The sequence below is a fragment of the Lactuca saligna genome, chromosome 9, assembly GCF_052625555.1.
Source record: "Lactuca saligna cultivar CGN05327 chromosome 9, ASM5262555v1, whole genome shotgun sequence".
Lineage (NCBI taxonomy): Eukaryota > Viridiplantae > Streptophyta > Magnoliopsida > Asterales > Asteraceae > Lactuca > Lactuca saligna.
Genome location: NC_136425.1, coordinates 52,082,805 through 52,154,893, shown reverse-complemented (window position 1 = coordinate 52,154,893; position 72,089 = coordinate 52,082,805). Strand labels below are relative to the sequence as shown.

The window sequence follows — 72,089 nt, the reverse complement described above, 5'->3', positions numbered from 1 at the left end:
CGTAAAATAATAAATATGAAGTGTTATCGTAAATAGTGTATTAATACCAACAGAGTGGTATTATACATTTAAAGTATGTTTGATGATATAATAACGTCTTTGGAAGAAAGATGTGCATTTGAAACACATATGGGCGAGATAAATGTGTTGGTACAAATCCATGAAGTTGTTCCATCGCTGTCCATATTGAAGCAATGATAGTTTATAGAGTTGGAAGAACTGAAGCTGGTGATAAATACTTCGACGGTATTGAAATTAATGTGGTACAAGATTTAGAAGAATTAAATGAAGATCAAAGGAAAGGCTAATGAAGTTTTCAGACTCAATAGGACAAGACTTTGTGATGTAGTATGTAGTTCAAGTAGTAACTTTATATAGGATGCTCAAACTTAGTATTTAATAATACTGAGTGATGATTGACTTCTATCACATCCTTATGGAAGTTCCATTGTGTGTTATGCCGACTTTATACATGATTAGGATGGTGAATTGAGTCATTTAGTAATAAAAAGTTAAGTAACTTACTTGTTTAAGTAAGGTAGAATGCTTAGTTGAAGAAACAATACACCCATAGTATTGTATGAGATGAAATGTTGTAGTTAGGAATGACAGAGAACCAAGTTGAAGCTAGTAGAACTTGCTGCGATGCAGCTATAATGCAGACTTCTTAGGATAGACTCCTATGAAGTAGACTTAAAAGATACAACCATAAAAAGAAGACTTACTCAGCTACAAGAATAACGATGTCATGGAAGGATAATGAAATGAACAAATGTGCATGGTGAATTACATAAGTTAAAAGATGATGCAAATAGTTGAAAACCGTTTATCTCTACACTACTAGAGTAAATTTTGGGTGTATTATGTTTTGCAGAGTAGACACTACCTAAGAAAGAATTTATATGAAGAATCGGAAGTAAAATTCTATCGACCTATGTGAAAGTATTAGAATATACTAGATCGAGTATATGCATGAGAAGAATCGTAGAAGACAAGTATAAGTAATCCAAGATATGTTTGATAGAAACACGAAAACCCTAGTTGAGTCTAGGAGAAATTGTTGTATGTATTTGTTTAAACACATTCATTTGTGATAAGTTCTTTTGTGATTTTGAATGGTGACTTGGAAAACTGCGAGACAATACTTAGGACGAGTATGAGTAGGTGTGAATGGTAGTAGAGGCCTAAACTATCGGAAGCACAGGACTCACGCTTGGATCAGGGAAAGTCACAAGGTTACCAAGAAGCTAGTAAATGATTCCCATTTATTCATCTGTGTCGTTACCTTCGTTTCGGTAATGACTAAGAAGATAAATATTGTTCAAATCTTAACGTTATAAAGAGTGGATTCTGATTAATATAAATCTAAAAAGATAAAGCTGATTGGTTTAGAAAGCCATGTATTGAGTGATGATGAAACTTCAGTCAAGAAGGAGATGGTCGAGATGCTCGATAGAAATATAACAATCTTCATTAAAGAATTAAGCAAACATTAACTAGAAATGTTACCTGTTATGAAGATGATGAAGAATTTAGTTATCTATGGAAGGATTACAATATTAAATCTGTGATTTCGTAATCTATCGAAATATTCTGTCATTTGACAAAACCAATTTGTATTCCCGAAAGCACGAGCACGAATTAGAAATACGTGGTGCTATTCTTTCTATTTTAAAGCATCCACGTGTTGATCAAACTCTCTTTGTTTTCTCTATTCCATCAGCTCGATTTATTCGATCTAATTCTAATACAAGAGTTTGGTTTGTTATGTGTCTTGTGCGTTATAAAATCAAAGGTCATTAGAATATGACCATTCGAGTTGTTGTTGTAGCAAAAGTAAAGACAAGATCTTGGGTTTAGTCTATAAACCAAGAAGGAGCAGGAGTTTGCAATGAAATTTTAGTTTTAACTCAAAGATTTGGATCAAAGGCCCAATAGAGAATGAAGAGTGGATGCAGGTTTGAGCACCACTATTAACTAAGAAGTTTGAAGAGTTTGACAATAGTTTGGGAAATCAAAATTTAAAGATCGTACATTTTAAAATATCACAAAGGAGGTACGTCAGGACCCGAATGTTGTGACTAGTACTTTTTCTCATAAACTCTAAATCTACTCACGTCATATTTGATTTTGATGTCTCAGATTCTTTTGTGCCATATAAATTTGCACATTCCTTTCAAATTGCTTGTTACGCATTTGTCAAATCATTTAATATAGATACCATAGGAAGTATACATTACTTGCTGATAAAGTTTATGGAGATTATGTCATAAGAATTGAAAGTTATAATCTTCTATCTAATATCTCCTTGCCCAACTTTGATATTATTCTCGGCATGGATTGGTTATCAAAGAACCATGCAGAACTCTTGTGCTACGAAAAGATGTTTCAATAGAGAAATACGCGCACGTATACTTGGACAAAATTGTGGCAAGACATGGTGTGCCACTACAGATTATTTCCGACCAAGATACTCGCTTCACTTTTGGGCGAGTATGCAACGTGAATTGGGATCTTGAGTTGCTCTCATCATAGCTTATCATCCCCAGACAGATGGTTAGATGGAGAGAACAATCTAAACAGTAGAAGATATGCTTCTTGCATGTGTCTTAGAATTCGGTAGTAATTGTGAGCACCATTATGTTGGCATAATGTAGGACAGAAAATACTTGGAGGCCCTGGATTGATTCAATATACCACTGATAAGATTCAATTGGTATGAGAAAGAATGAAAGTGGCCTAGGATCGACAAATGTTCTATGCAGAAAATTGAAATGATCCATATAATTCCTAATGGGTGATACTGAAGGTATCCATGTGGAAAGGTATTATGAAATTTGAGAAGAAAAGGAGATTGAGTCATAGATTTGTAAGACTTTTCAAAATTATCTAGAGAATTGGTCAACAAGCATATCACTTGGAATTGCCTAAAGATTTGGCAGATATACATGATATGTTTCATATAAGATATCTACATAAATTCTTGAGCGTATATGATGAAATGATTCCATTATCTAAGGTGAAACTGGATAATAAGTTAAGTAGAAGAGATCGTAAATGAAATAATGACTAATCTACGTAATAAATAATTGAAGTTGGTGTTTGTAAAGTGGAAACACCATCGAGGCCTAAATTATACTTAGGGAAAATATGAATGAAATAAGAGCGAAGTATCCCCATTTGTTTTAATCGTTGTGATTTCGGGGACGAAATCCTCAAAAGGAGGAGGTAATTGTAACATACACATTCAGTTATCGTGTATTGTAAATTATAAAACTGAATAATATTACGAAATATTATGAGAATTTGAATGTTGAGTTCTAACAGATGGTTTTTACTAGAAATGAAGTAAAACTATGCTTAGAATCATTCAGAAAGTATTGGAAATCTTATGAGATTCCAATCAAATGTCAAATAGTGAAATTTAGCGAAAATATAAAATTTAAAATAAGTAAAATTTTATTATTTACAGTTGTAAAGAGTCTCATTAGAAAAGTTTAGGCAAAAACCTCGTCAAAATCCAAGTTATAACGATGAAATTATGACCAATCGAAAATCCGCGATAAAACCGGCAAACACTATATCGCGTAAAAAGTGAGTTTCCGATAAACTACTTTTTAGCCTTAGTGATCTAAATGAAAGTTGTATAACTCGTTAAAATAATAAACTTTTATATAAAGAACTTTTAAATCTGACTTCATATGAGGAAATTATGATTTTTCTATGTTTCAGAATAGCAGTAGAAAGCTAAAAACACGAAATAAAGATCGAGCGATATTTACCCAACACAACCTAAACGAGAATTGAAGGTCTCGTCAATAATAGTATAACGGTAAAAAGTCTGACGAAAACGGACGTCGGATGAAGAAGTTATAAATTTTTAATGGATTTTCCAGTCTCGGTGTGTTAAAAATAATAATATTAAAAATAAAGTCAAAATTAGCCGACGAAGTCTAAACGAAAGTTGTAGAATATATTCCTGTATACGCGTACATATAAAGAACGTCAATAACTGAGCTCATATACGAAAGTTATGGATTCTAGAAGATTTTGCTCATTTTCCGAGTAATTTCGCATGGATAAGTTCGGAATAGGCCACGTCATCGGATCCGCGCATGCCCGTCCCGTGTCCGACCCACGTATCATCGGCTACAAGAATCCGACGCGTGTTCGGTGACTCCTCGCTTTCGAAGCCGTGGTGCGTCCAAGGTGCGACGCGTGTTGCCATTCGAGTCGAGCCATCTGTTGTGTCCGAGCCTCGTTGCTGCGCCACCTGCCTTCGCCTCCTGCGGCCACGTGTCCCTTCGGCCAGCGCACCCCCCAAACCTCGGCCCTATAAAAGGAAGGCTACGAGCCTTCCCGAGAAACTTTGGAATTTTGACATATTTCACCCATTTTCAATATTTTCACTATTTTGACATCCCCCGAAGCCCCGATATCAATTTTAGCACCCGAAACACATCCCGAAGTGCCCGGAGACCCCGATAAATTTATCTTTTTGGTTTCAAGCTCTACCTTCGCAAAGCCCGGTTTTCAAGAAAGCTCCCGGTTTTTATAGAAGAAAGCTATTTATAGGAACGAAGTGTTGCACAAATTACTATTTTAACCCCAGTTATTTCAAAGTGAGTTAAATATATACGAACAATTGTATGTTATGTGTTATATATGCTATATTCCTTCCCGTGATATTTTTATTTGCTATTTTGATAGCAAAGTTATACCTCTAACCCTGTGATCAGTAAAAGGACTTAGATTCAAAGTGGTATTGATATGTTATTTTTCCGGATTATTTTCTAGTGTTATTGCTTTCTGCTATTTTGATAGCAAAAGTAATACCTTTGACCATGTGATTAGTGAAAGGACTAAGATTCATATTGGTAATGGTATAAAGCCTCTGGCTATGTAAAGCATGTCCCCCGTAAGTTAATGACTTTTATTTAATGGCATTGGCAGAAGATTAAACAGGGCGTGAAAACCTGAAATCTGTCGAAATGTTAAATAGGGCGTGAAAACCTGAAATCTACTGAAATGCTAAACAGGGCGTAAAAACCTGAAATCTATCAGAATGATAATAAGAAATTTGTATGTCTTCTGTGCCATTTGGGCCGAAGTTTTATTGATGTATATCAAGTATTGAAATCGTTAAGTCTCATTAATCGTAAATCTTTGAATCAAATCTTGAGTTGATATTAGAAGCCTGACATATGATACACATATGCTATTGTTGTTATCATTCGTCTTTGCTTCTGTTATATTGGTATATATATGGCATAAGATTATATTGTATCTATTATTGAATTCACTAAACGTCACTGCTTACCCTCTTAATGTTTAACAAAATTATAGGAGATAAGTAACCAGTATAGTCATATATTGTTGGAAGGTTTAGAATAGTTGTAATATTACTTTTTTATTTAGGGATCATGTATGTATAAAAGTATAGTATCTTGGGTAGTTGTGTAATATATAACACTTTGTAATAGTCGGTTTGTATCCAGTCGTTTGTAATCACTTTATCAATTTAAAATATTGTTTTTATGAATATGCAAGTAGCATGTTTTGGAGTAACTATATTGTCAAATATGAAAGCTTGAGTCTTTCAGAAATACGAAAGTGAGGGTCTTTCAACTGGTTGGTTCGAACCAGGGATCTCTTGGATATATTTCATTATGTGTGATCGTGAAAGTACTTTATGGTGAAAAACAATGGTTTAGAAACGAATTGTATCTCTGCTATATGTGGACCAAGCAGGAAACTCTTAAATCGATATGAGAAGAGTAAGGTAGGTTAGGGACTAATGTAAATATAGTCTAATTAGGAAGGAATCCTTGTAATGAGAAATCCATTAAGGCTTCAAAACACATTGAGTCGTGGAGGCTTGGGACAATATGCTGCAACATGCTTCTAAGAACACCTAACTAGCATAAAGTATCGAATTAATACATTTCCCTAAAGCGGTAAAGCAAGTTCCACCGGAAGAGTTTGATAGTAGGCTACGCAACAACTTGGTATTTTTGTTTTTAGAAATGAAATAAAAAAAATATTAAAATTATACTAGACTAATGAAATAACTAGTATCGACAAGTAGAGAATAAGTCGTCGATACAACATTTGTTCTTGAAAAATGAAGTGTATTCTGAATCGGTCAGCGAAAAGTCGAAATCGAAGTGTGTCGAACGTTGAACCATGAACATTACTTTCTAAGTCATTCAACGAAATGTTGATTGCTCTATGATGACGAATTAGGAACTACAATCGAATCAAGCATGCCTAGTCCTGACAAAATCCTTATAAAAGATTTTTCATCCAAAGGTTTAGTAAAGATATCAGCAAGTTAATCTGTCGTTTTTACAAAATGAACCTCTATGTTCCCATCCTCAACAGGATCTTTGATAAAGTGATAACGAAGTGCGATATGTTTGGTCTTCGAATGTTGCACCGGATTATGAAATATTTGAATAGCACTCTGTGATTCACATTATAAAGTTAACTTCTTCATGTTGATTGCGTAGTCATTATGCTGACTGTGAATCCAAATGATCTGAGAAGTGCAAGCTGCAGCAGCAACATATTCTGCTTCTGTTGTGGTAATCGATACACAAGTTTGTTTCTTTGATTGCCAGCCTACAAGCTTCCCATCGAGTAGTTGACATCCGCCAACAGTGCTTTTTCGATCGAGTTAGCATCCACCCATGTCTACATACGAAAATGTTTAAATGAAGAAACCAGTCTTCGAAGGGTACCACAAACCCAACGAAACTGTTCATTTGAGATAGCAAAATATTCTTTACAACAGTGAGATGGGGTTCCCTAGGATTAGACTAATACCTAGCACAAATTACAAACATCAAACATTATATCAGGTCGACTAGCTATTAAGTATAACAACGAACCGATCATGCTTCTGTACAATGTGAGATCGACACCAAGTGTAACACCCATAAATAAATCATGCCAAATTTAAACTTTTCAAAACATTTAAAAACCAACAGTTATTGCAATTTTTTTCAAAATAGTCTATATCAGAGTTTCCCAGAAACAAAGTCATAAAAAGTGAGGAGCGGCACGATCATGCCTTTGGCTTGCCACGGTCCCCTGGTGTACCTGAAATAATAAACTAAAACTGTAAGCCTGAGAGCTTAGTAATTCCCCCCCCCCCCCCCCCCAAAAAAAATACCCATACACACAATAATACACATATAATCATAAACAGCATACTATGGGTCCAATCAACCATCGGGTTGGAATACCCCAGGCCTTCAACCATCCGGTTAGAATGCGAAAACACTATGGGTCCAATCATCCTCAAGATGGAATACCCTAGGCCCACAACCAACAGGTTGGAATGCCCACATACTATGAGTCCAATCATCCTCAGGATGGAATACTCACAGACCATAACCAACAGGTTGGAATGCCCAAGTCTATTGACTTTTGCACAAAGCAGATAAGCCTCAACTGCCAAACAACATGTGCGCATCTAAAAAATAATCATATAACAGTTTATAGACAAACAAACCAATCTAACAGATCATAGTAGCATAGCACATCCTATCTATTAGGATACTGATCTAACAGATCATATCAACATGTAACATCCTACTGTCACACCCCTAAATCAGAACGGTAGAAATGTTTGCAGTGGTCGACGTCATGTGTAGTATCATAACAATTGGATCATAGTAATCAGAGTAGAAACAACCATTACATTGAATTAGTAGAATATTTACATTAGTTTGATACATAATTTGTATACGTCAAAAATATATATAGCAAAATAGAGACGAGACTCTGTACGCTCCGTTTTCTCAAAAGTATGCCGAGGTATCTGTTTATTGATTTCCTGAGGATACATGCGGTTTTGAAAGAGAGTATCATCATAAAAGCTGGTGAGTTCATAAGCATATTTTGGTAATGAAAATTTGTTAATGAATCAGGAAAAGGTTTATATGTTTCCAAGAAAATCCAATATTTTCTAACATGTGAATTTTTTACAATGTTACATTAAGTATTTGTTCAAATGTCTATTTACCACCAAATGAATTGTATAATACTGGTTTGAATGTAAAATCCCTTTTGTAAGAAAATCATGGCTATCATTAGTATGAATAGGAATAGTAGTTTTATTTCTCGAAAAGAAAGCATGTATTTTTTCATACTTATGTTAAATAATTATTGTTTGTGCAAAGTATATTACTACGTAAATATGTCGTTGTTATCTACTTGCGAGTTTTATGACCATACTAACTGATATGGTGCAAATCGGGTACCGATATCCTCTATGACTTTGTCACCCGTAGACCTGCCGATCATACTATAACTAACAGAAAGGTGTGGGATTATCAGTCCAATATAGATCTATACACAAACTCACGTTCTCCCTCGAGAAAACTCTGGCTCATAAGGGCAGTCTTCCACTAGTACATGTAATTGTACCCAAAGACGTGTCTCTCAAACTAGCTTAACAACTTTACAAGTAATAACACGGGAAACCCTTTTTATAAATAACAAAGAAGTTTATAAAAGATAAGTTTGTAAGATCATTTAATGAATTCCCAAACTATACTTATTATAGTTTGTGTGCTTGTATATGTATAACCATGTAATGAATTCCCAAACTATACCTATTATAGTTTGTGTGCTTGTATATGTATAACCATGTATTGAATTCCCAAACTATACCTATTATTGATTGTGTGCTTGTATATGTATAACCATGTATTGAATTCCCAAACTACACCTATTATAGTTTTGTATGCTTGTATATGTAATTTGATTTATGTAATAATCTGAAAACTATGTGATTACGATTGCAAGTTGAAAACGTCCCTTATGCTCAACATGTTACAAAAGGGGATGAAGTATATAAATATTTTATAAACCATGGAAAGCCCTTTGGTTGTATGAATTGCATAAGCTTTAAACTTGTTGAAATTCTTTTTTGTATAATGTTTACAAAATCATTTGTATTTGACTTGTATCCCCCACCTGAAAACATGAAAAAGAGTAAAAGCATAGGGGTTTGAACTCACCTGATTATGAGTGACTTGGATGAATGACAAAGATAAGATGCTTGGTATGCTAAGTGAAGTCCCGAGCACAGTACGATCCTATTAAGCACATATTAACATGTATATGCCTTCAATTAGTGTCTAAAACCACTGAAAAGCATAGAAAACACCCGTAGGATGTAGGAAACACTCACAATGAAGTGTTAGAATCAAGAATGAGGGACAAAAAGGAGTTCACCGCCAACCACCATGTGTTTACGGCCTATGATGAGTTCAAGGCCCATGACCATAAGAAGGATTTATGGCCCATGACCATAAGAAGGATTTATGGCCCATGACCATAAGAAGGATTTACGACCCATGAGGTGTTTACAACCTGTGATTATAGGAAGGGTTTACGGCCCACTCATGAACATTTGAAGGGTTTACAGCCCAACTATGAAGGGTTTACGGCCATATGAACGGTTTACGGCCGTAAACACTTCAAAAGCATAAAGATAATGATGAACATGATGAATCAATGGATGAATATGAATCGCCCTTACAAGAATAAGATGAATAACAAGTGAAAAGGGAAGAATCACATACTTTGGTGGGGTGAAAAGAGGGTTCTTGTTGGATGAGTCTTGAGAGAATCTTGAGGAGTTTTTGGCCAGAAAAGTGTAAATGAGGGTAGGAATCACGTATTTATAGGTTGGGTGCATTGTTTTTGGTGGGGGCCACCTGTCACCAACTGTAAACAAGTTTACAGTCGTGAATGGGTTTACGGCCGTAAATGGGTATACGGCCGAGAATCCCAATCAGGCCGATTTTTCAATGATTTTCTAAGTAACTTAGGTTTTCGTACAATTTTGGTTCCGACTCACATTAAACTATATAGCCTAAATGATTTTCGAATTCATAAAAATTGGACGGAATAAATAAAAATTTGAATTTTATTAACGGAATCGGGCTAACTTTAACGGAAAGAGACTCGGGTTGTCACACATACCTACCAGGATACTGGTCTAATGGATCATCACAGCATATAACATCCCATCTACCAGGATACTGATCTAACGGATCATAACGACATATAACATCCCATCTACCGGGATACTGATCTAATGGATCATACAATACTCGAGCATACAATATATCAGGATAGCAATCCAAAAGGGTCGGTCTCGGTGCTTTAGCCCTTAAGTATAGTGAGGATAACTCACCTCTCAACTATCAACACGAAATATAGGCTCGAACTCTCGGATCACCACCACAAACTCCACCACCTATATTGATCATAGAACCATACTCATAAATTTCATATTTCCTGAAATGTCCCAAAAGTCAATTAGCCAACCCTTGGTCAAAGTCAAAGTCAACCATCAAGGTCATCAGTCCATGTTGACCCAACTAGTCGAGTGCAGTGACTGACTCGTCGAGTCCGTCCAGAACTCGAGTAGTCGTGGGATCCCCTCCCACTGACTCGTCGAGTTTCCCTTCAACTCATCGAGTTCATACGTGTCCAATTGTCGAGAAAACCCCAGTTGACTCGCCAAGTCACACTACTGACTCTCCGAGTCCATGCAGAAGTCCTTGCATGACTATCTTCATCGGACTCACCGAGTTGGCCATGTAATTCTCCGAGTCCCTTCAGTCCATTATCCATTCAGATTATTATTAAGCCATTTTAAGGTTCCATATTGCAGATCCAATTTCCCAAGGCATGTTTATCACGTAAAGTTGCAAACCTTACGTGAATCTGTCACACCTCGAAACCGACGGCGGAAACGTTTCGGGGTGGAGGACGTCATGCGTAGTATCACAACCGTTGTACATAGTAAGCATAGTAAACACAATCATTACATTACATAAGAATATTTACATTTGTTTAAAATTGTTGAAAACATAGTTTATATACATCAACGTAAAATCAAAAGTAAAGACGAGACTTCTATATGCTCCGTCTTCTCCAAAAATAAGCGAGATACATGTCTAACGTGAACCTGAGAATACAAGCAGTTTAAAAAATATCAGCATAAAGCTGGTGAGTTCATAAACGGTTGATTCTGGTGAAAGAAAATGTTCCTTTGATTTTATGAAAAGTTGTTTCCCAAGAAAATCCCATATTTTCTTATAAAGACGTTTGATTATCCATTTGTTATATAGCCTGTTAATGAAAAACTTAAGTTATCCCAGAAAAAACCCATATTTTCCTTTTAAAAGTTGATGATTTATTATCCATACACGAGTATCTACAATACTTAGACAAAAGTTTTATTTTCGAAGCTCTGGTTACACCCAGAGGAGTATAATAGCCGTATTTTCGAAGCTCTGGTTACACCCAGAGGAGTATATTAGTCGTATTTTTGAAGCTTTGGTTACACCCATAGGAGTATATTAGCTGTATTTTCGAAGCTCTGGTTACACCCAGAGGAGTATATTAGCCGTACTTTCAAAGCTCTGATTACACCCAGAGGAGTACATTAACCGTATTATCGAAGCTCTGGTTACACCTAGAGGAGTACATTGGTTGTATTTTCGAAGCTCTGGTTACACCCAGAGGAGTATAATAGCCGTATTTTTGAAGCTCTGGTTACACCTATAGGAGTACATTAGCCGTATTTTCGAAGCTCTTGTTACACCCAGAGGAGTATAATAATAATAATCCCGTTTTATGACTGGCATGACTCCTTTGTAAAATATAAAATATAACATTTTATGATGAGGTTCACAAGTTCCTTGTTTTAATTTTGAAAACTAACTCTACAAGTTAATTTCTTAGTCGGTTGGTAAAACAGTTTTCTGTGTTAAAAGCATGTTGAACATGTAAGTACTTCATACGAAATAATAGGTTTTGAGTACAAGTTCCCTTGTACTTTTGTTTGTATTCCCCCCTGAAAAATAAAATAAAAACTCGGAAAAAGGTGTAGGGGTATGAACTCACTTGCAGTGAATGGATGGAAGTACCGGGTAGGAATGTTAGGTGTTAAGTGAGGACTTGAACACACACGAGGATCCTATGTAACATGAAGTGATACATAATTGTATCTAATTAGTTATTTAATCACTAATTAAGTAAGTAAATACACTCTAATGCGTGAAAACACTTTATTTCAAGTGTTAGGGGTGATACCGGTTGCATCTAAGGAGTGTATGGCTTTGCGTGCTCAAAGGTCTTATGCTTTACAAGGAAAGGTCCTAAGGTTGAATCAAAGGCTTGAAGTGATTGGAGCTTGAAATTGCCCTTATATGGAGTTTACAGTTTTTGAACCACTCCTTGGGGAGTTTATGGTCGTAAACACATGATTTTACGGCCGTAAACTCATGTTTGCCACTTTCTTGCATGATTTGGTGCTTCTAGGGTAAGTATATAAGGTTCTAGCCACTAATTCAAGTCATAGAAGGTGTTAAGGGCATTTTAACACCCTTAAAAGGTGTTTACAGTTTTGGGATATTCCCCAACCGTAAACTCATGTTTACTCCTTTATTTTCATGTTTTGGGGTTCTAAGATCATTCATGCAAGTTTCTAGGTCATTAGCCAAGAATTAACCAAGCATTGGAAGGTTTTGGGGCATCAAAACCCCCCCTTTTCGGGTGTTTACGGTTTTGGGATGTTCCCAAACCGTAAACTCAAGTTCTTGGGGAGGTTTGGGTGGTTAAACCACGAATTTGCAAGTATGCTAAGCTAAACAACAAGCTAGGAGGGTTTACTCACTGTTATGAAGCTTGAAAGGGTGTTTTCTTGATCAAAATCCAAATTTTGTAGAGAGAGAAAGTTCTTAAGGTGTGAAAAAGGTTGGAATGAAGACCACTCAACCCTTATATAGGGTTGAGTTTACGGCCTGGGTGGGGGGGTCCACCAAACACTGACCGCAAACGGGGTTTTTTGCGTGATTTTTCGTTTTTCGTCACATATGAAACTACGACAATAACTCTAATTAATTTACTTAACTCAAGAAGTTAACGGAAAACTTTTAATAAAAACAAATTTTTACTAACAGAAGTGGGTTACAGTGACGGAATAAATTTCGAGTTGTCACAACATGCAAGGCTCTAAAGAATTAAAATGCAAAACCAAGCTCGAAAGGGAGTTTTACACCTATGGTGAGGTTCAGACTTGCTAACGTTGGAAGCTTTATGGATTATAGACCAAAGAGAGTTCAGATCTGAAGTTGCAACTTCAGATCGTAACTCATACCCGAGAATAGCTTCCTAATATGCTAAGAAATCCCTAATCTTTAACCAAATGAGATCTGGAAGGAAATAAGGTCAAGAGGATGACTTGATACCTTCCAATGATACTAAACTGAGGTAGACTTCAGATCCACACACATTCCTTACTACTAGATACTTGATCTTCAACCTCCTCTCACTAAGATGCACCTTCCAAAGCTTAAAACACACAAAAATGGAGCACAAACACGGATGAGGGTTTGCTGGACTCTCAAGAGGTTGTAAGGGCTAAGGGGGGCTAATGATCCTTTAAATATGATGCAAAACCCCGGAAATTAGGGTTTCATCCTCCAGATCCTACTCGTCGAGTCCTATCTTGGACTCGGCGAGTAGGTCACTTAAACACGTGGCACAACCCACTTCTACTCGATGAGTCAGGGCATCCAACTCTTTGAGTAGACCTTGAAATTTATGGAAATTAAATCCATAAAATTTTTACCTGACAGTCGGGGCATTACAATTCTCCCCCACTTGAACTAAACTTCGTCCTCTAAGTTTGTTGCGGTGAACAACCCTGGATATTGCTACCGCATTTCCGCCTCCGGATCCCACGTCCACTCAGACCCTCTTCGGTGCTCCCATTGTACCTTTACCAAAGGTATCTCTTTGTGGATCCGACTAAGCTCCTCCGGTAGCTCTAACCTGGATGCCACCTTGCCAACACTGGCAATGATCCTGAATGGCCCAATGTATCGGGGACCCAATTTCACCCTCTTCCTGAAGCAGATCGCACCCTTCTAGGGAGAGACCTTCAGGAGTACCTTGTTACCGATCTGGAACTCTAACTCAGATCGACGTCTGTCGGCATAACTCTTCTGCCGACTCTGAACAGTCTGCAGCTGCTTCCTAATCTGTTGAATCTTCTCGATAGTCTACAAGACTACCTCCCTCCGTCCCATCACCCTGTGACCAACCTCACCCCAACAGACTGGGGTGCGACATTTCCTACTGTACAACAACTCGAAAAGCGGGGCACCAATGCTGGAATAATAGTTGTTGAAGTAGGCAGACTATGAAAGGGGTAGGTGGGAATCCCAGCTCTGACTAAAGTCAATGACACACGCCCTCAACATATCCTTAAGGGTCTGAATGGTCCGATCGCTCTGACCGTCGATCTGCGGATGAAAAGCTGTAGTAAAATGTAGTTGTGTGCCCAGTTCCTTGCGGAACTTCTGCCAGAAACGGGAGGTAAATCTAACATCTCGGTCGGAAAGAATGGAGACCGGAACCCCATGGCGAGCGATGATCTTGCGAACATATGCGTCGTGCAACTTCTCGACCGATGAACTCTACCGTATGGCCAAGAAATGGGCCCCCTTGGTCAATCGATCCACGATGAATCATATAACATAAAACCCTTTGTCGTTCTCAACAGCTTGGTAATGAAGTCCATCATGATCTACTCTTATTTCCACATGGGAATCTTCGGGGGCTGCAGCTGGCTATGTGGCCTCTAATGCTCAGCCTTGACCATCCTACACGTCAAGCACCTCTCGACGTACCAAGCAATTTCTCGCTTCATGCACAGCCACTAGTAACTCAAACTCAAGTCCCGGTACATCTTGGTGGCCCTGGGTGAATAGAAAAGTAAGACTTGTGAGCCTCCTCCATGACTGTCTGTCTGACCCCACTAGACATCGGTACCCATACCTGACCACATCGGTCAATAATCCCCAGCTATCTTTCACAAACTGGGTGTGCTCGGCCCATATCTTCTCTAGTTTCCAGTTCTCTGGTTGCATGCTCTCAGCCTGAGCATCTCTAATCAAACTCACAAGGGGAGAATCCACCACTATCCTTATACATATTGCTAGGGTAGAAGACCCAGTTGACTTGCAGCTCAAAGCGTCCACCACCACATTAGTTGTACCGAGGTGGCAAAGTATCTTGCAGTGGTAGTCCTTGACTGCATCCAGCCACCGATGTTGTCTCATGTTCAGGTTTGGCTGATCCATGTTGTTTCTCAAGCTCTTGTGATATGTGTAAATGGTACAGCGGACTCCATAGAGGTAATGTCTCAAAATCTGGAGAGCGAATACTCCCACTCCCAACTCCAGATCTTGTGCAGGCAGTGTTGTAAAACTCGCCGATTTGGCTGGTTATTCCTCCGAGTACTCGCTACTTGGCCCCTTGCCGAGGCGAGTTATAGAATCCCGAGTACTCCCCAATTGGCCCCTTATTGAACTGAGCAGTGTTGTAAAACCCGATCAACTCGGTGATTAATATGTATAATTTACTTAACGATTTATTATTTAACACACACATGTTATTATTATTACATATATATCTTAAATTTTCAATAATTATTGACGAAGTGAGACCATTATGTATTTTTCAGTTTTTGTGTATTCACATGTATCTATTTTTTTTATATATTTCAATCAACTTAAGATTTTAACATATATAAGTTCCCTAAAAATATTTCTACATGAATTATCGATTCTGAGTACTCCCCGAGTACTCCTGAGTACTTGCTACTCGGTAGTCGGCCGAATAGGTACCGATCAACGAGTTCTACAACCTTGTGTGTAGGGTATCTCGTCTCATGCGGCTTCATCTGCCACAATGTGTAGGCTATGACCCGTACTCTCTGCATGAGGACCGCCCCGAAACCTGTGATGGATGCATCACAGAACACCACAAAATCCTCAACTCCCTCCGGGAGAGTCAAAACTGGAACCTCGCAAAAACGTTATCGGAGGGTCTCAAACGCCCTCTGCTACTCAGGTCCTCACCGGAAATCCACCCCTTCCTCATCAGACAGTGAGGGGTACTGCAATCTTGGAGAAATCCCATGTAAATCTCCGGTTGTACCCTGCCAATCCCAGAAAACTCCTGATATATGAGGGAGATCTCGATACCTCCCACTACATGACTGCCTTGATTTTAGCTGGGTCGACCAAAATCCCCTCCTGGGTAACGAGATGCCTAAGAAACTGGATCTCTCGTAACCAAAACTCACACTTCGAGAACTTATCATACAACCGTTACCTTCTCAAAACTCCCAATAACTCCCAGAGGTGCTCCTCGTGTTGTTCTTGGGTCTTGGAATACACCAAGATATCATCTATAAACACGATAACCGAGCGATCAAGCATCGATTTGCAAACCCGATTCAGCAGGTCCATAAATACTGTTGGCACATTGGTGAGCCCAAATGGCATCACCACAAACTCGTAATGTCTATAACTAGTCCAAAACGTGGTCTTCTCCACGTCATCCTCTCTGACCCAGACCTGATGATACCCAGACCTCAAATCTATCTTGGAAAACCAAGATGCACCATGCAACTGATCAAAGAGATCATCTATCCTCGGGAGTAGATAACAATTCTTCACCGTCAACATGTTCAACTCCCTATAATCAATGCACATTCGATGTGAACCGTCCTTTTCCTAACGAAGAGCATCGGCGCTCCCCACGGGAAGCTTCTCGAACAAATGAACTGCTTGCCCAGTAGTTCCTGCAGCTGTGATGACAGCTCCTGCATCTCTGGTGGTGCCAATCGATACGGCGCCTTGGCGGTAGGGGCCGCACCCGGCACTAGGTCGATCTGAAACTCGACCTGCCTCTCCAGAGTATCCATGGCAACTCCTCCATACACACATCAGCAAACTCCTTGACTACTAGAACCTCTTAAACTGAAATCTGATCCCTGGCTCATGTATCCATCACATAAGCTACGTAACCTGGACACCTGTGTTGAATATACTTTTGAGCCCTAGCTTCAGGGGGTTAAAATAGGGCTTAGAGAGAGTATTGGGAGTGGGAGAGATGAGAAGGAGCAACCAAAATCGGCTAACCCTCGATTTCTATTTATAGGGTGAATTTTCTGGGTTCACCTCGTGAGCTCTGACACAGCCTTAGGGTTCACGTCCCGAACTTCATAAATTCATAACTTTTGCATACGAGCTCCGTTTTCGACGTTCTTTATATCCACGCGTAGGTGAAATTATGCTCTACAACTCTCGTTTAGACTCTGTTGACTAATTTTGATTTTATTTTTAATATATTATAAATATATTATTTTTAGTAGACCGGGACAGGAAAACTCCGTTATAAATTCATAACTTCCTCATCCGACGTCCGTTTCCTTCTGTCTTTTTACCGTTGCACTACCATTGATGAGATCTTCGATTCTCGTTTAGATTTTTTTGGCAAAAAAACCGCTTGATCTCAAAGTCGAACTTTGGGTTGCATACTACTAAGCTGAAACTTAAAAAAAATCATAACTTCCTCATACGAAGTCAGATTTGGATGTTCTTTTTATGTATGCTCTTGATTTAACGTATTCTATGATTTTCATTTAGAATGCTAAGGCCAAATATCGCTCTAAGGTAAATTCACTATTTACGTCGCGCTGTATCGTGCCGGTTCTGTCGCGAAACTTCGACAGGTCATAACTTCTTCGTTATAACTCGGATTTCAACATTCTTTATATGTACGGAATCCTTGTAACATATAATACAACTTAGTTAAGATTATTCATTTTAAATATTCTTCTATCAAAAAGTCATTTTTAACGTCTCTAAATTGACTAGTCCAGATCTACGGGCGTTATAGAAGGCGTGACCGTACACATCCTCGTGTTTTGGACGTATGAATTCTAGGGAACTCTGATAATGTGAATGTTTTGAAAACTATGTTGAAAGTATGGATGAGCAAAAACCGAACCGAAAACCGAAAAACCAAAAAAAAAATAACATAACCGAAACCAAAGCAATAACCGACGGTTTAGGTTTGAATTTTACAAAAACCGAAAAATAATGGTTTGGTTCGGTTTTGACGTATAAAACCGCCCATAAAAACCGAACCGACCAACGTATATATTATTTATATTATGATTTAAACTTTTAGTTTTAGATTTTAGACTTTATCCCTTTAATATTGTATATTTATTTTTAACAAACTGTTAATTCAAACCGAAACAAACTGTTAATTCAAACCCATAAACCCAACCCGGAAAACCGAAAAACCGACCCATGCAAAAACCGAACCTATATGGTTTTAAAAACCGAAAAACCGACTTTCTACGGTTTGGTTTGATTATAACCAGAAACCGACTCATGCTCATCCCTAGTTGAAAGAGATTCTAATTTTTAAATAATGTTTTGGAAACAACAGTTTTTGTAAACACTTCTTTTGTTAAAGGGTTGATTTGAAAAGTTTAAATTTTATTGAAATTTTAGGATGTTACAATCATGCTTTTGTAGGAGCTTTACAATATCTTTCTCTTGCACATCCAACTGTTGCATTTACAGTCATTAAACTTTCACAATTCATGCATAAACCGAATGACCCAACCGAGTATCGTGCTGTTGTAGGAGGTTTACAATATTTTTGTCTTACACGTCTAAATGTTGCATTTATGGTCATCAAACTTTCAAAATTCATGCATAAACCGAGTGGCACTCATTGGGCTACACTAAAGAGATTGTTGTGTTACTTGCATGGGACGATGAACCATGGTTTGTACTTAAACATAACTCTTCATTGCATCTTCATCCCTTTATAGAAGTTGATTGGGCAGGTGACAAACTAACTTACAGAAGCACAATAGGTTATATTGTTTACCTTGGTTCAAACACAATCTGGTGGAGCTCAAAGTGGCAAGCCACTTTAGTCCATTCATTAAATGAAGCAAAATTTGGTGCAGTTACCTCCACAACTACCAAAGTACAATGGCTAATGTCCTTATTATCTGATATTGGTTATCAATCCATTGTCACTCCAACTATTTCTTGTGACAATTTAAGTGCTACACACTACTTGGCAAACGCAATTTTTCACTCCAAATGAAACATCTAGTATTATGCTTTCATTTTGTTCGAGAAAAGGTTCAAGTCGGTTCGATACGGGTTACTCCCATTGCATGGGATGATCAACTTGTGGATGCCTTCTCTAACCCCTCCTTAAACATCGTTACGATACTCTTATGTCCAAGATTGGGCTTCTGTCGGTCGTCCGTCTTGCGGGGGAATATTAAACCCGATTCCCTTTCCCACCAATAATTTTGAATTTATTTGAATTATTGTATTTAATCATGTCAAATCCTAATTTGGTGTAGTTTTTTTTTTTTCTTTTGTAGTTTTCCTATTCTTGCGGTAGCCTATTTATATGTATTTCCCTTGTTAATGAGAAAACTTTTTTCCGAGTTGATAAGTATATATTATACCCCTTGCTCATGTTGTCTAACAACCAAAATGGAACTCTCAAGCTGCTTAAAGTTGTTTATTTGTGTGTGTCGTGTTTGTTGTCCTTGTCTATTTTTCGGATAGATAAGTATACATACATATACTTCCATTATTTGGAACTCTTACGAAATGTAACATTCATTTTAATATTATGTGACTGAACAAACACACACACGCACATATATATATATATATATATATATATATATATATATATATATATATATATATATATATATATATATATATATATATATATATATATATATATATATATATATATATATATATATCCGGTAAAAAAAAATTTGGTAGAAAGATAAGAAAATTTTTTTCGAGATATTTTTTTGACTAAAAAAAAAATGAATCACTAGATGATTCATTTATAAAATGATTTACAAGAAAAAAATTTCAAAAAAACATCTTTATGATTCATTTTTAAGTAAATTAAGAAAAAATTCACTTTTATGACAATTTTAGTGAATAACAACAAAATCATTATATAAATGAATCATCAAGATGTTTTTTTGAGAATTTTTTCTTGTGAATCATCTTACGAATGAATCATCTAATGATTCATTTTGTTTGTTCGAAAAAAATATGTAGAAAAAAAAAAAAAAAACTTCTTACCTTCTTATCAAAAATTTCCTTCTTATTTGAGTCATTACCGAATTTAATTTATTGTTAACAGAGATATTAATATGGAAAGTAAACTCATAGGATTCTTGAAAACTTGAGATTCATCGGTTACAAAACCCTAATTTATAACGATAATGTTGCATATAACATACAATACTTATGTGTGCTTAACCCACTAGTGAACAATGATGATACACCTGGAATCAACGTAAGCAAGTAAGCAACAACTTGTAAAGAGAACGGCTTTTGTAAGATTTGTTTTTTATTTATTTATTTATTTATTTATTTTTGTTGTAAAGCAACATATGCATGACATAAAATGTATTTTTTTTCTTAAAAGCTTAAAAGTGTAGGAAGTGTGGGTGAAGGTTCTAAAAGTAAGGGCAATGTTTGTGGAAATATTCTAAATTGCTAACCATCTTTTTTTAAGATGAAGTGGCATTAGCAAGAACTGTATTAAGGTTATTAAAATATCAATTTTAATCTTACTATCTTACGATTTTAATCGTACAGGTAAAAAACAATATTGATCACATTACGATCCTAATCTCACCTCTTTAGTTTTATTATATAGTCGAGTATTAAAAATTCATCTATTCAACTTGAATCGAGCATCACAAGTTGCAAGAAGTCTTATAGAATATCATCATTTTATCGATTTCATCTAAAGTTAGACAGAACACATCCATAATAATCCGTTGTGATCTTATGTTTTACTTGTACATGATCAAAATGATCTTATTTATAATTAATATGATTTATTCTTAATGTTTATTGTTTATAGCAACAAAAGTTATGGGTGATACTTAAGAAGTTAAATTGATTACATTATTTTACGAACAGATTTAAATATAAGTTCATTTTTATAAGATCTTACAATCCCGATTTGATCTTACGATCACAACTGCGATGTTACAATCACAATTTACAATCTCGATTCGATCTTATGATCACAATTCTGCAACCAGAACACTCCAATTAAAACATGTTGTGTGGAGCATGACTATATTTGAGGTTAAAGCATTAAGGCAAAATCAAGTTTAAATGACTAAATGGTTATGTAACAACCAAAATAGTTAGTTTTTCTACTCATATATCAACCTCATTCAAGAATATATATTATTTGTTCTCAACATTCATATATAATCTATAACAAGCACATCTCTACAAAATCTATCTTTTATATATTTTAATATGCACTTTTGTCGTTATGATATGTGCCATTCTCTTTTTTGAAATATTTAATCCAAGAACTTGTAGACAACCAATTCCCATTGTTGCCATTGGTGCAAATCCAAACACCTTTTCAATAGCCAAGGAGAGGAATCATTTCACTTTCCCATTTGGAGGGTAATTTCGGTATTTCAAGTTTCCTAATTGCTACACTCTCCCACTCCCACTCCCGGGTCGGATCTTTTGTGGTCTATAGTCCAGTAGTTGCAATAAGAAATGTATTCATTCTTCAATGCCACGTGGCATTTAATATTCAACTATTCATGTTTAAACTCATTTGATGATCGGCTTTGTACTTCTGGCTCAACTTTAGTATTTCTTCTTTTTGGTGAACCGCTCTCAGAAGCCGATGATAAAGATGTTGACGGCTCCGGCGACCTCCTTTTTGACGTCACTCTAACTGGCTCCGGCTCATTCAAGCCGATTCTGTGTGGGAAATTTAACAAAGCCTTCGACCCACGCATCCTATACGCCGCTCGATCGTATGCAATCGCCGCTTCCTCCGCCGTTTCATAGGTCCCGAGCCACACTCTCGCTCCATTTTTAGCCGGGTCTCTTATTTCCGCCGCGAACTTCCCCCACGGCCGTTGCCTAACCCCCCTGTAGTGCTTTCCCTTAGCCGGCGCTATCACCGTCGCCGAAGTTGCAGCAGTTTCCTCAACTGGCGCCGCCACTTCTGATGATTGGAAATGGTCTGTACTTGACGCCGGCGCCGTCTCTTCCATCGACTCGGCTTTTATCTCTTTAGCCGAGAAGTTAAACGGCGTCCACCCAGCTGTAACAGCGTCACGTAAGAAGCCGTATATCACCATATCCTCAGAGTCATCCACCTTCAACGGTAAATCACCCCAATTTTCCGTTAAACATGGCATGAGGCTGCTGAAACTGATGCTCCGGCAAAACACCGGTAGTTCGCCGGGATATGTCGCCGGAAATGCTTCTGTTTGCATCATTGTGAGTGATTTGGGGATTTTAATAAAAGGGTATTTTGATTTTTGATGGATTAAAGAGAAAAAGATATAAGTAGATGAGAAAAGACTTGAAAGAAGAACTTTTGAAGAAAGAGGATAACGAGGGGTTTATATAATGACGGGAGGTCATGAACTCGTGGGGTAATATGGTAACTTAAGAAATGATATACTAAAAGTACAACAATGGTCCACTACAAATGCCAATATGAACATTCCATCAATTAAGTCTTGTTCTTTTAGGCATATGGTCCAAAAACGCATATTTGTTATTCATTATAGTCATTTGTCTATTTTGGTGAATTAGCAAACTAAAAAAGTAGAATTTTGTATTCCCATTTATCATTCAAGAATAACATCTTCAATAGAAATTGGAATAATTATATTTGATGAGGTTGAATTATAATAAACCTCATCTTCAACTTGAGATGCATATAATAACATAATGTTTAAAATTTTAGGATTTGATTTAGATCGATATATGACAAATTTTGTAAAGTTTTATTGCTAGAGGAAAGGTTGAGTAATGTCTATGAGATTTTAACATATGAGAGATCCTAATTGTGATTGATTAATTTTATTGCTAGAGGAGATTAAGTAATGTCTATGAGATTATAACATATGAGAGATCCTTATTGCGATTGATTAAGAACTAGATAACATCTTGGAAATTTATGAGACTCTTGTCCAATCTTTAAAGGATAGGATGCTTTTTATGAAGAAAGGTACTTCAATGTAACAAATCCATGGAAAGCAAAGGATTTCATGTATTTACACTTAATGACTTAAATATTGTCCATGTTTATAATGATGTATTTTTGGTAAAGAATATTACACAACTACATATTCTCCTCATTTTCAATAAAAAGTTGATACTATAGCTCAGGACGACTGACTTATATCACAACATCTTTTTCAATTTTATTATGTTGGTTTCGTATGAAGACTCTTGCTTTGTGATTTATGAACTTTCCAGAAAATAAAACAAATCCAATCTTACATAAGAAATGTAACCATGTATGAGATTCTTTAAACCATATTTCCAAATATTTCATCATGACCTCAATTGTAATACACCATTTGTCGTGTAATAGTTTGATCATGCCCAACGAATATTCATTATTTTATTAAAGATTATATTCAAAGCCTTTTTACTGTTATCTATCTAAAATAGTTATTTCCATAAACGCTTTAGGGTATCATATAGAATGTTTTCTCTTGAATGTTTGGCAATATTTTTGAAAACTCAATTTCAATATTCGAATTCTAGTTTTATCATATTCTTTTCATTATAACTAGTTACTAATGCATGTTTGATAACATCCTTAATTTAGGGGAAAAATCATTATTCCTTAATTACAAATACGACCGGATTACTTGCACATGAACCTAGTAAGTTGTCATGCAACGCGAAACTTGTTTAGGTTTGGGAGGAATAGGATCATTCATGGAATCAAGATGTTTCCTAGATTATTTTAAGGATCGTGTAAAACACTTTCCGAATATAATATTTCAACCTTATGATTGGGTATCACGGAATCCAGATTATAAGAATAATCTTTCAAGAAACAATTTCAAATGCTCATTATATCCCATAAGAGAAATTAAATATCCTTCTACATTTTGTTCCTACTTTTCTTCCTATCTTTTTAAGAGGGTGACAAGTGTACAAATTTAACATTTCAATCAAATTTAAATTAAATTAAATGACACTTGTCACCATCTAAAATAGGTAGGAAGATAATAATAACAAAAAGTATAACGATATCTAATTTCTCATCCCATAATTATAGGATGACACAATTTCAGATAATTATTATCAAACATATTTCAAAATTATATATCGCCATAGGCACTGCCCCCTTACTCCCGTTATTTGATCGAACTAAGATCAAATTTGTTTTATACAAAGCGTGCAATATACGCTTCCTAAAACTTGTCTAAGATAATCAAGATTTGAGCTCTCGTTGGTAACCTTATAAATTTTATTATACTAAAATCATCCAATGCCATTAAAATCACCAAGAAAACTCATGTTGATTATTAGGAAACTACTCGAAAGGTAATTTTGGATGTTAAGAGTATATTGGTTAGTTTCATTCTTCAATTAATAATCAAGGTTATGTTTTTTTAGAACGATATATATTTATAGAATAATCAAGATTATGTTGTTGCTCAAAACGACTTCCTATTTAATCATTATTCATACAACTATGTATCTACATTATTATTTAATTGTTCCCACGTTTCTTGCATTAGTGGTAAGAAAGTAAAAATCTATATGTAGGAACGTGCATGGATGGCATTTATACATACACCATTACATTTAATTATTTATTTTCTAATATTTCACTTTGTTATTTCTTAGGTAGTTTTAGAATAGCGAAATATCAATAAGAGAAAAAAGAAACCACGTACAAGGATCTAAAACAATATGTTGCAAATATAAGGATTCATCAACTTTAACTTAAATGTCACTAGAGCCAAATGAACCAATGCATATAGCAATATTGGTGCATATGAGCTCGTGGATAAGGTTGAGAAGGATTATAAAAGATTATAAATGCAATGACCAAAATAAGAACTGATTTTCAATTGCAAGTTTATTTGTATAAAAAAAACAAATTAAACAATAACATCTTAAAAAGTAAACAAAACTTGATGGGTTGATTTGTAATTAAAGATATTAATGTGGGCCATAGGAACCATCAATGAAGGTTCATATGGTTGGAAATTGCAAGTGGGCAAGTTGAGACCGAGAAAAAGAAAACAAATATATTATTTTGAAAATTATCAATCACGTGGTGAATGTACGTATAAACTACACACTTGCTGACGTCAAGTTCTAGATGACTTCTGTAAATTTCGACTTTCGTCCACTTATAATTATGTAATCGATAATTTCAGCCCCTTGATTTTTCGATTGGTTTATTTTATCTCAAAATAACTTTGTTATCTAAATGTCGTTAAGTTGACAAGCCTTTTCGTCAACAAATTAGATAAAGTAAGGGGTGCATCCCCGCAATACATAGGAACCCTAAAAATATTACAGCTTATAAGTTATAACTAGTTTCCAAATTGAGATATGATCTATATTATGATTATTAATTGAATATATATAAAAATCAGGAGTTGTGGATAAAGAAAAAAATATTTACGGGTTTGATATATTAGTGAATACTCAACTACATCAATATTTTAACATGGTTTATAATTGATACGTGGTAAATCCATCACTAAAACCATTACAGATGGATTACTGACATATTAAATTTGATGGAGAATTTAAAGGGTAGCTCATGCTATCATGCGCTAGATACAAGGTCTGTTGTTGATAAAGAAAAACTAATTTCTCGATTAGTGAAACACCATTTAAGATTAAAATAAATATGTAAAAAGTACATACACAAATATGCAAAGTAACTACTACAGATTAGGTAATTTCAAAACACAAATGTGAAACAAATTAGTAGATATGTAAAAAAACTTTGTAAAAGTAAATCCGTAAAAAAGATACAAAGGAAATTATAAAATTATCACTTTAACAAAAAGACTAAGTTTAAAAAAAAAAAAAAAACAAAAAATATAATTTTTTGTTGTCCAAAATTTTCTTCAAAAAAATGTACCTATTTGTAAAACAAGTTAAAACTGAGCCAAAATGATTATAAGAAAAAATTGGCGATTTAAAAAAAATGGCCTAAATTTATAAACAAATTAAAAGTGGATCAAAACGATAAAAGGTTAAAGTTATGAGACCAAATTTGTAAAATAAATTTAATAAAAAATGTTGACCAAATTTGTAAAACAAATTAAAGCTGGGCCAAAATAATAAAAGGATAGTTGGGTGACCAAATTTGTAAAAATAAATTAAAACTTTGCAAAATGAAAATGAAAAGAAAGAAAGTTGGGCCGGACCCAGACAGAACACAGAAAATAAAATATACCATCAATGAATCATCCTCTTCATCATACGCCACTGAATCTAGTAGGCTAGAATTTATTTATATTTAAAGTTGCGACTTATTAAATATAAACATTAGTTAAAGTTATTAAATTAATATTCATCATGTCACATCAAATGTTGGTAGTTGTAAGAATTTTTAATAACAAATTATATGAAATAGTATAATTAAATTGATTCTCAACAATTTAATTATATTATTGAAGAAGAATATAATACAAAAGAATCTAGCCATGGGGTCTTCTGGCCAACGGATCAAGAAGAATATACATTATTACTCTTCCACGGTTTAAACAAATATAAAAATTTAGACTGCACTGAAAATGAAGAGCTATAATAATATGGTGGATTTTGTACATTAACACACTATCGAACCCAAAACTCACAAATTATTGTTGACTATGTTATACAACTCTAATCTTTTACCAAGCTTAGAGACAGATACACTTCAACATAAACATATTTATAACAAAAACAAGACAATATAGAATAATTTTCTCAATAACCAAAAACTAGGGTTTCTATACGAAAAAAATTAAAGTTAATAACTTGTTTATTGACCAAATCTTTTCCAAAAGAACTATATAATTGTTATCAGACCTATCTAACATTATACTAACTAAACAACCCACTAATATCACTTATGCCGTCCAAATCACCAAGTCGAAATATGTTTTCTGAAGTGAAATACTATGTGAAACCCAACAAGAATTTGATTACTCCGGATTAGTTTTTTGTAGTGAAGTAGTTTGTGACACCATTTTTTTATAGAAGAGAAATTAAATATCCTTCTACAATTTCTTTCTACTATCCTCTTATCCACATCAAATGATGACACGTGTCACATTTAATTTTCCTTAATAATGTTTTAATCTACTTGTCATCATTTAGCATGGGTACAAAGATAATAGGAAAAATTTGTATGAGGATATTTAATTTCTCTAAAAGAATTAGTAAACTGTATGATATAAAAACACTATATCTGATGCCTGACGATAAATAAAAGTGTTAGATTATCATTCATAACTAATATCATCCTTTAATCAAGAATTATGTAATATTTGTAAGAAATTATGAATACATATCAATGTATTAAGGCCATTAATTACTATAAAGAAATGACATTTGGGGGCTAAAGAGTGTCCATGTTTTCAATTGATTGAGAAATAAAAACGAAATGCATTTATTGTATTCTATTATGAATTTAAATTATGATGGGACAAAACATTATTTTGGTACTAGTATATAACGCATAGGAACCACGGTTACAAAGTTGATTAAATTTTTATAGTAAAAAAACTCAAAATTATTAACTAATTATTTTAAATGAATTATTAAGATATATTTTTTTACTTATATATAAAGTTATAATCATTAATTCAAATAAATATGTGAAATTATATTACTTTATAATTTGTATTAATTTTATTTTATTTTTTATTATAATGCTATTAATTTAATGTAATTAGAGTGAGAAATTTAAAATTTAAAATGAATAATCAATAGGTTGACAAATGACATGACATTAATTAGAAGACATAATAAAATGAAACATGACAAAAGAACTATTCTTTTATTAGTATAAGGAAATTGCACAGGAACCTAGGGCGACCATGGTGGTTGGGATTTGCACAAGTCAACATAAATTGATCTTGTGTTTGATAGGTCGTTTTGATGTAAGCCAAATCCCCAACTTATGTATGGTTCTAATTAAGGTTTTTGATGAATTAAGTTTAAATGTTGTAATTTTTGATGAAGAGGGATCTAATAATCCAATTACAACATGTATGAATTATCAACTTGTATCCAGATCAAAACAAGTGAAAATTTAGGTGCTTATTGATTATGGCTTCAAAGTGTGACATTTGTCTTTGTTAGAAAGAAAGTGAATGTATCTCGAATTGAAAGTTAGATGTTATTTTTTGGCGTATTATGTGAAATTGAATCTAGAATGTATATCAGTTACAAAATAGACCCTAGAATGTATATAAGTTACAAAATAGACCGTAAGGAAGTTATAAAAGTTACCAAATGGAAGTAGATTGTTGTAATTGGGAACTTGATTACAATTTTATGCTAATGACCATTCATTCTTTCAATCCAATAAGTAAGAGAAATCTACAGAAAAATCTCAAACTTCTGGGAAAATTTTCAAAAAAAGCTTATTAGCATTTTTTTTTAACAGAAAAGTCGCATTATTTTGAAAAAAATCATATAATCTATCATTTGCTATTCAAATATAAAAATGATTTTCTCGTTAATTTGGGCAAAATATTAAATAATTGGGACTTTTCTGTTCAAAAAAAAACTTTTAAGACTTTATTGAAACTTTCCCAAAAGTTTTGGATTTTTCTGTAGATTTCCCTAATAGGTAACAAGCAATCATACATTCACATAAGGGGTTTTGGGACGGATTATCCGATTATTTTGACATCAAGTTGGAGGTAATTAATTTTAATTGTTTATATAAAATGATTCTAATTATTTGATTATTTAAGTGTCAAATATTCAATGTTGAGCCCCCTACAACAATAGTAAGCATCCAAGTTAAAACAAACTTACCACATTATCCCTCTTTCAAACCCTAATGTTTGTTCGTTCACCTCATATTTCAAATATGAACTATTCTAGCATTACATAAGAATGTCATTTTGATCATTTTACAATCAGTTATCAAAAAAAAATTCATAATTTGCCGATCACTCAACTTTGATTATCGAATATCATATAATCACTTTAAAAACAGAGAATTAATCCCGCATGTTGAAATCACATATGCAAGAATTTGGTATATTATTTGAAAGATGGTTCCAAAAATATTACAAATTATGTCTAAATGCTTCCATGAATAAAGAATAGCAAGTGAAAACTAGCAGCAATTTGTACAACCCATTTAATAAAAATCATACTCTTGAAAAAAAAAAAAAAACAGAAACTATAATAATAGCTTACATGAAAATCAAAAAGCAAAAAGCAAAAAGCAAAAAACTTGAAAAGCAAATTGGAGTGTTGTGACTTGTGGTGAATGGTGATAGTTTTATTTATTAACCTGAGCAGCAACCGCCCTTCTGCCCGACAGGCTGCCCCTTGAGCTGCACAGATGGCGGCCTCATGTTGTTTGACCCGGGTTGACTTGCCATCCTGTGTATTTGAAGGAATGGAATCAGTAATTACATTCCATCATTGTATTTTTCCAAGAATGTTAAAAATGAATTCCTTTTGTGGGGTACCTGTTTTTGATATCAGCAGACATGGCCATAAAAGCCTGTTCAACATTTGTTGCATCTTTAGCACTAGTTTCCATAAATGGAATACCAATTCCATCCGCGAATTCCTAAACAAAATAATATCGGAGTATTATATTTTTATCTTCTTTTTAAAATACAAAATTACAAAAAATATGTACCTTAGCAGTGTCGAAAGACACAGCTCTGCTTTCTACAAGATCACATTTGTTTCCAACAAGAAGTTTGTTCACATTTTCACTTGCATAGCGATCAATTTCACTCAACCATTGCTTAACATTGTTGAAACTTTCTAGATCAGTGACATCATAAACTATCTGCATAAAAGACAATCAATTTCTATTACTTATTTCTTATCAATTGATAATTTTTCTAATTCTTAAATTATAAGAACTTGAATTTTGAAAAAGCATACTATAATGCCATGTGCCCCTCGGTAGTAGCTACTAGTAATTGTCCTGAACCTTTCTTGTCCAGCAGTATCCCACTTCATAAATATTCAACATTAGTTTCATACAAATATTATTTTATAGATATTTGATTATTTTCAGAAGAAAATCCTCACAATTTGAAGCTTAATGGTTTTTCCATCTTGTTCCACTGTGCGAATTTTCTGCAGAGTGAATGAGAGATTATAATCTTCATCATAATAAACTGTGAACATGGATACAATATAAATAAGATTAGATTCTTACAAAGTCAACACCAATTGTGCTTATGTAGCTGTCGAGATATGAATCATCCTGTATCAAAGAGATCAAAGCAAGAAATAAGAAGCCATGGAATATCAAATCAAGCAATATGTGTATAATGTAGGTAGAATTAATGAATTATGTCTTACAGCAAATCTAAGCAACAGACATGATTTTCCAACTCCTGAATCTCCAATTAGCAAAAGCTTGAACAAGTAATCACTGGAATAGACATGGAAAGTGTTACATGCGATGAAAAGAGCATATTTTAATGAACGAATTGAATTGATTTCGAATAACTATAATACAATTGTCAATTCATCACTAATCGCAACCCTAATGTAATCGGATATATCGAGTTACGTCCCTACGCAATTCTCGCAAACGTATATACCGTTTTCAAACTTCAAATTCTAGCGATTAGAGAAGATCAACGGAGTTTTAGCACGTAATGTTAAAATTGATGCGATTGATTCAGAGAAAAGGAAGACAAGCTTAAGCAATTACACGATCATCTCGACAACAAATGAGATCCGATTAAATTAAACCGAATCGACAACAATGGCAATAGAGATTAATCATTGTTGATAATTAACAACAGAAGCAGATCTAACACGCGAATGGACTAAAAACGATAAGAGATAACAGAGATCGGAGACTTACTACTCGTGATTCATGATAAAGAATTTGCAGTGATATATAAAGGGGCCGACTGATCCAACGGTGTCTGACGGCCGGAAAACTGGATCTTCACCGGAAAAGCAAGAGCAGAAGAGAATTATGGGAGCTTGATTCGTTAATCAATGGAAGGCAATGAAGAGGGGAGGATGATATTAACAAACCGACAGATGGGAGAGAGGAAGAATGTAACAAACAAACATGGGAATTTACGAGGTGTCTCTGCTTTTAACCTTACTGCCACCATATCCTAACATTACGTTTGAATTTTTATTGTTTTTATTCGTGAAAAATAATAAAGTATTAGTAAACTAATTTAATTAAAATAACTAATATTTTCGTAAATTATACATAAAGGGTGTAACTTTAATCATTTTCATTTTAGGAACATACTTTTAAAAATTAACATTTAATAAATCACATTATAGGTTTATAATCAAATAAAATTTTGATTATCTAAAATATATATTACTTTTAGTAATAAACTATTTGATTATTAGTTTATTGGTTGTGAGATTAATGTATTACATGAGTTAATTTTAAAAAAAAAAAAAAAAAAAAAAAAAAACTAAATATAAATGTCAAAATATTTAAAAATTTTAAATTTATAAGAAAATAAAAAAAATAATAAATTATTATAATGAAAATATTTTTAATCTTTTAAATTTAAACAAATCCACTATAATATTATGTGGAAAATTGAAATTAAAATGTAAATTCATTAATAAATTTGATATCTATTTATTACTATATTTATTGCAATTATTATATTAAAATATTATGTGGAATTTAATAAAATAAAAAAAAATCATAAAATGATATGGAAAACAATAATTCAAAATAACCATAAAATGATATTTAACAAATTGAATGAGAGTGTGACAAGTAAAAAAAAATTAATTTATTAGAGATGATAACATAGATCTTTAAATATTAAATTTGCAAATGTGTTTCTCAACACAAAGATTCACTGGATATTTTATTTGTTTATATCCAAATATGTATCGCATATTGTGGCAAAGATAATAAATAAAAAAGAAATATGAATTCTAAAATATTAAAAGATAAAGATAAAAATTTAGATGTTTCTTTTTTAAAATAAAATATATGTAGTCCCCGAACCATATGTATAGAAAAAATACAAACCAAACTTCTGCATTCTATAAGAAAAAAATTGTTTGGTTTTAAAGTTTGCATGTTGCTAAAACAAATATAAATTATAAATGTAGGAAGGGATAGTTCTTTCATTGCAACAAGTCTAACTAGAAAATGATCTTCATATCACTTTGAGAAGAGAATTGTTGGTTTGACCAATGAACTATGTGAAAAATGGATCTTTCTTTCGGCAAACATTTTTTGAAAGTAGCAATTCCATTTAGTTCGGTTTCGGAAAACTTTCTGTCAGGGCCTAACATCAAAGTGCATGTTGATATCTATGGTTGAGGCCGCAATTCATTTTTACACATGGGAAGGGCTTACTCTAGTAGAAAATTGATTGTTTATAAAGTTTTCATGTGGCTAAAACAAATATAAATTATAAATATACAAAAAACACTTCACAATTAAAATATGAAACTTAAATAAAAAAAACTTAGGTTTTTTAGAAAAGAGATGACTGACTTATTTATGTAATTAATAAAACAAATAAATAAAATGCATGAGGGTTTTGAAGCAACAATGAAAGGAACATTGCATTTGGATGGAAAGTTGCCACCAACACAAACAAGTCTTCATTATAAATGTTTGTGCAAGTGTTTCTATTTCGGAAAGATTTGGAAAACATTGGATAATGTCTTTTTGGAGAAGAGGACATGCAGATTGTATTCAGTCTTCTAAAAAATATACAGTTTGTAAAAGAAATGTATATTTGTCCGTAGACAAGAAGCTTTAGGTTTATCAATACATTTATTAGTCATAACTTTATTAGTTTTTGATAGATAAAAAAAAATCATTTTCATGCATTCACTTATTGTCAACAATTAATAGACTGTGTTCAAAAGATGGGGCAAGGACTTGGTTACATTATTATAAAAAAATATCTATTAGTGGGATCGTGGTGGGGTTTACAAAAGTATATATATATATATATCCACAAAAAATATTGCTAGAAAAAAAGTGTCCATTCGAACTGAAAGTTGTAGAAAATTGTTGGTTCTTAAAAGCGGTATATGAAATGCATAATCATGAGTATGCCCTTACATTTAAGACACCCATATTCAAAGCGTATTTCCTGAAAATGAAACCCGATTAATAGTAGACTTAATAAGAAAAAAGTATTTCATAAACGAGTTGTTTCTTAGGCTTTGGCATGCGTATTACATGGTTGTATTTAGCATTGTGAGTTTTTATCAAGTTAGTCAAGTACTTGAGCTTGATGGAGTTCAAGTTTGACTTTCACCTAATTTCCGTTCATTTCTAGTTTTAAAATATTATGTTTAAATGTAAAATCATGTGATTTACTTTCTTTCCAAAATTCACCTGATTAGATTAGATTTGGAAAGTGATTCGTACACAAAAAATAAATAAAAATAAATAAATAAATAAATCCATACACAACAATTTATGTTTTATAGAGTTACACACTACAATATTTTAAGACACAAATTATTATGTATATAAAAAAATATTGTATATCAATCAGTTGCCCATTAGATTACTAGTTAATTTGAATAAAATTGTCTCTATTTTAATTTTCAGAAATTTGCACTACCTTCAAAATTTGGTTATTGCCTATATAAATGGTTGAACATGAACCTTTTCTAGGCACCTTGAGATTAATAAACATTTTCCTTTTGTAAAATACTTTGATGTTTTTATTTAAGTTGTTATCCATCATAATAACATGTTATCTTTGTTCACATATTCTTGGACCATATTGATAGTCTTCGCCTCATATTTACTGCCATTAGTGTTAATTTAAGTACATTTTGTTATCCAAGATGAATCATCACAAAAACAATTTGTATTGTATTTGACATGCACGGAACTCAGATTAAAATCGATGTCAATAGGACAAAAGTTCCACTTTTTTGTCCAACCCAAAATGTTTCCTCTATCACCTAAAATAGCCCTAGAAATCACATTCATTGTAACAAACACAAGATGTACATCGAAACAAACTCGCAATAACATATATTCTCTTGGAACAAAATGATACATGCAACTTTTTGTTGCATTATGTGTATGAAGATTATTCTATATAGTGTACTCAACTCTTAGTGTAGTATATATACTTTACTATGTTTAACTAGGGAATACACAAACTTTACTAGTACAAAAAAAACAAAAAACATAACAAAATTAATGTTTCACCAGCATTTCCTCAAGTCCATTCTTTCTTGCAGCATCTTTTAGTTTCTCTAATGCAACAAGTCCAATTTGCCTAACACGTTCCCTCGATAACCCTATTCTGAAAATTCATATATATAAGTTTATAATCAAAGAAGAGATAAGTTGTTTGAAATAAAAATTGACTTTTGGTAATCGGGACCTTATTTGGCAACTAGGTTGTTGAATTGATTATAAACTTATAACATAGTCTCTTAAACTTGATTTTAAAAGTACATTTCCTAAAATAGAAATTTAATGAGTTTGTACCTTTTGCCGATATCCTCCCAATAAAGGCATTCCTTGTCCAAACCATAGTAAAGACGGATGATATCCCTCTCACGTTCCCCTAGAGTCATGTTTATGAGCTTGTTTACTTCATACTGCAAATTCGACAGACTTTTTAGGGCTATTTTCAATGTTTAAGTCTCTGTCTTATCTTGTTATGCCTTTTTTTTTTCAATGATTAGCCTCTCTTTTATTTTCTTCCACCTTTTAAAAATGTAATATTCAAATTAAATACTTAAAGGGGATCCAAATGATTGGAGCTTAGTTTAGATAACCTAAATGTATCTAATTTGAATATTACATTTTTTTGTTGAAATAAATACCTTGAGAGCTGCTTCATCTACTCCATGCCATGGGTCATTCTCCATGCAATTATCTGCAATGTCCTGCAGGAGTTACAAAAAAAAAAAAAAAAAGGGTTAAGAATAGAGAAGGTGACGTGGCAGTTGAGAGAATTTTACAACTCTGATAAATATAAAATAAGTAGCTAATATTCAACTTACACTATCCAGCGTTTGTCCAGGATTATCAAGTGAGAATACTTTAGTGATTGCCTACATCAAGTAATATATTTTATATTTGTATTAAGAACATGGAGAAAAAAAATGGAAATACCAAGTTAGCAAAGATATTTAGTACCTGAGTTGCGTTTATAACTTTTTTTCTGGATATGTTCAGACTTTCTGTAATTCTCTGTGGTAAAGAAAGCAAGTAAGCAAGCAAAGAAAAGAATAAATAAATAAATTGTTATGTTTAACTTACATCAATTGATGGAGTTATTCCTTGTTCCTCTAGTTTGGCTTTGGCATTCCGGATTGCACTTTGTCTTTCATGCAAATGAGTAGGTAATCTTAGGATTTTAGAATTCTCAATCAGAGCTCTTGAAACACCCTGTCATAAAAAAAAAAAAAAAGACGTAAATACCCTCCTTGATGGTGAATTTAAAAAATAAATAAAAACCATCCATAATTCACCTGTCGTATCCACCAATAAACATAGGTAGAAATCTTGAAACCTCTTGATGAATCATACTTTTTGATCCCTTGAAGTAGTCCAATTAGACCTCCCTAGATGACAATAAGTTAGTTAATGGTTAAAAAAAAAAAAGAGAATTCTTCAGCTATAAGTAATGGCAATTTATTATATTTAAAAAGTAAGGCACCTGAATAAGATCAGCCATTTGAGCTCCCATGTTATCATATCTTTTTGCAATAGACATCACTAAACGGACATTGCTCATTGCAAGCTTCTCTCTTGCCAAAGTGCTTTCAATTTGTTTTTTTCTTAAATCCATTCTTGAAATCCTCATGGAACTTGCAAGTTGCCCTTCTGAAGGTTCATATCCCAATTTTTCCTTCAGTCTGAAAAATAGGCTCAATATCAGTAATTTTACATTAACGTTTTTTTTGATGATATTGATACAAAAAATATGTAACAGATAAAGTTCAATTCCCATATTCATAAAAAAAAAATGTATGTACATTGTTATTATAGTTAATAAAGAATCAAGCACATTGCTATTATCGATAAAGTAATGTAATTTATGGCTATTATTATATGCAAATTTTAGTTACCTTGATTTCTGCTCTTCCAAGCGTAAACCGATTTTGATTTTCTTTGATAGAATGATCACCTCTGATTGAGTGAGAAGTCCTTCACTTCTTACCCCTTTAACATGACCTTTAAATTGATTTTGAAGGAGCTCTGAACCAATTTCAGAACAACTATTTGGTGTTTTCTTCCTTGCTTCTATTCTACGCTTTCGTGCAGATATCTGAGAGCTAATGATGTGTATTTTTTTGCTGTTTTTTTCTGTGGGAGTATCTGTTGTTGTGTTTGTATTCTTCTCGGTTGGAAGTTTCCACTGCTTTTCCAGAAAAGATTGTAAAAGTAGTAAAGCTTCAACAGGAAGTTCTTGTTCAGAGCTTTTGTCTTCCAAGTGGTGAAATCTTTGAACCCATTGGTCTGTAGAGATTGAAGGATCAGAAGAAGTAGCTACATGTTGTTTTAAAGCTCTAATGGAATGGGAATCTGTATCTCGTTTGGATGTAAGACTATGGCTGTAGTTGGATTGTTTCTTTGCGGTGATTGTGTTCTTAGTAGTGACAAATGTGAAGCTAATATCACCATTGCAGGAGAACTTTTCACTTGTATCTGAGTAAAAATAGGATGAACCCAAGAGGCTATTTGTTGCCCTTAGTCCAATTGCAGTTGTAGACATCATTTGTGTAGCTTGATTCAACTTGTATGAAATTGTGTCATTTACTCTCAGAACATTGTTTTACAGAAACCATGATATGCTTCCTCTTGAGCATAAAGTACATGATTGTTGAACAGGTCTTCAGGATTACTGGTAATTACTTGCTTGAAGTTTCTGAACAGAAGAAAAGAGAAGATTATAATAAAAAGAGAAAATGTATAACAACCATCAAAGTAATCATTAAATTTACAAAAAAAAAAAAGGGGTTGCGATGCTACAATACAATCAGGGCACCCAAATCCCAAGATCTGGAACAGAGATTGAAACTGTGCGAGCCCCAATCTGTTGCTCCAACGCAAATACATAATAACCTATCAGCTTATCTAAATGTTTGTTCATGATGTTCATCGTCCCCAATTTGTTTCGCAACACAAATGCGCAAGATCGTATCAGCTTAGTTTAACGTTTGCTCCACAACTTTGAATTTATAATTGAGTTTAGTTATAAAGTACATCCACCCGAATTCAAATGTTATGCCAATGATTCATTCTCCAATTTGAATCGATCATGTACAATCCGAATCGCAGGTCAAACCATTGACATTCAACAAATCGCCGATAACATACATGTAATAACGTTCAGTCAATAACAGCACGAATCACTTACTTTAACTAATCTATCGGTAATGAACAATGTATTAGAAAGAACACTATAACACAACCGATTTCATAATAGAACCACCATCCCTGATTCCCTGTGTTAACTGTTCAATTGATGCAAATTGCAAAACACAAGCCTCGTCACAATATCAAAAATCTCAGCAGATGCATTGTAACTAAAATCTCAAAAACGATAGATCACAAATGGAGTAATCAATCACAAAACTACATCAAACGATACAAATTGTTATATGAAGGATAACATAAAAACGAAAATGAAGTCGTCTTCGACATTACCTTCGGTACCAAGCTCATTCAATGGTGGAGAGAGAGAGAGAGAGAGAGAGAGAGAGAGAGAGAGAGAGAGAGAGAAGTGATGATAACCAGGATGAACGAGTGAACCTGAATGCAGAGGAGGTGCAACTGTATCAACTTCTGCCTTCGTTTTCCTCTAGAAAACAACATTTCTTGTTTCTTTCTCCCTTTTTTTTTTTTTTTTTTTTCAATTTTAATAATTTTATCATAAAAAATTTATGCGTTAAATGCAGCAAGTGATTGGATAAAGCGTATTTTTATTTATTTATTTATTATAATAAATTTCTTTTTATATTTAAACGTTCATTATATTATAACAATATCTTTTAAATACAAAACTATTTTTATTACTATAATCAGATATAAATTCTAAGCTGTAATATCCTGATTAGATTTTTGTTATATATTTTCTCCTAACAAATAAAAAAATAAGTAAAAATACAAAGTGTTAGCTAAAAACGAAATAAATCATTACAATTAGTTAACTTTAAAATAAATATAATCAGTATATATTATATTCAATTGGGTGATGTATCCAAGGTGGAGGAGATTGGGTTTGGACAACCAATTATGACTTGTGAGTGTGGCGTTGAGTATGGCAATAAAATTGTGTAATTTAGTTCAGCTGCATACCTATACACAGGTGACATGTAACAAATTGACTTAAAGGGAATTAATTATTAGTGGTTTGATTAGTATATGTATAATATGTATAAAGTGTATATAAAAGGGTGTTTGGATAAATAAAAAAAAGTAAATTATAGCTTATTACCTTATTGTTTATTCTTACCGTTGTAAGTTAAGTTTAAGTGTTTGAATAGAAAACATTAAAAATCAGTTTATTGGTGGTGAGGATAAACTAAATAAGCTAATTTTAATAAGTATTTTCCCTTTGCTTATAGTTTATTTCTTATTTCTAATAAAAACACTTTGCAAAAACTATTTTTGCTCACCACTAATAAACTAATAAACAATAAACTAATAAACTATAAGCTAATTTATCAAAACACTTCTAAATATAAAAGTTAAGTGATAAGGACTTAGAAAAGTATCTATACAACCTCCCATTATTTCATTTTATACGAGAACTCATAGAGGCAATCAAAAACCAAAGGATATCGAATTCCAAGAAATACATTATAGATGACAAAATCAACAAGTTAGATAATCTAATTTTGTAATATGCTCGAATATATAGAATATATTTGATCACAATTCAAAATGAGTGATTTGGTATGTCTATATTCTTATGTTTATTTAAGTAATTAATGATTTAAATATGATTACTAAAATCATTCGTTGATGCAAATGGAGATTTCGGTTGTTAGGTTTATGGAATCTAACTTTTTGCAATGTTTTAAAGTTATCGAATAATCGGATTTTATGTTTTAAAATAGTAACCAACTAATATTTTATGTATGGTTAATATTACATGTGGTTAAGTAGTTCATCATCTTTCATTTTTGGCCTAGTTTTATTACAAATTTGGTATGAATTTTAAATTTTGTTACAAATCCGTAGGGTGGCAAATCAGGCAGTCGTTCCGTATTATTGCTTTAGACGACACGATACAAATTACTTTTTCTTAACCCGAACATGACAAGACACGTTGATATCTTTTTGTTCGTTAATGAATCAATAAAAACACAACAAAAACCAAAAAAAAAAAAATGTTAACACAACAAAAATAAGAAAAAATTGAGGGAGAGTCTTTCTCCAATGAGAATAAAGAAATTTTTTGGACAAGACAAGAAAGGAACTTGCCCTTTGACACCAAGGGATATGAACGGATTGCTGGCGATGACTTGGTGAAGGGAATCTATGAGAGAAGGTTCTCGATGAATCGGGTTCCGACCAAATAGAGCGTGAAGCCAACAAGTTCAGTCGAACAACGTAACGAGTCTAAGGGAGCTTGAAAGGGGGCAAAGGAAAATGAAATATGAAATAAAAAGATGCTTTAGGAGTATGAGATGGATGGACAAGGAGTAATCATTTGCATAAATTCATTCGTAAGTTCTTGCAAAAAATATAATTTAAACACGAGTAACGCGACAAAAAATAACATAAAAAAAGAGAATGCTACTAAATATACAACACTTTTGAATATGAACACGAACGCAATGTTTGTGTTATTGTTGTGTCGAAATTTGAAAACGATGTCGTGTCTCTTATACATTACATGAATACGAATTCAAAAGTTCGACTTCATTCCAATTTTGCTTCACGTCGTGTACTTTTATCATATCGTGCGACTTTTGCCAACCAACATTTTTAGAAAAATTCGTTTACAAAATCATTGTTTTATTATTTCCACTTATTTTAAATCATATTTGTTATTTCATCGAATCCAAGTGTCACACAATCACTTAGAAAAAATGGTTTGCTAATATATATTTTGAAAAAAAAAATTAAAAAATATTGTAAAAGAAGTTTTTTTAAAAAGTTTAAAAAATATTGTAAAGGAATTTAAAAAAAAGGTTAGAAAACAAATTAAGAAAAAATCTTATAAATAATTATAAAAAGTCTTCAAAGATTGTAGAAAAAACAAATTGTACAAGAAAACTGAATTTCTAGCGGATTTGTAACAAAAATTAAATTTGAACAAATTTGTAATACAATTTAAAATCTAGATCAAAAGTGTAAAATTTAAAATATGGGTGACCTAATTAACCTAAAAAAACAAGTAAACATACAAAAAAAAAATTACGTTGATTATCTTTTTAAAACATGAGAGAATTTCGTATATGTCCTTATTAAACATCAAAATAATATATTTATCCGACTTAAAATCTAAATATCATATTTATCTTTATTAATCTTTTAAAATATCAGATTTGTCCAAATATTTTTTTAAGTATTTTTTTAAATATTTTGTAATTATTTTTTCTATTTTTAAATCATTAAATATGAAAGAAAAAGTGAATGGACCTTATTGTCCTTCCGTTCTAAATGGCTAGAATTAAATTGACCCGTTTCTGTTGCTTTTTGAGATAAAATCTTGACAAAACTTCAAAAATAGTGTCTGTGGTTTTCGAAAATAGCAAGTTTAGTTCCTAAGTTCAAAAAACCTCACAGATGGTCCCTGTGGTTTCAAAACTTTTAACAAATGATCATTCCGCCTAACTCCGTCAGCTTTCTACCGTTAAGTGAGGGGTATTTTCGTCATTTCAATATACAGGGACCATTTATGAGGTTTTCTCTATTTAAAAAAAAAAGAAAAAAAATATAATTATTTAATTAAAGGGCCTCTCTCTCTCTTTCTCTCTCTCTCTCTCTCTCTCTCTCTCTCTCTCTCTCTCTCTCTCCACCGTATACCCCCACCTCCTTCTCCTTTTTCTTTTTACCCAAGATGAACACTTCATCATCTTCCTCTCTTCCTTCTTAATCAAAATTCAACATCTACCCACCAATCAGTTATATTCTGCCTAATCTCGACGGGAAAGATGAGCGGGGGGAGGGGAGAAGCCTGCTGGTGGTCGGTCGACACTTACAGTAGCGGGGATTGGTGTTGGTCTTCGATACAGAGAGAAAGACGAGGTGGCAACCGGTGTTTCTTGGCGGAGGTGATGGCAAGTGGAAGCTGGAGTGGAGGCAATAGGTAGAAGGAAGCAGTGGTGTCAGGGTGTTTGATGGTGGTGGGTCACGACAGGAGGAGGCGGTGGTTGGGATGTCGCAAAACAACAAGCAGTCGTTGTGTATTGAAATGAACAGTCTCTAGAACAAGAACTGGTTTCTGAAAAAGATCAAGAACATGAACATACTTCTGAAAGCCATGAAAGACCTTACTTTGTAGCTAAACATGTTGCTTCATTAGCCTATGAAAGACAATTAAGTGGAGTTAGTGACTCCAAGTTGAGCTCCATACCTGATACAGAATCGGTATCTTCAGCTAGTGATCTTGAAAATAAGGATCATACAGAAGATGACCACCATTCTCTAGAACCCGAACTGGTTTTTGAAAAAGATCAAGAACATGAACATGAAGAGTTGATTTCTGAAAGCCATGAAAGACCTTACTTTGTACCTGAACATGTTGGTTCAATGGCTTTTGAAAGATAATCAAGTGAAGTTAGTGACTCCAAGTTGAGCTCTATATCTGATACAAAATCGGTTTCGTCAGCTGATGACCTTGAAAATAAGGACCATATTGACCTTTCTCAAGAACCAGAACTTATTTCTTTTGAAGATGATATCGATGACAATGTGGAATCTGTTCAAGTGAGGGAAGGAGATGAAAGACTTCATGAGGATGAAATAAGTGTTGGGAATGTGATGAATCAACAAAAAGTAGTGAATCTGGTCTCTTCTTTGGAGATTATGGCAGAAGCAGTTCATAGCAGGGCATCAAGTCTGTCATCATCTGATGAAGTGAGTGAACATGTATATAATGAGAAAGATGGCAATGAGGTGGCAACATCAGTTTCAGAAACAAGTTCTTATTTTGAAGAACATGGCAGCTTAATAGAAAGGTCTGAGATTGATGTCACAAGTTTATCAGTGGAAGAGAGTCACCCAAAAGAACATGTATATGATACGAGTCCTCGATCTGAACACGTTGCTTTGTAACTCTTGTTATAGTTTATGGCAGCGACAAAACAAAGGGAAGAAGAGTAGCAATGAATCACAAAGGTGTGAAGATGGGTGGTAGTTTTATGGTGTTTTGTACTCTGAGAGAGAGAGAGAGAGAGAAAGAGAAAGAGAGAGAGAGAGAGAGAGAGAGATAGAGACAGAGACAGAGGCCCTTTAATTAAATAATTATATATATTTTTCTTTTTTTTTTTTAAATAGAGAAAACCTCATAAATGGTCTCTGTATATTGAAATGACGAAAATGTCCCTCCTTTAACGGTAGAAAGTTGACGAAGTTAGGCGGAAGGACCATTTGTTAAAAATTTTGAAACCACAGGGACCATCTGTGAGGTTTTTTGAACTTAGGGACTAAACTTGATATTTTCGGAAACCACAGGGACCATTTTTGAAGTTTTGTCTAAAATCTTATCACACTCATCTTTTAACCTCTTACCATCTTTGTTTTTTGAGAGTTGTTATTTCCACTTTTTTATTTTATTCATCCGCTGATTTTTAAAAGAAATTGACAATGATACCCTCATTTAATTATGGTGTATGTTAATATAATAACCTTTTTAATTATTTGTAATAAATAAAACATTCAATTAACCCATCACCCCCCTTTAGCCCAGTTGGTATTCCTCTCCCCTCCATACCTTTTCCTTACATTTCGTAAACACCCAAGTCGGAGTCCTGCAACACAGGTGCCATCTTCTAACTCTTTGCCCTCCTCTTTCTTCGTCCTCAAGAAACCTTCCCGTCTTCTCCCAATAAAAATACAAGCATCACCAGAACTTACACAGAAACACCCATCTCTGATTGATTCCATTCAAAGACAAAACTCACCCCAAAAGGCCATTCGCCCATTCCACCACCACCCTTCCGTCGTTTTCAAGAAAGCCTCCTACACCGGCTGATAGAAAGCACTAGTCCGGAAGCCTTACTCGTCACCGATGATGAAACCTCAAAAATCTCTTGAACCAATTAGGCCATCTCCAATGGATTAAACTCTAGAGAGTTGTATGGATTGCTAAGTAGGAAAGAGAATATACATATTCACTTTAGTTCTTAAAAAATTATAAAATTTCAATTACAATTTCATTACACCATTCAATGGTCATTCAACTCCACACACTCTCTCCTCTATATTATATTCACATTTATTCCATTAAATTCTCATACAACTCCCATTGTGGATGACCTTAAATATTGAACTCTTCTGAAAAGCGAATCTTGAAACCCCATGGGCCAGAAAATATTATTTTGAAAGTTGGTTTCGATTTTGATACTTACAGAAGGAGCGGTTTCCGCCGACAAGTGGGGGTTGAAGGTCTCCAGCGTGGGTGTATGGAAGGTGAGGGAGAAGGTTACAGGGTGAGGGGAAGACCACCAGGAATAAAGAGGGTGGGTTAAATTATACTATTTATTTATTACAAAAGATTACACTCCAAATATAAACAAAGGGCATAATCATCATTTTTTTTAAAACCAGTGGATGTATCAAAATTGGGAGTGGAAGTATCAATTCCCTTGTTTTTTTTTGCCTTCTCAACATCTACTTTCTTGCAATTGTTTACAAATAGAAAGAAGGTGTTTGAGATTGTTTTTAAAATGATTTTTTGATTTTTGGTTTTTCCAAAAAGTCAAAAAGTTCAAAAAGAAGTTTGACAATTAGAAAAATTGTTTAAAAATTAACTTTTTGTCAAGAAGAAAATTGTGGTTTTTCAAAAGTAAAACAATGATGTATTTTTGTGACTTTTAGCCACTTAAAAGGTAAATTACATTCAAAAGTCAAGAAATACTAAGTCAAACACTTTTTAAAAACAATTTTTGGCTTTTATCATCTTAGAAGCTAAATTCAAAAAATGACTTTTTGAGGTTAAAAAGTAATACCAAACACCCCTTAAGAAATCTAAGACTTCATGTGGGAATTAAACAATCATTCTGTGATTACATGGCATGATCAACCAGATAGGGAAGAAAGGGGATTTTATGAAACAGGGTAATGGACATATCAGCTAGATAATAATTCTAATTTACATAAGATTGGGATGTTTTATAGATTTACCAAACCAAACGCAATCCCACCAAAGGAAATGTCAAATTCCTTCTTTTAAGAACATATTAAGATAACAAAGATCGATATTCCTTCCTTAATTAATTGCAAACTTTGGGCAATAAGGAAGCTTCCATTATGCAATACAACATATTTTCCACAACCAAAGGTAATGTAAAATTCAATCTTGATTTCATTAAATACCTCTTGAAGACCCCACGAAACTGTAGCACCTGGTTCCTAGAATGTAAAAATTTATCTAAGTATTTGTCATTTTAGCCTTGGACTCGGCGAGTTGTAGGTCTGACACGCCGAGTAGGGATGCGGTCCGGGGGATCGCTTAAGTTGACGACTCGGCGAGTCCATATTCTGGACTCGGCGAGTCACCGCTGTTTGATGAAACCCTAAATTTCAAGGGTTTGCACCCTATTTAAACCCTCATTTCCGCCCCAAGCTCGCCCCCATTCACCCTCAGAACCCCCAACATCGTTTTTGCCCTTTTCCTTGTGAGATTGAAGTGTTTTGGGTGTGTTCTTAAAGTTTTTGAGGAGAAAGAAGAGTAGATCAAGAAGAGAAGAAGGAGGCCAGGCTTATTGGTGTTATATCAGTGATTTCCTTGAGGTATAACTCATTTTCCCTCTGTTTTTATGCTTGTTGTCCCTTGTAGCTCCATGAAAGTCTTTCTTGAGCCTTTCCCTAAGCTTGTTTGTGTATTAGAGTGGATGATAAGTTGTTTAGCCTCTAGATCTAGGCATGATTGAGCTCCAGGAGCTTGGATCTACTGCCTTTATGGAATCATAGTGCATGTAAGCCTTAGATCTACCCTTTTGGTGCATTTTGAGCCCTAAAACTCTCATGGATGTTTATTTACATGTAAAGTTGGAAACTTTACGTGTAAACCAGGCCCTAGGAACCCATATCTATGAATGGAATGAGTTGGATCCAAGCAAAATCGCGTGTATAGTTTTTGCATGTGGCCGACTCGGCGAGTCGTTCATCTGACTCGGCGAGTCGGGTTGCGAGTCCCAAGGTTGTTCCCTTTTGTGTTTGCGAGTTGGAGTAGTGAGTCATAGGGTATGATTCAGTGGGTTGGAAGCCAGACTCACTCATGAATTCACTCGGCGAGTCAGTGCCATGACTCGGCGAGTTCATGGCAATCTTCTTGTTTCAAGAACAACTCGACGAGTTGTTCATACAATCGGCGAGTCACAGCTTAGAGTGTTCTTCGAATGAAGGCGAACTCGGCGAGTTGTTCATACAACTCGTCAAGTAGGATGAAGGACTATTGGACTTGGGTATAGAGAAAGGGACTCGGCGAGTTGGCAAGCCAACTCGGCGAGTCTGGTCAACTAGTAGTTGATTGTGACTTGGCTCATGACTTGATAAGGGTAAATGGACAATTTACCCTGAGGGCGGTTAGCAGTATTTGACTAAGTGTTTGGTGGGAATTACAGCCGAAGAATTTTCGGAGTAGCAGCAGCAGACAGACTATTCCCACACAGATCAGCAGCTACTACGAGGTGAGTTACCTTCCAGTAGCGGTGGGTCTACGGCCACAATGTTGGCCCACCAGTAGGAGTTGTATGATGGATGATTATCTCTGTGATATTCATCTAAGGTTGCTACTACCTGTGATATGTTTATGTACTAGTATGATATGCTGCTATGTGCTAGTGACAGTAGGGGGAGATAGTCCCTAGATTACCGGTCGATAGGGCCGAAGGGGCGGTCATGCCCAGCCATGCTAGATAGATTATGAGATATGTGTGTTATGTGGTAGTAGTAGGGGATGAAATAGTCCCCAGTATCCGGTCGAGAGGACCGAAGGGGTAGGTCGGGCACCCAGATATGCCTGACGATATATGCATGTTATGTGATTGTGTAGTATGCGGTACGTTGGGGGAACTCACTAAGCTTCGTGCTTACAGTTTTCAGTTTTGGTTTCAAGTACCTCTTCTTCGAAGGGGAAAGAGCTGGCGCGGTAGGGGCCCATCACACACATGCTCCGTATTCCGCATCATGAGATCTTCCTGGGGATTTGTACTCTGACATTATTAAGTTTTATGAAATTTTTTCCAGACATGCGTTCTATTTATAAATGTTATGATCAGTAAAAGTTTTAATTCGAATGTTTTACCAAATATATGTTTTCAAAAAAATGAAATTTTTGGCTTGTATTTTTGGGGTGTTACAAGTTGGTATCAGAGCCCTGGTTTGAGGGATTCGGACACACCTTCGGGGGTGTTTGAACTCAAATCAAGGGATTAAAAGATTTTGGAAAGAGACAATGTTTTCTAAAAGGCTAAGTAAAGGGTTTTAAGAAAGAACAAAGTGTGTGATGTGCGCGACCGACTGGGCTCAAGTAAGTATTCCCCAATGTACCCATACGAGTTTATTTATGTTTATCAGTTTCTGTAGAATAGCATGCTAGAATAGGACTAAGGATCTAGGAGTGATGCCTTATGTGCCTGCTTTATGTGCTTCAGTATATGAAAGAGTTGCATGCTAGAGTTGAGTAGACAGCAGTAGGGTAGCCTGTTTAGGTTATTCCTGATAGTACGAGTTTAGCATTGTATGCTAGTTCAGTTTTTCTCTACGAGGATAGAGTTGCTTGAGATTGTTTTCTTTATGTCCAAATGTTGTTTTCTTTGTGCTATGTGGGCTTTGAGTGATGGGAGTTAGTTGTTAGGTGGATACGTTAAAGTCGCATGTGATCAGGGTTGAATAATCTCAGAGTGTTGGATTTGACCCTATTACGTAGCTCTTGTTTGAGTCCTAAACGTTATAGGGATGAGTCCCTTACTCGAAGGATTATCCGAGCCTCGTCGCATGTGATTGTATTCAGGTAATAGCTAATTGGCATCACAAAGAGACCATCAATAGCTGAGGCCTGGGATGGGTGGGTCAGCGGTTTCCTAGGGAAAGCCTAGGATAAGAGTAGCAGTGATCAGCGGTAGTGGAAGGAACTTGGTTGAGTCGAGGCGGTCTTTGGGGAAGGTACAGATAAACGTGGAAGGTAGTATGGGCCCGTACTACTGAAAGCAAAGGATCCGTACCCGAACCGAGGAAGGATAAGATAAGACCAGGGAACTTGTAGTGGGTGTGATCCCTCTAGGGGTATTAGTATCACTAACATTTGTTATTTCTTTGTATTTCGGAATGGTGGTACTATGCCCAAGGCCAACAGTTGGCAGTACAGGAGAGGGATCGGGTTCGGGACCAGGTTCCGAGCCAGCAGATGAGGGACTACGCGAGTTCATCACGTCAGAGATCACTAGAGGCATCCTTGAGTCGACCCCCATTATCTTCGGGTCGATCAAGGAAGGGATATTGGAGATGATGGAGGATCGCCTCTGTGCATTCAGGAGCGACATGGCATCTGGCCAGTCAGAACACCACACACTATCCTTCAAGGACTTTCGGGGGAGTGGTGCACCGGATTTTCATGGGGCGAAGGACCCATAGCCGCCAGACGATGGATTACAGACATTGAGTCTGCACAGTTGACTAGCTTCTGCCCTGAGGGGTCGAAGGTGAGATATGCAACAGGATGTTTGAGAGATTGAGATAGAGATTGGTGGGAGTCCGTCGGTGACTCGTTGGGAGCCTTGGCTGTCGAGGCTATGACATGGTCGGACTTCGTGACCAGGTTCAGGGCAGAGTTTGCGCCGGCTGTCGAACTTCAGCAGCTGGCCAGGGAGTTCCTAGATATGAGACAGACGACGGAGACTGTGGCGGAGATCACCGCCAAGTTCCGGGAGAGGGCGTTGTTGGTGCCCCAGTACACGGGTACCGAGGATATGAGGAGGACCCGCTATCATGATATGCTACGAGCTGATATTCGGGAGCATGTCAGTTTTTCAGCTTGCCCTACCCTAGACTCTATGATTGCCAGGGAAAGGGAGAGGGAGATAGATCTGGAGCACATCCGGAAGAGGAAGGTGGAGGAGGGGCATGTTATGGGGGCTTCGGGGAAGAAGCCCAAGGGATTCGATGCGGGGCCGAAAGGCCAACAGGGATGGGGTCGCTGCAGGAAATGCGGCAAGACACATGAGGGAGCGTGCAAGTTGGGATCATTAGGCTGCTACAAGTGCGGCAAGTTAGGGAACTTCAGTAGGGATTGTACCTCCCCTGTACCTATGATTCAGACATCGGAGTTGTTGTGTTTCCACTGCAACCAGAGGGGCCACAAGAAGGCCAATTGCCCCCAGTTGACATCACCAACGCCGGTTAAGGCGCCATCTCTAGCTACCTTGCTGATTACAGATGGCCGGCAGGGCAAGGCAAGGTAGAGGCTCCAGTGGTGAGGAGCCGGGTGTTTCAGCTGACTGCAGAAGAGGCACGCGCCGCACCCGATGTGGTGACGGGTATGATTCTTTCCCTCTAGTTTATTTTATGATGTTATGTTATTGATGTGTGCTCTGTGTATATGCATTAAGATTGTTCCATGTGAACGGTATTCCGGTTCAGGTGTTGTTCGACTTGGGTGCCACCCGATCATTTGTTTCCCTTGCGCTTAGCAAGAGGTTTACTGAGTCCTCGGGCATGTTGGATTCCCCTTTAGAAGTAGAGATTACCGATGATCGATCGGTGCGAGCATCAGCAATGTTCATGGATTGTGTTTTGAGGTAATTTGAGGAGCGCTATTTGGTGGATTTGGTTCCCATACCGTTGCGGGGGAACAAGGTGATTATAGGCATGGATTAGTTGAGCCCAAATGGGGCGGTGATAGATTGCGCACAGAAGCTACTGCGGGTCAGGACCCCAAGCGGGGAAGAGTTGGTGATCCACGGCGAGAGGCCACAACGTGGACCTATAGTATGTTCAGCAGCGAGAGCTAGGCGCTACCTTCAGCAGGGATGCGTGGGGTATGTCGCGTATATTATGGATACCCGAGAGATGGGTAAGGCGACGGTGAGCGAGGTTCTAGTGGTGCGAGACTACGCTGATGTGTTCCTGGAGGAGCTTCCTGGAATACCTACGGAGCATCAGGTGGAGTTCAGGATCGATCTAGTTCCTGGTGCGGCTCCAATAGCCAAGGCACCCTATCGGTTGCCTCCTCCCGAGATGCAGGATTTGTCTACGCAGTTGCAGGAACTGCTAGACAAGGGGTTTATTCGACCGATCAGTTCACCCTGGGGATCCCCGATCCTGTTTGTGAGGAAGAAGGACGGGTTGCATCGGATGTGTATAGATTATCGGGAGCTGAATAAGGTAACGGTGAAGAACCGTTACCCATTCCCGAGGATTGATGACCTCTTCGATCAGTTGCAGGGAGCATCTTAGTTCTCCAAGATCGATTTGCGTTCAGGCTATCATCAGATGAGGGTTAGAGAGGAGGATATATGGAAGACTGCGTTCCGGACGTGTTATGGCCATTATGAGTTCGTGGTGATGTCGTTTGGGTTCATCAATGCACCTGCCGCGTTCATGGACCTCATGAACCGCGTGTGTAGACCGATGTTGGATCGGTCTGTGATAGTTTTCATTGATGACATCTTGGTTTATTCCAAGACTCAGGAGGAGCATGAGGAGCATCTGAGGGAGGTTTTGGAGACCCTGAAGAGGGAGAGCTTGTATGCCAAGTTCTCCAAATGTGAGTTTTGGTTGCGCGAGGTGCAGTTTCTTGGGCACCTCGTCAACCAGAACGGGATTTCAGTAGACCCGGCCAAGGTGGAGGCCGTGATGAGGTGGGAGGTTCCAAAGTCTCCATCTGAGATTCGGAGTTTCCTAGGATTAGCAGGCTACTATCGGAGGTTCATTCAGGATTTCTCCAGGATAGCCGTATCCTTGACACGGTTGACTAGGAAAGTCGTGGTCTTTCGATGGGGGCCTGAGCAGCAGGCAGCATTCAAGACTCTGAGGCAGAGATTGTGCGAGGCGCCGATCCTAGCCCTGGCCTAGGGCGTGGAGGATTTCGTGGTATATTGCGATGCGTCGATCTCAGGCTTAGGCGCAGTGTTGATGCAGAGGGGGCATGTCGTTGCTTATGCCTCGAGGCAGCTGAAGCCTCACGAGGCGAACTACCCGACGCATGATTTGGAGTTGGGGGCGGTGGTCTTCGCCCTCAAGATATGGCGGCATTGCCTCTACGGGGTTCGATGTACCATTTACACAGACCACAAGAGTTTGAGGTACCTCATGGATCAGCCGAATCTGAACATGAGAGAGCGTCGGTGGTTAGACGTGGTGAAGGATTATGATTGCGAGATCCTTTACCACCCGGGGAAGGCCAATGTGGTGGCCGATGCACTTAGCCGCAAGGCGGCGCCGATCAGGGATGTTTGCATGAGGATGACTGTGGTGACTCCCCTGTTGGAGCAGATTTAGGAGGCTCAACAGGAGGCTATGAAGGAGGAGCATCGGAAGAGTGAGCGAATAGTGGGACAAGTCACCTCCTTCGATTATGATAGCCGGGGATTATTGACACTACACCGTAGGGTGTGGGTGCCGTATCATGGAGGCGTGCGCCAGATCTTGATGGAGGAGGCACACAAATCCCGATTCTCTATTCATCCAGGGGTGACGAAGATGTATCGGGATCTTCACTTGGACTATTGGTGGCCCTGCATGAAGCGGGATGTGGCATGGTACGTCGTGCGGTGTTTGACTTGCAGGAAGGTCAAGGCCGAACATCAAAGACCGCACGGCAAGATGCAGCCGTTGGATATCCCGTTGTGGAAATGGGAGGATATTACGATGGATTTTATCACAAAGCTTCCACGAACGGCGTGAGGAGTAGATTTGATTTGGGTCATTGTGGATCGGTTGACCAAGAGCGCCCATTTTATTCTGATTCTGGAGAGTATCTCGGCCGAAAAGTTGGCCGATATCTATATCAGGGAGATAGTGGCGCGGCACGGGGTGCCAGTGTCAGTGATATCAGATCGAGATGTGCGGTTCACTTCCAGGTTTTGGAAGAGGTTTCATGATGAGTTGGGCACTCATCTGCATTTTAGCACCGCCTTTCACCCGCAGATGGATGGTCAGAGTGAGCGGACCATCCATACTTTGGAGGATATGTTGCGGGCGTGCGTGTTAGATTTCAGTGGTAGCTGGGATACCTATCTTCCCTTGGCTGAGTTCTCGTACAACAATAGCTACCACGCGAGTATTGACTATCCCCCATTCGAGATGTTGTACGGTCGTAGGTGCAGGACCCCGATATGCTGGGGTGAAGTTGGCCAGAGGGTCATGGGGAGCACCGAGGTGGTGCTCAAGACGACCGAGAGAATCCAGCAGGTTTGGAGCAGACTTCAGACTGCGCATAGTCGGCAGAAAAGTTACGCCGACAAGCGTTGATCAGACCTGGAGTTCTAGGTCGGGGATATGGTTCTCCTAAAGGTATCGCCTTGGAAAGGCATCATTCGATTCAGGAAGCGGGGCAAGTTGGGCCCGAGATTCATTTAACCGTTCAGGGTTGTAGACCAGGTGGGTAAGGTGGCATATAGGATGGATCTGCCATCCGACCTCAGCCAGATCCACAACACCTTCCATGTCTCCCAGCTGCGGAAATGTCTCGTGGATGATTCAGCGGTGGTGGCATTAGAGGATATACAGGTTGATGACAGCCTGAATTACATTGAGCGCCCAGTTGCAATCCTCGACCGGAAGTCGAAGGGTCTAAGGAACAAGAGGGTGGAGCTAGTGAAAGTGCAATGGCAGCACCGCAAGGGTTCGGAATGGACTTGGGAGCCGGTGGAAGAAATGATGGAGCATTACCCCGAGCTGTTTTAGGATCGAGCAACAGACTTCGAGGACGAAGTCAAAAATAAGTGGGGTAGATTTGTAGCACCTGGTTCCTGGTACGTAAAAATTTATCTAAGTATTTGTCATTTTAGACTTGGACTCGGCGAGTTGTAGGTCCGACTCGCTGAGTAGGGACGCGGTCCGGGGGCACGCTTAAGTTGGCGACTTGGTGAGTCACCGCTGTTTGATGAAACCCTAAATTTCAAACGGTTTGCACCCTATTTAAACCCTCATTTCCGCCCCAAGCTCGCCCCCATTCACCCTCAGAGCCCCCAACATCGTTTTTGCCCTTTTCCTTGTGAGATTGAAGTGTTTTGGGTGTGTTCTTGAAGTTTTTGAGGAGAAAGAAGAGTAGATCAAGAAGAGAAGAAGGAGGCCAGGCTTATTGGTGTTATATCTGTGATTTCCTTGAGGTATAACTCATTTTCCCTATGTTTTTATGCTTGTTGTCCCTTGTAGCTCCATGAAAGTCTCTCTTGAGCCTTTCCCCAATCTTGTTTGTGTAGTAGAGTAGATGATAAGATGTTTAGCCTCTAGATCTAGGCATGATTGAGCTCCAGGAGCTTGGATCTACTGCCTTTATGGAATCATAGTGCATGTAAGCCCTAGATCTACCCTTTTGGTGCATTTTGAGCCCTAAAACTCTCATGGATGTTTATTTACATGTAAAGTTGGAAACTTTACGTGTAAACCAGGCCCTAGGAACCCAGATCTATGAATGGCATGAGCTGGATCCAAGCAAAATCGCGTGTATAGTTTTTGCATGTGGCCGACTCGGCGAGTCATTCATCTGACTCGGCGAGTCGGGTTGCGAGTCCCAAGGTTGTTCCCTTTTGTGTTTGTGAGTTGGAGTAGTGAGTCATAGGGTATGACTCAGTGGGTTGGAAGCCAGACTCACTCATGAAGTCACTCGGCGAGTTAGTGCCATGACTCGGCGAGTTCATGGCAATCTTCTTGTCTCAAGAACAACTCGACGAGTTGTTCATACAATCGGCGAGTCACAGCTTAGAGTGTTCTTCGGATGAAGGCAAACTCAGCGAGTTGTTCATACAACTCGTCAAGTAGGATGAAGGACTATTGGACTTGGGTATAGAGAAAGGGACTCGACGAGTTGGCAAGCCAACTCGGCGAGTCTGATCTATTGGCAGTTGACTGTGACTTGGATCATGACTTGATAAGGGTATATGGACAATCTACCCTGAGGGCGGTTAGCAGTATTTGACTAAGTGTTTGGTGGGAATTACAGCCGGAGGATTTCCGGAGCAGCAGCAGCAGACAGACTATTCCCACACAGATCAGCAGCTACTACGAGGTGAGTTACCTTCCAGTAGCGGTGGGTCTACGGCCACAATGCTGGCCCACCAATAGGAGTTGTATGATGGATGATTGTCTCTGTGATATTCATCTAAGGTTGCTACTACCTGTGATATGTTTATGTGCTAGTATGATGTGCTGCTATGTGCTAGTGACAGTAGGGGGAGATAGTACCTAGATTACCGGTCGATAGGGCCGAAGGGGCGGTTATGCCCGACCATGCTAGATAGATTATGAGATATGTGTGTTATGTGGTAGTAGTAGGGGGTGAAATAGTCCCCAGTATCCGGTCGAGAGGACGGAAGGGGAGACCAGCACCCACATATGCTAGTCAGTAGTATCCGGTCGAGAGGACCGAAGGGGAGGCAAGCTCCCAGTATGCTAGACAATATCCGGTCGAGAGGACCGAAGGGGTAGGTCGGGCACCCAGATATGCCTGACGATACATGCATGTTATGTGATTGTGTGGTATGCGGTACGTTGGGGGAACTCACTAAGCTTCGTGCTTACATTTTTCAGTTTTGGTTTCAGGTATTTCTTCTTCGAAGGGGAAAGAGCTGGTCTGGTAGCGGCCCATCGCACACATGCTCCGTATTCCACATCATGAGATCTTCCTGGGGATTTGTACTCTGATATTATTATGTTTTATGAAATGTTTTCCAGACATGCGGTTTATTTATAAATGTTATGATCAGTAAAAGTTTTAATTCGAATGTTTTACCAAATATATGTTTTCAAAAAAATGAAATTTTTGGCTTGTATTTTTGGGGTGTTACAGATGCATGACTAGATAAGCTTGTCAAACTACTCAATCTTGAGGATTCAACCTCATCATCTATATCGAAACTCACCTCTATTCCCCCAAACTTTCTGAAACCATATGGATACTCATATCTATTTCAATATCTATCGAGTGTTATTATACTAAATTTGAAGTTCCTTCATTATGTCAATCATTTGAAGTCCATTCACTATTTTCCTTATGGTACTCTTTTAGAACTGATCCCACTACTTTTGAAATGGTCCCCTTGATGAATTCACTCAAATACTTCTTTTAGAACGAATCTTGTTATGGCTTCACTTTTATTCCTCTTTTGTTTCCAACTTAACTTCTTCATGAAAAAAAAATCGCACCATAACATACTAAAATGTGCAATGGCACGCCATATCACACATTGTCACGCGACATGCCTAACAACAACACCATAAGACATTTCGTAACGGATGAGTCGTGCCTCACGCCATGGCACGCCTTGGCGCATGCCATGGCGCGCCTTTTAAAATTATGCTTGTATGTAATGATAAAAATTGGTACATTCTAAGTGATTTCAAACTTCTGTAACACCCCATTTCTTATAACTACATGATTGTCTTTGGGTGACAAACCAAATCCTTATTTTTCACTTTTAATTTTGGTTCATGTCTTTCTTTCTTAATTGAGTTCGTTATCTAATATTTTCATTACGTTAACCATATTTTACCTCGATCATCATAGTGGCATGAGTTATTTGTTTAATCCATGTTCATATTTAAGTTTGAGTAAACTACACAAATCATCCTTTGGTTAGGTAACAAAAAGAAATTTTAGTTCCTATTTTCAAAAATTAATTCGGACCGTCCCGATGTTCCCATTTCCTTACACGGTTTGTCCCTATCACCGTTAGCCGTTTAAGTACCCCAAATGCACGTTTAGTCCCTTGTTTCTTTTAAATTTATCATTTCAGTTCCTCGTTTCTTTTTAAAATACTATAGTGCTATTTTTTTCTTCAGTTAATAATAATTTATCAATGAAATTAGATTAATTATGTGACATCTCCAAAATCATGTCCAGAAAAGACCGGTTTCATTTATGCTTTTAAAATAATTTCGGAGTAAATCCATTGATTTAAAAGAGTTGCGGAATTTGTCCCCAAAACAATACATGATAAAATAAGGTTTATCAAAGCATTTCTTTAAAGAAATGTATTTTCATTATATATCAAAACTCGGGATGTCATGTTTCGATACAAACACAAAAGCATAAACAATAAAACATAGACCTTACACAATTATATACAACTACTAGTCTATAAACAAAAACATATTCACAAGTTCCCCAACTTATGCTCTCGCGCTACAACCTGTAATACAAAGAAACTGAGTGGGTCAGGCTTGGGTGTCTGGTGAGCATATAGGGTTTTCAACCCACAATAAATGGTTATATTTAATTTCACCAACCAACAATAACTCAATTACCCATTCTCATTATCCTCACTTTACGTCCCTATGACAACAACTATTACAAGGGACCTAATTTTAGGATTTTCATCGGGACGGATACTATTATAAAGGGGTTTCCTCAGCAATGAATGTCCTAAGGAAACCATGATGGGGATAGAATACAGCAAATGAACACCAAGTTCACTACACCTACAGGTTATGATCCTGCCAGCGTTCCACTGAACTGTCTAGAAAAGTCTATGGTCGTCATCCATATTCTGTTGGACGACTAGATCACAATCACATTGAGGCCTCTTATCATTTTTATTTCATCACAATCATTATTTATCCATGATCTATCCAACATATTTGTAGATAAAATATATTTGTTTGTATATAGCTTAAAACCTGCATAACATATTCATTCAATACTCATACCACATAACAAATAGTATATAATCACATAGCACGTATTTCATAGAGTATAACTCATATAATATATCTAATACATTCATCAATACTTGTATTAAAATCGTGTATGTGAAAGGGACTATGCACTTACTTGATCAGAAGATGATCGGACAGCACTACGGCTCTAAGATTAGTATTCTTCGGTGAAATCGGGATGCTTCCTTGAAAACCGGGTTTCTCGCGGGCAGAGTTTCGGCTCGGAAACTTTACTTCTTGGGATCCTTGGGGCTTTGGGACTTGCTTCGCGTCTCGGGAATGATATTGGGGCTTCGAGGTATAACTTGCACACAAAACGAGACAATAACAAGTGAGAGAGAAGAATTTGAGCACTAAAACTCGGCAGCCCACGACATCTATTTATAGGGTGCTGAGCATCGGATTATGCTGGGTGTAATCTCAGAGTACGCGGAGCGTACTCCCTCTACAAGCAGTACATTGGGAGTACTAAGCAGATCAGACCGAATGCGTCACTGCTTACAGACCCGGTGCACTCGAGTGTTGGGTCAGGTCGATGTGGCCCATGTTGGTTCATGCCTACGGGTACGCTGGGCGTGGCCCGAAAATCAAACTTCAAAATTGCGTAACTTCTGCATACGAGCTCCGTTTTCGACGTTCTTTATATCCACGTGTAGGTGAGACTATACTCTACAACTTTCGTTTAGACTCCGTCGGCTAATTTTGACTTTATTTTTATTATTTATTTTTAGTGGGCCGGGACAGGAAAACTCTGTTAGAAATTCATAACTTCTTCATCTGGCGTCCGTTTTCCTCTGTCTTTCTTCCGTTGGACTACTATAGAAGAGATATTCGATTCTTGTTTAGACTGTTTCGGCTAAAAATCACTCAATCTCATATTTGAGTTTCAGGCTGCATACTGCTAAGTCGAAACTTAGAAAAATCATAACTTCCTCATACGAAGTCAGATTTAGACGTTCTTTTTATGTAAGTTCTCGGTTTAACTTATTCTAAGACTTTCTTTTAGATCACTAAGGCTAAATCTCACTCTAACGTAAATTCACTATTTACGTCACGCAGTGTCGCGCCGGTTCGGTCGCAAAACTTCGACAGGTCATAACTTCTTCGTTATAACTCGGATTTCGGAATTCTATATATATTCGGATTCCTCGTTACGACCACTACAACTTCCTTTATAGATATCGGGTTTATCTAACATTTTATTTTTAACGCTTAAATTATCCTTAATCCAATTAAGTCACAACAATTAGACATAAATCACATAATACTCAAATAATACATTCTTATTATTTCAAAACGGGTTAAAAAGGCTAATGTGACATCCCCATTTTCACGGCCAGAAAAGACCGATTTTGTTTATGCTTTATAAAAATCAGAGTACTTCATTTTATAAAAAGGTTGCGGAATTTGTTCCCAGAAAAACACGATAAATACGTTATTAAAACATTTTCGAAGAAACGTATTTTTATTCATTTAAAACGTTTGGGATGTCATCGTTAATACAGAAACATAAGCATAAACAGAACTTACATGTATTTACACTAGTGATCTACATCTCTTTAAACCTCTCAGTGTAAAGTGACTTCGTATCAACACCTGTGATATAAATAAACTGAGTGGGTCAGGTTGGGAAACCTGGTGAGTACATAGGGTTTTCAACCCACAATAATATAATTATTATGTTCAATCAAAGAATCAACCCAATTACCCATCCCCGTTATCTTTTTTTTTTACTCTTTAAGGATTTATCCTAAGAGTCATCTATTCTTCATTCGTTTATTCCGAAGTCCCTTACTTCCAGGGTTCTAGGACTGGCACTAAATCCATAGCTGCCAATGTTCGTTCATAAAGCACTAATTCCATAGCTGCTATAGTCTATTCATCGGGTACTAAATCCATAGCTACCAGTCTTTATCTAATAGGTACTAAGTCCATAGCTACCAATGTTCAACAGGTACTAAATCCATAGCTACCAACGTCTAACAGGTACTAAGTCCATAGCTACCGGTGTTTGTCCCATAGGCACTAAGTCTATAGCTGCGAATGTATACTCACATCATCTTCTATCTATCATCATTTATCTACCCATCATCATACCCAACATATTCGTATATATAAAATACGTATACAGTTTAAATCCTTTAAAACATGTATAAAACGTTCATCCAGCATAGACAACAAGTATTCAGATAATATGCACACATAGCACGTAGTTTATATAAAATACTTCATATCTATGTGTAAGATGAAAGAGACTATGCACTCACAACACGTAAATTATATAATAAATACTTCATATCTATGTGTAAGATGAAAGGGACCATGCACTCACTTGAGAAGGTGGTGACTCGGTACTCGGACAACGCTTCGTTTACTTTAAAATAATTTCTTTCGACGAAACCTAGTATTATCACCAATAGATTTTAGTCTATTATTCGCCGAGACTAATTAATAGTCTAGCTATTATTACTATTATATAAGCGTTAAAAAAATACTTATATAACCCATAATAATAGCCCAAGTATTTATTATATGTTCTTAATAACGTTAATATAATTAAATAAAAACTATATTAAAAATAGTGTAGGCGTAGCTCACTTACAACGGGTTTTATAGAAAACCAGGCTTTGCTTGGAGCAGCGTTTCCGAGCCGAAAAGCTCTTCTTCTCGGAGCCGTCGAGCACTCCGGGGCTTCCGCCTCGTGCTAGGGAGGTTCCCTAGGCTTTTCGGGGGATTTCGGGGCTAGAGAGAGGTTCTAGAGAGAGAGTAAAGAGAAGAAAGAATGGGAAATGTGTGAAGAAAATGAGGGTGGGAGAGGTGGTATTTATAGGGTGAAAATGGCTGAACTTGGTGCCACATGTCACCATCTAGTGGCAAGACTTGGGGAGAAAGCAATGGCCAAGATTGTGCCACATCACCCATTTTCGCATAGCACACTTCCGACTTCTAAAATCCGTAACTTTCACATACGACCTCTGTTTTTGACGTTCTTTATATCCACGCGTAGGTAAAAATAATATCTACAACTTTCATTTTGACTCCGTCGGCTAATTCTCGACCGATCTTAAATTTAACAGTACGAGGCGTTTAGACTGTTAAATGACCGCGAAGAATTCGTAACTCCTTCATACCGACTCCGTTTTCGTCTGTATTTTTACCGTTGAGTTCCTATTAATGAGATCTTGAACTCTCATTTAGGTCACGTAAGCCAAAAACCGCTCGAACTAAAATTCGAGTTTCGGGTCGTGCACTGCTAAGCCGAATCTTAGAAAAATCATAACTTCCTCATACGAAGTCAGATTTGGGTGTTCTTTTTATCGACGCTTTTAGTTTAACATATTCTACGACTTTGGTTTAGATTGCTAAGGATAAATCTCGCTCTATCGTAAATTCACTATTTACGCTTCCTGGTGCCGTGCCGGTTTTGCCGTAAAACTTCGACGGGCCATAACTTCTTCGTTATAACTCGGATTTCGGCGTTCTTTATATGTACGGAAACCTTGTGACATATTCTACAATTTGGTTAAGATTATTTATTCTAAATAATCTTTTGTCGAAAAGTCATTTTCAACCCATATTGCCTCTAAATTGACTAGCCCGGATCTGCGGGCGTTACAATTATCTCCCCCTTAGGATGATTACGTCCCGGAATCATCAACGAAACAGGGCTCGTATATTGACTCCATACGTCATCTCTTCATCCTAGGTAATAATTATAACTTCTTTATTCATTCGAGTCTATCTTTTAGACTTATTGTCTGTAAGTAGTACTTAATTGTGCACCTGCTATCTTCTTCAGGTTAGACTCCAGATTACGACGTATCATCATGTGATGCTCGTTTAGACTTAGGTCTTTTAGAGTTAAATTCTGAAATAAACTATTCCTTCCTTCACATTCTAATGTGATATAATCACACTTTAACATGTAGCATTTCTAGCTACCAACTTCTTTAGCGTCGAGCCGATACTTCTATTGGTCTCTTTGATTTTTAATCGTTTGGTTTAAGTCGGACGCTATATCAAACTTGGTTCTCTGAACCACGTAACCTACTCATCGTAGTCGGACTCAATGTGACATGACCACTAGGGTTGGGATAACAACAATCTTCTTAGTCATTACCGAAACAATGGTAACGACATACTTGAATAAAACGAAATCAATTACTGGCTTCTTGGTAACCTTGTGACTTTCCCTGATCCAAGTGTGAGTCCTGTGCTTCCGGTAGTATAGGCCTCTACTACCATTCACACCTACTCATACTCGTCCCAAGTATTGTCCCGCAGTTTCCCAAGTCACCATGCAACAATTCATACAATCATTCAACACATCAGATAACAAAACGAAGGTTTTATATCATTTCTTGAAACGATTACATAGGTGTTCAAGTTCACCCTAGACTATGCCTCTACTAGGCTACATCATACGAAACTATGACTACTGCATAATCCGATCCTTGGGTAAGAAGTCCTCATTCTTGATTCCTCGCATGGTTCTCTGCTTCGTCGAGGATCATGTGAAATGCCCTTGGCCTTGGTGGCGTTTCTGGTCTTGCTGCTTTATTTTTCTTTGGGCAGTCTCTGGACATGTGCCCCTTGCCTCCACATCTATAGCATACTTTGTCATTATGCGTGCAGTCTTTGGAATAGTGACCAGTCCTCCCACACTTGTAACAAGTCACTTCTTCGTTGCACTTTCCACCATGCTTCTTCTTGCATCTATCACACCATCTTGCTTCACCTCCATTTGCTCCTCCAAACTTTGAGAATTTGCTTTCCTTGTTCGTCCTCGAAGATCCTTCAAACTTCCGCTTCTCTCCTACCTTATCTTTTTCTAGACCTTTTTCTCTTATCTGGGCCTCTACGTTCTTAGCTGCCCTAACAGCTGCTTTCAAAGTAGTTGCCATTTTGACCATTGGGCCAAAGTCAATGGGTAGTCCGTTAGCAAACCTATCAATCTTGGAGAGTTCAGTAGGCACCAAGTAGGGGAATAGCTTCATCCTTTCGGTGAATGCGGTGGCATACTCGTCAATACTCATCTTTCCTTTCTTCAGGTTCTGAAACTCGTTGTTTAGGTCTATCAGATCTATCTCCGAGCAGTATTGCATTTTCAACTGTTCCAAAAACTCTTCCCACGACATCCTTAAGGCTTCTCCTCGTGGCATCGTATCTGCCAATAGCTTCCACCAGCTCAAGACTCCAGTTTTCAGCTGTCTTACTGCGAAGACAGTCTTCTGTTTCTCGTTACAGCTGCAGCTCTCAAACACCATCTCCATCTCAGATATCCAATCCATAATCTCAACCGGCTTCGGGCTTCCTGAGAGATTTGGGGGTTTCGCACCCAAGAAATTCTTGTATATCCGCCCATCCTTGTTGTTTCTCCCTTCAGGGTCATCCCTTTGCTCACCTTGAGTCCCTACTTGACTCACTTGGCGGCTGTAGTTCCCTTCCTTTGATTGCTCGGGAACTGGCTCTGTCGGTTCAACATGTACGGTAGGTTCGTCCCTATTTAACATTTGTCTCATTTCTTCCCTTTGTTCAGCCAACATAGCCCGAATCATGGCTTGAACTCCAGCCATGGTGACTGGATCAAGCGCAACTTCTTCTACAATAGGTATTTGCTGAACCACTGGGGGTTGGATCCTGTTCCCATTTGCGTTTACGTTTCCGCTACGGGTTCTTGCCATCTTGATCTATACACCGAATAAGGTGAATCTAGATCTTAATTTAGGATTGACGTCTTAAATCATCCTTATCACTCCGAAACGTTTATATGCTAGTTCTAATATCGTAGTCGTACATTTAGAATCCTAAACACATAAGGTTTCCAGATCCGGTCGGCAACAGACCATAGATCCGAACAACTAACAGCATATCATGCACAAGTATTTAGCACATAAAAGCATTTTAGGCATAATTCCTAAAATAAGCTAGTGCTCACACCTCACAATCATCGCTTAGCATTCTAAGTTTAAGTCTAGAAATAGATTCATATTCCTAGTTCGCTTAAACTAATGCTCTGATACCAACTGTGACATCCCCATTTTCACGGCCAGAAAAGACCGATTTTGTTTATGCTTTATAAAAATCAGAGTACTTCATTTTATAAAAAGGTTGCGGAATTTGTTCCCAGAAAAACACGATAAATACGTTATTAAAACATTTTCGAAGAAACGTATTTTTATTCATTTAAAACGTTTGGGATGTCATCGTTAATACAGAAACATAAGCATAAACAGAACTTACATGTATTTACACTAGTGATCTACATCTCTTTAAATCTCTCAGTGTAAAGTGACTTCGTATCAACACCTGTGATATAAATAAACTGAGTGGGTCAGGTTGGGAAACCTGGTGAGTACATAGGGTTTTCAACCCACAATAATATAATTATTATGTTCAATCAAAGAATCAACCCAATTACCCATCCCCGTTATCTTTTTTTTTTTACTCTTTAAGGATTTATCCTAAGAGTCATCTATTCTTCATTCGTTTATTCCGAAGTCCCTTACTTCCAGGGTTCTAGGACTGGCACTAAATCCATAGCTGCCAATGTTCGTTCATAAAGCACTAATTCCATAGCTGCTATAGTCTATTCATCGGGTACTAAATCCATAGCTACCAGTCTTTATCTAATAGGTACTAAGTCCATAGCTACCAATGTTCAACAGGTACTAAATCCATAGCTACCAACGTCTAACAGGTACTAAGTCCATAGCTACCGGTGTTTGTCCCATAGGCACTAAGTCTATAGCTGCGAATGTATACTCACATCATCTTCTATCTATCATCATTTATCTACCCATCATCATACCCAACATATTCGTATATATAAAATACGTATACAGTTTAAATCCTTTAAAACATGTATAAAACGTTCATCCAGCATAGACAACAAGTATTCAGATAATATGCACACATAGCACGTAGTTTATATAAAATACTTCATATCTATGTGTAAGATGAAAGAGACTATGCACTCACAACACGTAAATTATATAATAAATACTTCATATCTATGTGTAAGATGAAAGGGACCATGCACTCACTTGAGAAGGTGGTGACTCGGTACTCGGACAGCGCTTCGTTTACTTTAAAATAATTTCTTTCGACGAAACCTAGTATTATCACCAATAGATTTTAGTCTATTATTCGCCGAGACTAATTAATAGTCTAGCTATTATTACTATTATATAAGCGTTAAAAAAATACTTATATAACCCATAATAATAGCCCAAGTATTTATTATATGTTCTTAATAACGTTAATATAATTAAATAAAAACTATATTAAAAATAGTGTAGGCGTAGCTCACTTACAACGGGTTTTATAGAAAACCAGGCTTTGCTTGGAGCAGCGTTTCCGAGCCGAAAAGCTCTTCTTCTCGGAGCCGTCGAGCACTCCGGGGCTTCCGCCTCGTGCTAGGGAGGTTCCCTAGGCTTTTCGGGGGATTTCGGGGCTAGAGAGAGGTTCTAGAGAGAGAGTAAAGAGAAGAAAGAATGGGAAATGTGTGAAGAAAATGAGGGTGGGAGAGGTGGTATTTATAGGGTGAAAATGGCTGAACTTGGTGCCACATGTCACCATCTAGTGGCAAGACTTGGGGAGAAAGCAATGGCCAAGATTGTGCCACATCACCCATTTTCGCATAGCACACTTCCGACTTCTAAAATCCGTAACTTTCACATACGACCTCTGTTTTTGACGTTCTTTATATCCACGCGTAGGTAAAAATAATATCTACAACTTTCATTTTGACTCCGTCGGCTAATTCTCGACCGATCTTAAATTTAACAGTACGAGGCGTTTAGACTGTTAAATGACCGCGAAGAATTCGTAACTCCTTCATACCGACTCCGTTTTCGTCTGTATTTTTACCGTTGAGTTCCTATTAATGAGATCTTGAACTCTCATTTAGGTCACGTAAGCCAAAAACCGCTCGAACTAAAATTCGAGTTTCGGGTCGTGCACTGCTAAGCCGAATCTTAGAAAAATCATAACTTCCTCATACGAAGTCAGATTTGGGTGTTCTTTTTATCGACGCTCTTAGTTTAACATATTCTACGACTTTGGTTTAGATTGCTAAGGATAAATCTCGCTCTATCGTAAATTCACTATTTACGCTTCCTGGTGCCGTGCCGGTTTTGCCGTAAAACTTCGACGGGCCATAACTTCTTCGTTATAACTCGGATTTCGGCGTTCTTTATATGTACGGAAACCTTGTGACATATTCTACAATTTGGTTAAGATTATTTATTCTAAATAATCTTTTGTCGAAAAGTCATTTTCAACCCATATTGCCTCTAAATTGACTAGCCCGGATCTGCGGGCGTTACAGCTAACCTAGACTATTACATCATCATTAATGTCTAACCTGGAAACACAGGCGTTACAAATTATAAATTTTAAAAAATTTATATCATTTTCATCTCTTTCTCTCTCTCTCTCTATCTCTCTCATTTTCTCTTTTTTTTCCATGTCATTTTTCTTAATTTGGGCAAACCACCTCATATCATTACCAACAACCATCTCCTTTCACCTTCAGCACCTTCTCCAACCACCACCTACCACCACCGTTAGTTTAAATTTGCATGTTTTATCCTTTACCAGACATAAAATGACTATGTTGAGAGAATACCTTATGATTATAGAGATTAGGATATGTATTTTAAGTTAATCTCATGATCTTAGAGAGACACAATAATATTAAGTTCACAGAATTATAAATGAAACCTAGCAACAAAATACATCAATAAATATACGCAAGCTTAAAGATACTTGTTGAATCGTAACACGGTTTGCATTCAAACACAAGCTAGTAAGTGATGAACAACACAATACAAGATAATGGAGATAAGAAGTCTTGAATTTCAATATTGAGAAAATTACAAGGAAGATGAAATGAGAGACACTTAAATCGATCAACAATATCATCTATTTATAGCACAAAAGGTATACATCTACAATTGGATAATATAAAAGAAATGATGGAATAAACGGCCATGCCTCCCACCCTTGGATCTGACAATACCAACCAAACACTATTTGTCAGCAGAGGTGATCTGTAACATCCAATGACCCATCATTTCTTATTTCAGGGATGTGGGGCGGAAGTTGATTGTGTAAAGGCTATGGGCTTTAAGGTGGTCATGTTTCTACCTTTTGGAAGGAGGCAATGGTTATGAGATCTGAACCTTTGAATTGTGTTTTGGGCCAAAGGTAAGAACATGGGAAGTCATAGGCCTGGTTCTTGCATGAAATATGGATGTTTATTCGAGAATTTTTTTAGTCCAAGATATTTAGATAATATTGTAAAGCTCTTCAATACCTTTCTATGGATATAAAGAACATCGAAAAAGGAGTTGGAACTAAGAAGTTACTACCGTTTGAAATTAGGACGATTTTTGGGTTAGCCGCATACGATGGGCGTACTAGGGCATTCCTAGTACGATGTACGTAAATTGAGTACATTGGGCGTACGCAATCAGTGCCGAAACCCTATTTTCGTGGTTTGAGCTATATTTAGGATCCTTAACTTCCCCAAACCCACTCCATTCTCAACCTCCACTTCTCTAACACCCTTTCTTGAAACCCTAGTTTGAGCCTTGTGAGCAAAAAGAAGGTGTTTTTATGTGCTTTGGACTGTTCTTGGTGAACCTTGGAGAAGAAGGAACTCATTGAAGAAGTGTTGTTTGCATTGGAGCTTGTAGATCTAGACCTTGTTCACCTTGATATTTCTTCTGGAGGTATAAAGTTTGAATCTTGATGATAAGCATTGTTAGATCTTGCTAGTTTTGGGTGCTATGAGATTTTTGGTCACTTTAAGTGCATAAAGTTTAGATCTTGGAAGTTTGTGACCTTGTTATGGATAAAGTTGGAAACTTTATCCATATAAACATCATATTGATTCAGATCTGAAGGTTGAATACTTGGACTTAATGGATTAAGTTGAAAAAGATGCACTTTTGGTCATTTTATGAATTAAAGACTAGATCTTGTTTGTTGGGACCATTCTAATAGATAAAGTTTGAAAGTTGATCCATTATGGATCTATTAGGAACCATAAAAATGTGTTCTTGGTCCTTCTATCCCTTCCATGCAAGAGTTGTGATGTCTTAATGGATTAATAATTTGGGGTTTTAGCTTTTGGACCTTCCCTATCCATGGAAAGTCATAAAGGTGGAAAATTTATGACTTAAGATAATGTTTTGAGGCTAAATATGAGTTTGGGTGAAAATTCCTTAAAGGATTAAGTGCTTAATGGAAAGGATGGAATCAACTCGAGTACATTGGGCGTAGTTTTCATACATTGGGCATACTAAGCCATCCCATATATGTAAGGCATAAGTTGAGTATGCAGGGCATACTCAACCAACCTCGGACTTTGACTTTCATTAACTCTGTTGACTATTGACTTTTTGACCAAGTATGACTTTAGGTCAACTTGAGGGTTTTGATTGGTGATTAAGACTTTATATGGTTTTGATATTAGTGGATCTGTGGGAGCAAGCAGTGTAGCAGGGAGTGTATCATGGTGTTCTTGGGTTTCTTCATTTCAGGTGAGTTTTGCCTCATTGTACCGTGGGTCGAAGGCACCAATGTCGACCCACTAGTTGTAGTTATCTGCTAGTAGAGGGATGCCTTAGGGACTGTATATAGTCAGGTAGGATAGATTGAGGACTCTTGGTGTAGACTATTTTACCCGTTCCTTGTTTGGTTGTGGTTCTAGAGTAGGATCACCTGTCCGGGTGGCTATCTCACCTCAGAGTATATACGGTTATGCATTCTTGGTATGTTGATATTTAGTTTGTTGATGTTTAGTATGTTGCTATGTTGTAGTGATCTGTTAGATTTGCATCCTGGTATCGAGTATGTTGTGTCGTAGTGGTCTGTTAGATCTGTATCTTGGTATATAGAAAGTTGTTATACGGTAGTGATCTGTAGAACTGCATTTCTACTTATACTTGTTGGTTATCATCTAGTGGAGTTCCCTAGGGACTGTATGTAGTCTTGTAGGATAGCATGAGAACTCTTGATCTAGGATTTATTTCTTGTTCCTTGTTTGGTTGTGGCTCTAGAGTAGGATCATTTGTTAGTGTGGCTATCTCACCTTTAGGTAGTTATGGTTATGCATTTTATGGAGGTTAGCTGGTAGCAGGACTATGTGTTGTGAGATGACTAGTAGGCGGTAGTGAGTTGTATGATTGTTGTTTGTCTGTAGTATATTTCTACTTGATACTTGTTTGTTTATATGTCGACATATGGTAGTAATGGGTTGATGCGGCCCTGATATGTGCTATAGGCCAATATACCCGGTGCGGGCCGACTGTAATCCGTAGGCACAAAGGGTCTAGAAGAGCGGGTGGGATGAGGTGGTAGGCCAACAAACCCTGGGTATTCCATCCTGATGGCTGAGTGGACCCTATGCATGCTTGTATGTTTATCGTTTGGGGTATTGTTGGGGAAACTCGCTAAGCTTTATGCTTACACATTTGTGTATTGTTTCAGGCAATGTTTTGAAAACCGGACCGGAGACCGAACCGGTCATCTTACTGGTTTGATGGTTCAGCTGGTCCAACCGGTCAGACCGGTCTCAAAAACCGGGAAAAACGGATGATATCATAATTATATTTAATTATATAAAAAATACAAAAAATAAAAAAATATATATTTTTTTAAATTTCCGGTTTTGACCGGTTTTGCCGGTTCAACCGGACCGGTTTTGACCGGTTCAACCGGTTTTTACTGGTTTTCACCGGTTCAAATGAATACCGGTTTTTTGGCATTTAAGAACCGGATCCGGGACCGGTTCCCGGTTGAACCGGTCGAACCGGCCGGTCCGGTCCGGTTTTCAAAACATGGGTTTCAGGTATCATCAATGGCTATGGGAAGGCGAAGGCAGGACTGTACACACTCATCAACAACATTGAGGATTTCGCGTTTTCTATGATACTTTGATTTTTAATAAATGTAATTTGGAATTAATTGTTTTCTTAATAATTGATTCATAAATTGGGAATTTTTACCTTGATAAAAATGAAAAATTTTGGCTGTGAAAAATAGGATGTTACAAGTTGGTATTAGAGCCCTGGTTTGAGTGGATTGGAGGAACACTTGTGTGAATCCAATCTTAAACTAGGATTTGAGATTTTTCGCAAAATGCTTTTGAAAAAGAATTTATAATAAAAGGGTTGGGTTAGGGACATGGGTTCGGTCTCTTGTCATGTTCTTGTTTGATTGTTGGCTTGGGATCGGGAATGTGGAACTTGATCTAACTTTGGTTTTACAGGAAGATGCGGTGTGTACAGTCAGCCAGAGCCCGAATAGGGGAGTGCTTCCCAAAATACTCATACTTTTTATGTTTGTTGAGTTTTGATTTTGCTGATATATGAATTGTTAGAAAAAGCATGCTAGTGGATAAGGTTCTTTTAGAAACTGTTGAATAGAAGTGCATGAGTTCAATATTGCCTTATGATATAGGGGTTTCTTGCTATATGTTACTTGATTGTGTGATTGCTATGTGTATGTTGATTAGTTGTATGTAGTTGGAATTGAATAGCCTTAGAATGATCAACTTGGCCTTACTTCCTGTTCCTTGTTTGGTTGTGCATTTGGGGCAGAGTTGATTATTCGACAGTCTATCTAATCTCGTATTGTGTACAACAATCATGCACAAAAGCAACCGGTAGTGTGGGAGCGAGGATAATCCTAGGAAGAGTACCTAGGAAGTTAGTTGTGGGTCGTAGGAGAAGTGGGTGTTATCACACCTAGGAGTGGTCTAGTGCAGTGACTTAGGGTCTTCGGATGAATTTTGAATCAACTATGGATAAGTGTGGAAGGTAGTGTGGTCCCATACTACTAAAAGCACAGGATCCGTATGAGATTTAGGAGGAATTTTGAGGCTACTAAGGAACTAATAGGAGTAGGACTTGGTGTGTTGAGCACTGTATTGTGATGTATGATCTTTCCTTGATGTATTTTTAGTATGGCGGCTATTAAAAGGTTCTGGATTAGGAGCCAACGACACTGGGAGAGCAAGTTTGAGTGAGGAGGAGATTTGTGGGATCATTGCTGCAGAATTGGTTGAGGCGATCAGGGAGGTTTTCTGGAGTTGTTTGAGTTGGTCAATACCTCCATGATTTAGCTATTTGATGATCATTGTGTTGCACTTTCAGAGGTTGTTGTTGCTGCAGCTACCATGACTGTTGTTGCCATTGGGGTTCGAGGAGAGAGAGCTTTCCAGTACCGGGACTTCGAAAATATGAAGCCCCTGGAGTTTGATGGGGTCTCGGACCCGATTGTGGCGATGAGATTGGTTTTCTGACGTGGAAGGTTTTTTCTTCATGTGTTCATGTCCAGATGGCCAGAAGGTCAAGTACTTTGAATTTCCGAACTTCTAAAATTCGTATCTTTCGCATACAAGCTCCGTTTTGACATTGTTTATATCCATGCGTAGGTGAGACTATGCTCTACAACTTTCATTTAGACTTCGTCGGCTAATTTTGACTTTATTTTTAAAGTTATATTTTTACAGGTCGGGATAGGAAAAGTCTGTTAAAAATTCATAACTTCTTCATTCGACGTCCATTTTCATCTGTCTTTTTACCGTTGCACTAATATCGACGAGATATTCGATTCTCGTTTAGATTGTTTCGGCTAAAAATCACTCGATCTAAATTTCGAGTTTTAGGGTGCATACTACTAAGTCGAAACTTAGAAAAATCATAAGTTCCTCATACGAAATCAGATTTGGGCGTTCTTTTTATGCACGCTCTTGGTTTAACGAACTCTACGACTTTCGCTTAAATCACTAAGGCTAAAAATGGGTCTATCGTAAATTTACTATTTACGTCACGCAGTGTCGTATCGGTTCTATCGAGAAACTTCGACATGTCATAACTTCGTCGTTATAACTCAGATTTCGGCATTCTTTATATATTGATAATCCTTGTCACGACCACTACAACTTCCTTCATAGATATTGGGTTTATCTAATATTTTATTTTAATGCTTATTTTTATCTTTAATTTATCAAAGCACAACAATTAAGCATAAAACACATAATTCACATAATACTCAAATAATACAAATTTATTATTTCAAAACTAATTACAAAGATTGACATAGACTATTACATCATCATTAGTGTCTAGCCTTGAAACACGGACGTTAAATAATACATCTTATTATTCGAAGTGGCGGCAACAAAGGCTATGACCCAAAAAGACCAAAATGTCCTCACATGAAGGGCACATGATGGCCCTAACGAATCCTAATAAACAGAGTATGACTGAATGGATTAAAAACTCAGAAAAACACTGATTTTGGACCTTCTATGCAAGTAGAAAAGTTTTTGAATTCAATCCAAAGTTTTTTGAATACCACAGAGAATAATCTTGCAATTTTGTCTAAACTTTAGCAAATCGTAAGATAAATTAAGAATTGATTTCTTTTTATATAAAAAGTATCAACTCTTTCTATGTTAAAATAAGACAAAATTGCAAAAATGATCCCTGTGGTATGCATTTTTTTGGGGGTTTTAGTCCAAACCCTGACTTTTTTGGATTAGTGGTCATTTTGAGCTAGTTTCGTTGCGGATTTGGTCCCTTGGTAAACTGAAATGACTGTAATGCCCTTAGGATTTTTTTAAATGTTTTTTCTATTTAATTTAAATGAAAAAGAAAATAGTTAATTAATTTTGGCCTCTCTCTCTCTCTATCTCTCTCCCTCCCTCTCTCTCTAAAGTCATTTTCCACCTCCACATCCAAAATAAATTTCGCCTTTAACCAGAACTATGTTCCTCTCATCCCTCCTCTCGACAGAAACCCCTACACATAAAAATCCGGCAACATTCAGTGCCTCCCTACTCCGCCACCATCACCTTCATTTATCATGCCATAGATGGAGGAGGATCTACATCTGATTCAAATCTGATTCAACTCAGTGATGTCAAATCCACCGGTGATCTGTGCTTCTCCATCTACCTTATGCTTCCTTCGTTATTCCCTCAAACTCTAATGGCGACTATACTAACAAGCAAGTTTCCGACATCGACAACTTTAGACCCATATCTGTGAAAATCGAAACATTCATTTTTTTTCTTTTCCGTTTTCAACTGTAAAAGGGATGGTGAGGGGACCATCGGAAAAGTGACAATGGGGACTGTGGGCGGTTCACCAGAAAAGTGGCGAGAGGAAACTTCTCTTTACTCACCTCTCTCTTCGGAAACCGACCTCGATTTCTCCATACACTATCTTCCTCCCATTTTCTTACAATCTGCGTGTTCATCACCTTTCTTGAGCAGCGATGCTGGTGGCTTAAGGGAGGAGATGGTGGCTTTGGTGATCTTATCTCTCTCATCATTCCCCTTTCTTGTACCTAACTATCTAATATCCTATTTTGTCACACCCCAAAACCGGGACGACGGAAACGTTCTGGGGTGGAGGACGTCATATCAAGTATCACAACATATGCAGTATAGTAATCAAAGTACAACAACCATTGCATTAATAGTAATAATTTTACATACGTTACATTTAGTAGTAACATCAAGTAAATACAAGGAAATACATAGAGTGCAGCTCGATATAAGGCTGTCTTCATAAAAGCTCCCGGAGTGTACCTGTCTACTGACAACCTGATAATACAAGTTATTTTGAAAGCGAGTATCAACATTTTTAATGCTGGTGAGTTCATAAGCATTTAATGACATTTGTATAAATACATGTTTTCCTTTAAAGTAATCACGTAAAAGATAGAGGTTTAGAAATTTACAGAGTGTTAGAATCCTTTCTAGAAAATCCCATATTTTCTAACAAAAAGTAGTCTTCTACCAAGACTCAGTTGTTTTATGTTTAAACCAAGGAGTAACTCTATTAAATGCAGTCTTCTACTAAGACTCATCTGTTTTATATTTAAGAAACATTTTCCCTTAAAGGTAACTACCTTTATCAAAATATAGTTTTTACTATAAAGAATATGTAAGAATATCACAAGTAAAAGTTATAGGGAAAATAATATTTTACTTTAGCAGTAACCCTGCTGGCTAAAAGTAAATAAAACATAGACTCCATGCGGGACGCCTCGAAAAGTCTAACAGAAGGAAGTACAGACTCCAGACGGTATCGAATGAACAA

General features: G+C 36.8%; 3 protein-coding genes across 3 annotated transcripts; all 3 read right to left on the bottom strand.

Annotated features, from left to right (window-relative positions):
- Positions 1-21,152: 21,152 nt before the first annotated feature.
- LOC145017383 (ethylene-responsive transcription factor 2-like) lies at positions 21,153-22,354 on the bottom strand. The gene has a single exon (XM_078975425.1). It carries the CDS (start codon positions 22,244-22,246, stop codon positions 21,551-21,553), a length of 696 nt encoding a protein of 231 aa, XP_078831551.1. The 5' UTR covers positions 22,247-22,354; the 3' UTR covers positions 21,153-21,550.
- A 6,644-nt stretch (positions 22,355-28,998) lies between these two features.
- Positions 28,999-31,060, bottom strand: LOC145017384 (ras-related protein RABD2a-like). The gene is made up of 8 exons (XM_078975426.1): positions 30,823-31,060; positions 30,309-30,381; positions 30,163-30,210; positions 30,033-30,080; positions 29,883-29,954; positions 29,629-29,784; positions 29,453-29,556; positions 28,999-29,363 (listed from the first exon to the last, which is right to left on the bottom strand). Exons 1-8 carry the CDS (start codon positions 30,834-30,836, stop codon positions 29,267-29,269), a joined length of 612 nt encoding a protein of 203 aa, XP_078831552.1. The 5' UTR covers positions 30,837-31,060; the 3' UTR covers positions 28,999-29,266.
- Positions 31,061-33,942: 2,882 nt separating this feature from the next.
- Positions 33,943-37,720, bottom strand: LOC145015386 (RNA polymerase sigma factor sigA-like). Its single transcript, XM_078973852.1, has 10 exons — positions 37,609-37,720; positions 36,027-36,826; positions 35,615-35,813; positions 35,427-35,519; positions 35,215-35,343; positions 35,092-35,145; positions 34,956-35,006; positions 34,776-34,838; positions 34,435-34,547; positions 33,943-34,246 (listed from the first exon to the last, which is right to left on the bottom strand). The coding sequence occupies exons 2-10, from the start codon at positions 36,674-36,676 to the stop codon at positions 34,138-34,140; spliced, it is 1,461 nt and encodes a 486-aa protein (XP_078829978.1). The 5' UTR covers positions 36,677-36,826; positions 37,609-37,720; the 3' UTR covers positions 33,943-34,137.
- Between the last annotated feature and the right edge of the window lie 34,369 nt (positions 37,721-72,089).

Excerpts from the sequence above, each read along its gene's own strand:
- LOC145015386 (XM_078973852.1), bottom strand. The coding sequence starts at position 36,676 with ATGATGTCTACAACTGCAATTGGACTAAGGGCAACAAATAGCCTCTTG. Across the intron at positions 35,814-36,026 it reads TTGGAAGAGCAGAAATCAAG|ACTGAAGGAAAAATTGGGAT; the intron begins GTAACTAAAATT and ends CCTATTTTTCAG. Across the intron at positions 35,007-35,091 it reads AAGTTATAAACGCAACTCAG|GCAATCACTAAAGTATTCTC; the intron begins GTACTAAATATC and ends TACTTGATGTAG.
- LOC145017384 (XM_078975426.1), bottom strand. Across the intron at positions 29,955-30,032 it reads AAACCATTAAGCTTCAAATT|TGGGATACTGCTGGACAAGA; the intron begins GTGAGGATTTTC and ends ATATTTATGAAG. Across the intron at positions 29,557-29,628 it reads TGTCTTTCGACACTGCTAAG|GAATTCGCGGATGGAATTGG; the intron begins GTACATATTTTT and ends TATTTTGTTTAG.
- LOC145017383 (XM_078975425.1), bottom strand. The coding sequence starts at position 22,246 with ATGATGCAAACAGAAGCATTTCCGGCGACATATCCCGGCGAACTACCG.